Here is a 72,089-nt window from a genome sequence, read left to right as displayed (position 1 = left end):
TTGGACTCTACAAAGCAAAAAGAGATTCTGCCATAGACTGCCTTTGGACTGGAACTTCAAGTCTTCCCTGAATCTGTAGCCTGCTGGCCTACCCTGTCAAATTTTGGATTCTCCAAACCTCCACAGTTGCCTGAGTCAAATCCTTGAAATAAATCAGTATTGCTTTCTCTCTCTCCTATTGATTCCATTACCCTGGAGAATCCTGGCTGATTACCAGGGGATAGATTTTGGAGCCCTTGAAGTGAAGCAGAGCAGTTCAGCTTGGTGCCACAGATGAAAATAAGTCACTTTAGCAATAGGACAAGTGTAATTGTTTAGGAAAAATCACGTGGTAGTGCTAAGTAAGATGAACTAAAAGGAAAATATCTGGAAATAACATAGGAGCCTGGAAGGCTGGTGCACGTATTCATTTATTCACTCAGTCAATCAAGCTCTCAGTCCTGAACATACCGTAGGGCATACTTAATACACGTCAGGGGACAGATGGGAACAACAATCAGGCCCTTTGCCTTCGTGGGGCTCTCAGAATCGAGTGAGGGAGATGGATACTAAATGAACACACATTGATATTTAATTAAAAATGTGACAGACACTATTAAAATGAAGAGATTTGGTCATAAGAACAAGAATACATTGGTGCATTGGTGACATCATTCCTCAGAAGGAGAAGAAAGGGTGTATTTAGGAGAGACAGCAAAGGAATAATAACATGGTTTGGAGACAGGTTAGAAATAAAAATCAATGGATTGGAAGAATCAAAGATGACCGACCCCAAGGTATCCCGCCTTGGAGGAAAACTTTCTGTCAAATTCCCCACATTCTAAACTTGGGTGATTGTATTTTCTGGTGTTGTTTGTCATGTTCTTCTTGTCCCTGTATTTCCTATAATCTGTTAGTCTAATCTGGAGGCTTGATTGGATTCCAGTTCAATTCCAGGGTTAGAATATGTCAGAAATGGGGCTCTGTCCTTCCTATTGCTTCACCACTGGAGCAACTACTGTTGGATAGTCTTTCTTTTCTGTGATGTTAATATTGATCCATGGTTTAGGTATTAGGAACCTGACCCAGCCACTCTACAGTTCCTTATCAGTCTTTGGCGGAATGTTTGCATCAACCACTGCTGAACATTAAGGGCTACCAAATGGTGACTTTCTACTTCTGTGGTTCCGTCTGTGTTTATTGGCTAAAATTCCCTCATCAACCATATGACGAAAAAACTGTTGAATAAGACAGTTGGAAAAACAAAGGTAGAATGAATTTTGGGTCCTTTCTGTGTTGTTTTTTTTTTTTACCAGTTTTCAGAATGACTTGGTTCCCTAGTACCTTCCAGACGTAACCAATGAGTTTCACTTACTGTTTTTAGTCTGATGATGAATTTATGAGTTTTTAACATAATTGGTATGTTTCAATCCATTGCAACCATTATTCTTTCTGATGCTCAGATTATTTTATCCTTTGCCTGTGGGAGCCACTTCAAGTGAGTTCCTGTTTCCTTTGAAATCGCCCAGTAGTCTCTGTAGTTTCCTGGATCTCTGGGGGTGACAGAGGTCCTGGGCACCTCTTGTACATTTCTTGAGCCAGGCCTGGAATGAGCCATTTCTCTAAGAAGCACTGGTTCCTATTAGTGAGTAAGGATGTTTGGAAACCACAGTCTGGGAATAGGAAACATATTTAATAGAGTTTGATTCCGTCATACGGACTATTTGGTCAGATCAGGGCATACATGAAATTTTCAAAGAAATCCCGTGTGTATAATCTTATAAGCCAGTGATTTGGTATTAGGTATCATGGAATCATTTGAAATTTGGCGCTTCCTCTATACACTGTCTAATAAAGCTAAGATGGCTATAAAAGTTGATGCCTATTTTATAAGGCACACTTGAAAATATTTAATTAATTTATCACCACCCCATGTGTGCCGGGGTCCCTCTAGATATGTTGCAAGGCTTTTCTCGTTGACAGTAGTGATAAACAACTTTCTACAAGAAAGTATTTATTCAAACTTCTGAGCCCTAAGCTGCTTCATGTGCTATTGTAAATTATAAGGTAATATAGAAAACATTTGACATGTTGGAGAGGAGGAATTATGGGATAGGGATTTTTTTCCATTTTTCAAATATTTCTTAATATTGTTATAATTTTTTCCCAATTATGAAAATCACACAATTATGGAAACTTTAAATGAATAGAACCCCCCAAGTGCTAGAAGAATGAGGGCTATTGACCTTACTGGGGATGGCGTAACCTCGTGGAAAGAGAGGCAAATGCATCCTGTTACCTGCCATTCTCCCTCCAAGGGAGGACCATTGCTTTTCTGTGGCTCTGGGTCTGGCTTGCTGACTTCCCCTCCACTGACTTTAAGGAGAATGTTCTTTCTGAAGCTATTTGAGAATGTGGTGTGTTTTCCACTCCAGTATTCCCCCCTTATCCTCCAGGGATACGTTCCAAGACCCTCAGTGGATGCCTAAAACTGAAAAGTACCGAACCTGATTGTTACCCGACTATGGCTGTAACTTGTGCAGTTTGAGGTGAGACTGCAAAACTGGCACGAATTTCTTTTTCCTTCTGCACAATTTCACAGACAGAAGATTCGTTCTTACTCTAGGTCTTAGCAACCTAAGCGTTTAATTTTTTTTTCCTTATTAAGTAGAGAACTTTCACCTTTTCACTTGAAAGAAGCACTTTATGGCTTCTCTTTGGCACATCCAAATTGCCAGCATCACCACTCTTTCGCTTTGGGGCCATTATGAAGTGAAATAGGGGTGACTTGGACACAAGCACTGTGATACTGCAATAGTTGATTAGATAACTGTTAAATGACTTGTGTGTGTAGAACATACAGCATGAATATGCCGGACAAAGGGATGATTCCCGTCCCGGGCAGGATAGAGTGGGATGGCACAGCATTTCACCGCCCTACAAAGAATGGTGTGCAATTTAAATCTTATGAATTATGTATTTCTGGAATTTTCCATGTAATATTTTCAGACCACAATTGACTGTGGGTAACTGAAACCTTGGGAAGTGAAACCATGGATAAGGGAGGACTTCTGTACTTTAGGTACTATCTTGGTAAAGTGATGTACTGTCCTTATAGACCATAGCATCACTGCCCAGGGATCAGAGGGTGCCACTGGGAGTGATGGGCCCGCTGTAGAAACACGTTTGGATGCTAAGCTCAGGATCAGCATATTAGTCAGACTTGGATCCAAGAAGCAGACCCACTAGGGGTTTATGGGAGGGATTTGACCTTGTGCACTCGTGGGAGCTTGTGAGGTGGTCTTTGTGCCTGGGGTTGGGACAGCAGCAAGGGACAGAGGGTCAACATGGGGAGTGCAAGGACAAGTCAAAGCACACGGGCAGGAGCTGTACCCTTGGGGATGGGCTGGGACCCTTGTCAATCTCACACCACTTTCTGCCCCCGTAATGTGGGTGATCTTGAGCAAAGCACGTACCCGGCCCAGGGGTTGGAGAAGGTGGAGGAGAATCTGCATAGGTGGAGCAGCTGCAGGCCTGGCTGCGCCCCGTGTCAGTGGGAAGGTCGTGAGCGGGACATAGGCACAGACTGCAGTTGGGCCTGAGAGCCTACACCGCCCGTTCGAGTGTAATGATAACAGGGCTGCTGCCTCATGTCCACCTTCCAAATCTCTCACCAAATGGCTTTTCTGGCCTCCTTCCTGGATTCTGTTTACTCTTTATCTTAACCACATGGGTGGATGCCCCATTTCTCTCTTGCTGTTGTACCAGTTAGGCATTACAGCTGCAGCACTGTCTCCGGCAAGTATTAGCAGCACTGAATTAACAATGCTTAAGGATTACTCCTTTCTCCTCTCCTTGCAACAGCAAAGTTGCATAATGCGGTCTTTCCTGTAGAGTCACCGTTTTGTTATGAATGGAGGAGACTTGAAGTAGTAAATTATAGTTTTAGTGAAAATACATTTCTCCACCAGGGTGAGGATATGTGGTTACAACCCTCTCTTGAGTGAATAAAACCCCGAAAAACTAGAAAATGCCCGTGCCAGATTACCAGGGAATGGATCTCCCTGAGAGCTTACAGGGACGGTGGTGAAGCAGCAGGTACAGTTTCTTGCTGATGCCGAAGGACATGCAAGAAACACACCATCTCCCAACGACTATGCTGCATAGCAAACATTCTTTCAGGTTTTGCAGTTGAAGGCAGCAACAGCAATTAAGGTAATCTAATTAGGAGTTCAGAATACTCCTTAATTCGCATCTTGGTGGTGGCCTTCGCAGAAGAAATGTGACTGCTCTCAAAGGGGTTCCGAAGCCTTGGAAAGATGACCTCTATTCATCGGCTTGTTTCTAATTCTTAATCTCCTCTCTCAGAGTAATTTCCGCACTTGTGAAGGTTGACTTCTCTCCTGCTCTAACTAGCTCTGCCCTCACACTCACGGGCTCTGCAGCCCCACCTGCCACATCCTGAAAGGATAGGGTTGGACGTGGGTGATTCCTAATGCTTCTAATGGCCTTAACGATATGTGTGACTATGACAGATTCAATGACCACTTTCCCGTACCCTCAGGTTTCTCTCTCTGTGCTACCAAAAGACAAATTTATGGCCCCATGTGACCTATAATTAGCACTAAGCTTGTTGCTGGCTCCACTGAATGCATACTTTTGTTTTCTCTTTATTATTTCTCTTATCTTAGTTTCTGTTTCGTGCTCTTTCATTGTACTTTATGTTATCTCTGCAAACCATCTTAAGTAAACTTTGAAAGATGGCAGGGTGTACATGTGTACACATTTATTTCTATTTTATAAAACAGAATTAGCAATATAAGATTATAATTATGAAAATCACTTCCCAACCACTGAACATAGAGAGTAGATTTCCACAATTTGAGGATGTCGGTTAGCTGAGTTGTGTGCAGCATGGTGGAGGAGACAGTTGCATGTGTGTACAAGCACGGGCATGTGAGAGGGTTGGAGTGAGTTCTGTTTTATCTGCCCCTGCCTGTGTATAAGCCCTAATTCCAGCCTGATTAGCCGACTTTCTACAAACATGCTAAGCTCATTCTCAACTTCAGATCTTCACAACTTGGTCTTCTGTTTCCACCTACCAGACCCTTCCCCACTCCCTAAGTCACACAGCAAGACTATTTATCCCTTACACACCCATTTCTTATTTAGCTTTCAAGGGTTATTGCAGACCTCCCATCCCCACTCAGGGCATGCTTGGTGTGTCTGCATCACAGACTTGAGAACTCTAGTTTCTATCATCCTATACTTTTTTTTTAATAGTATTTAGTATCTTAAGTCTTGCAAAAGCTGAGTTTGATGTGGCTTTACTGCTGGATATGCTATACTTTCTATTACAAAGAGTTGGTGCTCGATAAATATCTCTTATTTGATCAATAGTCCTAATGAAAACAGTGTAAACAAAGGTGTGAACTCCAGGAGTTTAAAAAATATTTTGAAAAGTGAGGGGGAGTGGAGCAATAGAAGATTTTAGTGGTCACTGCAAACCCCAAGTGTTTTCACTGAAAATATGAACTCAGCCATTTAAAAGTGGCTACTAGGTTTGTTTTTGTTCTCACCTGGGTTTCTGTGACTGGCAGATATAGCATGAAATGTGAGTGCTCTGCAAACCACAGCTAATGCTGGAAATGCCTATTGTGGCTTGAGGTTGAGCATTCTATCTGAGCTCTTGCATATTTTATCACTTGCTTCCAGCCCAGGAAGGTGACACTTCACACCGCACGGTAATTACCTATTTACCTGCCATGGCCACCCTCTGGTTTGCTCAGTTCTTCAGGTAGAACCCGGGCCCATCACATTCAGCCTGCTTTCCTGGACAAGACCTCCGGTGCCAGACAGCGTGTTACCCTTGAAATGAAATTTGAATCGCGAATCAAACACTTCCAGAGAAAAAGAGTTTTTGTTTACCCATAAACTGTTCTGATGTTTTTGTTGCCAGGCAGATGGTTCTGAAAAGTAGTTTCTGAAACAGATGTTGGGATCTGGGAACTTTCATCAACACGGTCTGATGTCTGAGCCCGTGTTTAGTGTAAGGTGCTACCCCCCCAATAAAGTTAAGATTTTTAACACATTATTCTCTTTATTTGGCTTGTTAAGCCACAATTCTCTTTCGAGTCCCAAATTATTCAAACATAGTAAACTGCAAGAATTGGTAGTTGTCTGGTAAACGTGGATTTTGCAGCAGTTAAAATCACAGAATTTCGAATAGAGGAAACTCACACTTAGGATATTACTATAGTTTTACTTCCCAGGTAAATATAGAATGTGTGTTTTTTTTTTGTGTGTGTGTGTGTGTGCACATATGCCATGAGGTCTCAGATCAAATTTGCCCAAATTTATTGTGTTATCAAAAAGAAAAATTATAGAGTATACATTACTAGAGCCAATATGTTTTTATTAATATTATCACATATTTACAATTTATACTCAAACTACTTCCCCAAGATATTTGAAGCAACTTATATTAATAACCATATATAACAAATTCTGCTATAGCAATTACTTTGTACCAGGCACTCTTCTTTCTATTTTTATATATAGTTTGATTTATGTATTTATTTCCATATGTATGTCATATTCATGTGTATTAACTCATTTAACTGTCCCCATTTTACAGATGAGGAGACTGAGGCACAGAAAGGTTAATTAACTACTCCAAGGTTGTACAACCAATGAGGAGCAGAGCCAGGATCCAAACCTAGGTAGTTTGGCTTCAGAGCCCAGACCCATTCTCTCTACCCCTGTGCTGAGTATCAGAGTGAAACTGGGCAATTCAATATCATGTAAAAGAGAGGGAAGGAGGTGGACCTACGGCATTGGCTCACATAGTTATTGTGATTAGATATTCAGTGTGACAAAAAAGTATTTTCTCTCAGTTCTGGAGACTAGAAGTCCAAGCAAAAGGTGTCGACAGGGTGGTTTTTCCTGAGGCCTCTCTCCTTGGTTTGTAGATGGCTGTCTCCTCACTGTGTCTTCACATGGTCTTCCCTCCATACCTGTCTGTGCCCTAATCTCCTCTTCTTATGAAGACATCAGTCACATTGGATTAAGGTCTGCACTAATGACTTTATTTGAACTTAACTACTTCTGTCAAGACCCTATCTCCAAATACAGTCACAACTCAGCCTGTAACAAGAAGTGACATGTCCAAAGTCACAGACCTGGTAAGTGGTAGAGTGTGGAATTGGACCCAGCTGTTCTGACCTGGAGCCTGAGTTCCTAATCATAAGGTGTAAATCTTAAATTTGTGTTTCAGAAAGCACATTGAATCTGGAATAATGAACACACACTGGAGGGGCCAAAGTCGAAGTGACAAGGACCAGCAAGAGGACTTTTGCAACAGTCTAGGGGAGAGGTTATTGTACTGAACTCTGACAGTGGGCAGGGAAGTGCCCAGAAATGGATAACTTTTAGGAGAGATTAAGGAGGTATAAGAATGTGGTGATTGAGTGTGTGAGAAGAATGAAGGAATGGAAGAGTTCATTCATTCATCTCCCAGGTCTCTGGCTTGGACACTGGGTGGATAGAAGTGCTGTTTAGTAGAAAGGTAGAGAATGGCCACTCCTGCCAAAGGCTGCTCTCTGCATGGAAGTTCTCTGAAGACTCTCATGACAAACCCTGTCATATCTGTGGACTAAATGCTGTGCTCCACGGTAAGAGTCACGGTGGGCTGATTGATTTAAGACAAACTACAACTATTTGCTGCTACTCAACATTCTAAAATGCATCTGTGTCCTCTTTCCAGCAAGGCTTAAACCTTTCTGGAAATTTATGTTTTCTTCTGTTTTCATTTAAACATTACTTTCTGGATTCTCATGACTTAGATTTGTGGACTGATTTCTATGTGTGTCCCCTGCTCTGTTTGCCAGCTCAGTGAGGATTCCAGAACTCTCTAAGGCTGTGTGCGTGTGTGTGTGTGTGTGTGTGTGTGTGTGTACGTGTATGTGTGTAGTCACAGGCTCCATCAGCTCTGTGGTCACATGAAATTATAACTGCATCGAAGGTAGAAAGCTAAAGCACTTTGTTATGTATCAAGTTTAGTAATGGCAATGCCTCTTTTTGCTTTGAGCCTTTCTTCAAAGAACATTATAATAAGTGTGACGTGGGCATCTATTATAACAATACTGGCTCCTTGGGCCATTTGTTCCGATGGAAGAAGAGAATATTTTTGGGGAGCACCACAGCATATCTGGCCACTGCAAACTGCAGCTGGAGAAAGAAACAAGAACTTCACTCAGAGTCATGCTAACAGCAACAATGACCATGCCTGGAGTTAGTATGATATATTAGAGTTTATACAGTGCTTTCATGTACATTTTTTTATACTTTTTTTTTTTTTGAGACAGAGTCTCACTCTGTTGCCTGGCTAGGCTGTGGCATCAGCCTAGCTCACAGCAACCTCCAACTCCTGGGCTCAAGCAGTCCTCCTGCCTCAGCCTCCTGAGTAGCTGGGACTACAGGCATGCGCCACCATGCCCGGCTAATTTTTTCTATTTTTAGTAGAGATGGGGTCTCACTCTTGCTCAAGCTGGTCTCAAACTCCTGACCTCAAGTGATTCTCCCACCTTGGCCTTCCAGAGTGCTAGGATTAGAGATATAAACCACCATGCCTGGCCTCACATAAATTATTTTATTTAATCCACAGGACAACCCTTACTCTTCTGGATAGCTCCTTCTTATTTTTATATGTTTTGGTTTATTTCCAGTTTCTTGATTCTTTTTATGGCATTGAATAACAGCTTACACTTATTTTGTCTTTCTCTCCTACTAGAATGTGGGTTCCCTGAGGGGAGGGGTCATGTCTTATTCACCCCTATGTTCCCAGCAACTCTGCTGAGGATGTGTTGAGGACAGGTGGAGGCAGTGCAAACTAAATCTTCATTTGTTTTATCTTAGAGGGCAGAAAATAAGCTTGAATTTATTCATTATTCAAAGAGTATGAGCTACTTAATGCAACACACCGGGCTAGATACTTTGGAGATACTGAACACTGAATAAAGTTGTCATTGTCCTTAGACACATAAAATCCAGTGGGGGTCAAAATGGGGCTACAAGTGGGTAAAAATAAGGGTTTTCTCAGAACTGACCTGTTTTATGTTTATTATCCCTGATTAATTATTTTTCTTTTCGGATCTTTAGTATTTAATATTGGATAGTCAGTAGATCACATCTAGAGTTGATAAGTAAAAAACTAGAGATATAAATTCATATTCATAGCTATACAATATTAAAATCAGAAATTATTAAAAGAATAAATTATTAATAAGATGGGGCTTAGGGAAAGAGGGGACAAAAGAATAACTTTCAATATTTTTCTGAATATGTTTAAATTTTATGTTCTAAAAAGGTAAAGAAAAATTTGAAATAAATTAGATATGCTAGAACCACCAACTGACAAATACAACAATTTCTTCTGACAATCTGCTTGTTTCTGTTATCATCAAAAATGGCATATTTTAATAAAATGACTTAAGTTAACCATGTAGTGTCTAATCATGGCTAGATTTTGGTTCTTATAAGGATAGGATGGCACAATTATATAATTAATCATTGTTATGAAGCAAAAACAAGACATTATTTTCTCCACTTTACATGTGGAGAAACCAACACTAGGCAGGGTTGGGGTGGGAGGTTCAAGAATGGCTTCCTGGAGAAGAGAGGGCCTGGGATAGTTAGAACTGATAGTCTTAATGTCACCTAGAAATGCATGGTTAGAGCAGGCTATAAACTCCTTATCTGTAATTTAGACCAGGACTCAGCAAACCATGGCCCCTAGGCCAAATCTGACCTATCCTTGTTTTTGTAAATTAAAATTTTTTATTTTTATTAAGGTGGAATTTATATAACATAAAATTAATCATTTTAAAGTGAACACCTCAGTGGCATTTAGTACATTCACAATGTTGTGCAACTACCACCTCTGTTGAGTTCTAAAACATTTTCATCACCCCAAAAAGAAACCCCTTACCTATTAAGCAGGTACTCTCCATTCTCCTCTCATCCTCAGGCCCTGAAAACCACCAATCTGCTTTCTGTCTCTATGGATTTATCTATTCAGGATATTTCACACTAATAGAAATCAGTATGTGATCTTTTGTATACGGCTGTTTTCACTTGGCATACTGTTTTTGAGGTCATCCACGTTGCGGGTATGAATGAGTACTTCATTTCTTTTTATGACTGAATAGTATTTCATTGTATGTATATGCCACAATTTGTTTATCCATTCTTTGGTTGATGGACATTGGGGTTATTTCCACCTTATTATCTATTGTGAATAGTGCTGCTATGAACATGTATGTGAATGTATTTATTTGAGTCCCCAAAGTTTTCAATTCTTTGTGGTATAGTTCTAGTGACAAAATTGCTGGGTTGTATGTTTAACATTTTGAGGAACCACCAAACTGTTTTCCACAGCACCATTTTACATTCCTACCAGAAATATACATGGGTTACAATTTTTCTACATCTTTGCCAACAATGTTATTCTCCATCTTTTTTTATTATAACCACCCTTGTGGGTATGAAGTTGTGTCTCACTGTGGTTTTGATTTACATCTCCCTAATGACTAATGGTGTTGAACATCTTTTCATGTGCTTGTTGGTCATTTGAAAATTTTCTTTGGAGAGATATCTATTCAAGTCCTTTGCCCATTTATTATTTGGGTTGTCTTTTTGTCGTTGGATTTAAAGAGTTGTTTACATATTCTGAAAATACTAGCAAACCAAATCCAATGGCACATCAAAAAGATAATTCACCACAAGTAGGAGTGGATTTTGTCCCAGGGATGGAAGGCTGGTTCAACATATGCAAGTCAATAAATGTGATTCATCACATAAACAGAATTAAAAACAAAAACCATATATCATCTCAACAGATGCAGAAAAAGCATTTGATAAAATCCAGCATCGGTTCAAGATAAAAACCCTCAAAAAACTTGGCATAGAAGGAACATACTTCAAAATAATAAAAGCCATATATGACAAACCCACAGTTAACATCACACTGAATGGGGAAAAGTTTAAAGCATTCCTCCTAAGAACTGGAACAAGAAAAAGTTGCCTATTTTTGCCATTTCTACTCATCATAGTACTGGAAGTACTAGCCAGAGCAATCAGGCAAGAGAAGCAAATAAAGGGCATCCAAATTGGAAAAGGGGAAGTCAAATTATCTCTGTTGCTGATGATATGATCTTATACTTAGAAATCCCTAAGGACTTCTCTAAGAGACTCTGAGATTTGATAAATGAATTCGCAAAGTCTCAGGTTATAAAATCAATGCACAAAAAATCAATAGCATTTCTATACACCAACAATGACTAAGCTGAGAACCAAATCAAGAACTTTCTTCCATTTATAATAGCTGAAAAAAAAATAAGAAAACAAAGAGCAATAACAACGACAACCACTTAAGAATAAATTTAACCAAAGAGGTGGAAGATCTCTATAAGGAGAACTGCAAATAACTGATGAAAGAAATCATAGATGACACTAATATAAAAATATCCCATGCTCATGGATTGGAAGAATCAATATTGTTAAAATGACCATACTGTCCAAAGCAATCTACAGAGTTGATGCAGTTCCTATAAAAGTACCAATGTCATTCACAGAATTAGAAAAAACAATTCTAAAATTCATACGGAAACAAGAAAGAGCCTGAATAGCTAAAGCAATCCTAAACAAAAAGAACAAAACTGGAAGCATCATATCATCTGACTTCAAATTATACTACAAGGCTATAGTAACCAAAACAGCATGGTACTATAATAAAAGTAGACACATAGATCAATGGAACAGAACAGAGAACCCAGGAATAAAACCATATATATATACAACCAACTGATCTTCAACAAAGCAGACAAAAACATGCACTAAGGAAAAGACACACTATTCAATAAATGGTGCTAGGAAAATTGGATAGCCTTATGCAGAAGAATGAAACTGGATCCCTACCTCTCAACATATATGAAAATTAACTCAAGATAAATTAAAGACTTAAATGTAAGACCTGAAACAATAAAAATCTTAGAATAAAATCTAAAAAATCTCTTCTGGACATTGGCCTAGGGGTGGGGAACCTGTGGCCTTCTAGGTCCTTAAATGCAGCCTGTTAACTGAATCCAAATTTTACAGAACAAATCCTCTTATTAAAATGGGTGCAACAGAGAAAGATGAAGCTTTTCTTGCCTCTTTTGGTGCTTAAAAAATCAGAAGGCCACAGGTTCCCTACCCCTAGGGCACCCTAGACAAAGCATTTATGACTAAGACCCCAAAAGCAAATGCAATAAAAACAAAATAGACAAATGAACTTAATTAAACTAAAAAGCTTCTGTACAGCAAAAGAAATAATCAACAAAGTAAATAGACAACCTATAGAATGGGAGAAAATATTTACAAACTATGTGTCTGAAAATGAACTAATATCCAGAATCTATAAGGAACTCAAACAACTCAACAAGAAAAAAAAAACAATCCCATTAAAAAGTGGGCAAATGATATGAACAGGCATTTTTCAAAAGAAGATATACAAATGGTCAAAAAACATGAAAAAGTGCTCAACGTCACTAATCATCAGGGAAATGCAAATTAAAACCACAATGAGATACCATGTTACTCCAATTAGAATGGCCATTATTAAAAAGTAAAAAAATAATAGATGTTGGTGTGGATTTAGTGAAAAGGGAACACTTATATACTGTTGGTGGAAATATAAATTAGTATAACCTCTATGGAGGTCAATATGGAGATTTATCAAAGAACTAAAAGTAGATCCACCATTTGATCCTGCAATCCCACTACTGGGTATCTACCCAAAGGAAAAGTCATTTTACAAAATAGACACCTGTACCCAAAAGTTTATTGCAGCACAATTTGCAATTGCAAAGATAAGGAATCAATCTAAGTGCCCATCAACTGATGAATAGATAAAGAAAATATGGTATATATACCATAAAGCAGAGGTCCCCAACCTATAGTGAGTTGTATAATTATTTCATAATATATTACAATGTAATAATAATAGAAATGAAGTACACAATAAATGTAATGTGCTTGAATCGTCCTGAAACCATTCCCTCCTCTTTGGTCCATGGAAAAATTGTCTTCTATGAAAATGGTCCTTGGTGCCCAAAAGGTTGGGGACTGCTGCCATAGAGTACTACTCAGAGATAAGAAAGAATGAAATAATGTCTTTTGCAGCAACTTGGATGGAACTGGAGGCCATTATCCTAAGTGAAGAAAGTCAGGAAGAGAAAAATAAATGCCACATGTTCTCACTTATAAGTGGGAGCTAAACTATGGCTACACAAGGGCACACAGAGTGGTATGATGAACACTGGAGACTCACAAGTGGGGAGAAGAGAATGGGTTAGGGATGAAAAAGTACCTGTGGGGTACAATGTATACTACTTGGGTGATGGATACACTGAAAGCCCAGACTCCACCACAATGCAATACATTCATATAATGAAATTAAACTTGTACGCCCTAAATCTATTAAAATAAAAAAAGTTGTTTATGTATTCTAGATACTTATTGGCCTCATAGAATGAGTTAGGAAGTTTCCCCTCCTTTTCTATTTTTTGGATAAGTTGGAGAAGGATTGTTGTTAATTCCTCTTTAAGTGTCCACCCCTTATTTTTATGAATACATTTTTATTTGGACACAGCTTCATTCATTGATTTTCATATTGTTAATACCTATAGCTGCTTTTGTGCTACTGTCAATGGCAGAGGTGAATTATGGCAACAGAGACTGTATGGTCTGCAAAGCCGAGAATAATTACTATTTGTCTCTTCAGTACTCGTGGTCTAGACTCTAAATCTGATTTCCTGTTTGTAAGATTTCACTTCTATAGGGAACTGAGAAATCTATCTTTTTAGAGTAAAATATTCATAATAAGGAAAAAATTTCCTTAGGCCGTTTAGTCATGCAAGCGTTGTTTCATAGGTACATGTCTGTATTTTGGAGAATGAACTGAAAGAGGGGCCATAACTTGTCACCTTAAGAAATGACATCAGTTAGGATGGTGACAGTGGAGAGAGACTGGCACGAATTGGATACAGGATGGAGGAGTGAGGCAGGGAATGTCTGTGACCTGTGCAGTAGTGGGGTGAGGGGCGGGCTGCCTCCTCACCTCTTCAGGGAGGACATAGGAAATCCGGGTCTATAGGGGAAAGGGGCATCTTCCCCTTTTTATAGGCTGACTTTGGGGTAACTTTTAAATGTCTGAACAGAAATGGCATGATAAGGAGACAAATCACTCCTAAATAAAGTAGCCCTTCTGGTCTCTGAAAAATTACTATATCAAGGCAAGCTCTCAGATCCCTCTTAACTTCAGAGGCATTTGCTGCCTAATTGGGCACTTCTAAAAGGTTGGATGTAGGTGACATCTCCCCTCCCCCTGATTTGGAGCCTTAGCCCTGTCTTCGGAGGCCTCTCTGTCAGCCTCTGGAGTTTTCTGCATGGCTTCCCTTAGAGGGCACATCAAGTTCTCCCACAAATTGCATCTCTGGTTTTAACGTCTGAGGTGCCTAACCAGATTATGTTTTTCCTAACTCTCGCTAAAGGCACAATTATATTTACCTAACCGCCATTATTTATATTAAACTGCAAACTTTCTAATATATTTTACAAAAAAGTGTTTTCCTTCATCAAAAAGAAAAAAATGTGGGGTAAGGGGTGAATGGAGATAAAGAACTCAAGAATGGAGACAGAGTGGTAGAAAGACTAGCTGTGAATGTGGGACCCATTCAAATGTAGATCTAAGAAGAAAGTGATGGTGGAATTATGGTTTATGTAAATGTCTCGAATCCTGACAAAATAAAAATAATATAAAGCAGCAAAAATTAGGAGGAAGATTGGAGGTAGGAGGAAGTGAACGTGGGCTTCATCTTTCCTGCTGAGGAATCAATCCAAACTATTTAAAAATAAAATATGAATTTAAAACTGCAAGCAACCAATGATGACTCCAGGCTTCTAATGACTTAACAATTTCTTTCTTAACCTCAGATGGTGAAGAAACATCTATGTGAAATTCTGCAATTTGTTCAGTTTTGCTTCAGTTTCTTTTATTTTTGTAAATGTATATAAAATAAGATTAAATATTTTTAAGGTGTACATATTATATGATTTCACTGTAATGAAATCATTCTGTGTATCTATATCTACCTATCAAATATAATTTTTATTCATTCTTCTATCTGTATGTTGGTTCAGAGAGATTCTGTAAAAATAATATTTATAGACTCTTAACATTGCTTATTTTCGGGTTGTAAAATTTGGGGTGAGTTGTTTCTTTCTTGGAACTTTTCTATATTGCTGAGCTTTTTATGCTTTAGTACAAAGATAGGTATTACTTAAGAAGATGAAGTTAGTGATACTTTCCCATTAATTCAGTTTGTAAAGGTTAGCTATTTTTAAGATTGCATATAAAATTCCTGAATGCATTTGGAATTTTACTTACCATCATGTTATGAAGACCATTTTATTACTTCCCACTATTCATTTGAAAGGAAGATTTCTAAGGTTCTTATATTTTTATAAGCATTACTGAGCTCACAAAACATTTAATCTTGTAGGTTACACTTGCCTAATTAGAAGTGTGAGCCTTTCTCGTAAGTTTCATAGTCTCTCTTTAATAACTGTATTAGATTTATATTTCCAATACAGAATCCTACTCCAAAGGGAGGAACATCACACCACTGGTTTTATTGGTCTTGAGAACAGTAAGGCTATTGAAAATGCTCAGAGGAAAAGAAAAATCAGTGCATGTTATATGTGATACCTGGATCTGTTGTAAAAGAAGAAAAACAAATTGGAGATTAAATATAAACTGTGTTGAGATAATAAGAGCTCTGGTTGAATTTCTAATAACTAGGAAATTTGTTTCGGCCTGACAAGTGAGATTTAACATGTTCCTTTATGACTATGTTCACATTTGAATAGAAAGGAACCATTTTAAGAAGTTATTTTAATTAATGCATTTTCAAGCTTCCATGGCAGAAGTTTAATCTCTTTCTTTCTCTCATCCTTGTATATGTGTTTTCTTTCCTTCTCACTCTCTTCCTCCTTCTCTCCTTCCCACCCTTTCTCTGTCTTCCTCATCTTCCCACCCCACCCTTCCTCTCTCTTTCTTTCCTGCCATTCTCTTCCTAAATGTAGTTTACGGTGTTATTTGCTTAGGCCTCCCTTCCAGATCCTGACAGATGCGAGCTATGCCTTAACACCTTGTGCCCAAGTCAAGCCTCAATGTGCTCTAACCCCAGTGTTTATGCAGCCTATTAAAGGCATCACTTTTTGGAAATATATAGGGAGTTAAATGATCTCTGACAGCTGTGAACTGCAGAAAAAAAGGACTCTATTGTTCAAAGCACTGCCTTTAATATTGAGAAGCCCTTGCTAAACACTGGAGTCTGCAGTATGGCAAATGTTAATTGGCCGTAAACTTAACAAGAGCTAGTTTTCCTCCCTTCCTTCAACCTCCTCCAGTTCATTTTCCCCACTGCCTCTTCCAAGCTTCTAGTTTCTAGTACTTCCATTTGCCTTGTAAACTCACCTAGGATATTCTCTAAGACTTTTGGAAATGGTATTTTCTCGTAATACTTTTTTCTTGTTGAAAACAAACAGTGTACAACTCAGACTAATTAGACGCAAAAGCTCAGAGCCTTTGAATGCACAATTGGTGGAAGTTCTTGGTATTCCTGATGGGCTTTCTAGATAATTCTGCCTTTGTAAGCCATAAAATGCCCATTTCCTTCTAGAGCTTCTACACTGATTTGCAAAATCAATTTTATTTATTCCTGGGCATTTTATGGCTAGTTAGCAAGGGTAATAAGAACAGTGTAGGATCATTTAAGTCACTCAGAATAGAAGAGATGCTGTAACACTTCATAGCCTTCTTCCCATCTCTAAAGTTCTTTCTAATCTCTTCTATTATCCAAATCCTTCACGTCTATTAGGCCCAACTCAAGTCCTACTTTTGTTTAATGACCAACATTTGTAGTGCCTATAATAGTTAAATACTTACATATTTTGGTGGCTTATATGATAGATATTTGCCAGAATTTAGATTTCATATAACTTGACTATTTAAAAAAATAAGACTCACTAAAGCTGTTACTGAATATAGCTGAATATTTGTATTTTATGTGTAAGTTCGCCAATCTGAAGAGTGTTTCTTGATTTTTGGTTGCATTGTCTATGGCCATCATCTTTGGAGTCTACACCAAACAATTTAATGCCTAGTTATGTCATGTCAATGGATTAATATTTTGAATGGTCTACTGGGCTGAGCACTGCTATGTTCACGTTTTACGTGCATAGAGTGCTGCTGAGGGAAGACTTAGTAGGGCATATTACAAAGCCCTCACTGGGGGTGGGTGGGGGTGTAGTTAATTGGAAGAATTCCCAAATGAGCTACATTCTAAAGCTGGGTCCAGAAAGATAAACAGGAGCTGGAGGGAAAGATGCTGATGGTCTATCAGAATGTCTCTAGCAGTGGGTCTCCTCTGTCATCTCAATCTATCACACCGGGAGGTAGAGAGGCAATTCCAAGCCCTGGAATCCAGTCCTGTGACACAGGGAACTCCAGGTTAAGCCACACCAAGATCTGCATGTGACTCAGAGCCCAGCCACTTAGGGAGAGACTTGCTTGTGGTTGAACCTCTTCAGTCCCAGTTTCCAAATCTGTAAAACTGGATTAGACCCTAATAGTTGCCTCATGATGGGGAAGATTCGACTCCTGGGATATTAGAGTTACGTGCTCGAAAAAACCTTGTTTCTTCATCTCCCCTTGAACTTTGCCTAGAGTATAGCAAATTTTATTCTGATGATTTAAAGAATTCCTTGAAATATAAAAAGATAAGGTAGTGAATTTGTTTAACGCATTGACTACCACACTAGAAAAAAAATTTTTTTCCTTGGGGCTACAGTGTTTTATTATGAAAATAGAATAAAAACTTGGAAAACAAAATGATCTTTTCTATAATAATTTAATGAAAAATTTGTTATTTTTATTGTTTTCTGTGCACGAGTTATATGAAACTTGAAAAGTAGTTCACGCGGCTCTCAAGGTGAAGAGATTCGAGTTACATAGGCTTTACAAAGCCCTGGGCTCAAAACTAGTGTGAGTTAAATACAACTCACAAGGCAGTTAATGTGTTAAAGATGATCTCTAAGTTATCACTGATGGGTTATATTGAAAGTACTTTTGGTTTAAAAACTTAGAGTTTTATTTCCTACAAATATGAAATATAGCATTAAGTACCCATGAAAAGACCAAAAAAAAAAAAAGTGTAGTGGGGAGAGGGTGATAAAGCGGGGATGGTTAATCGGTACAAAAATATAGTTAGATAGATAGAATGAACAATATTTGATAGCACCATACAGTGACTATAATAAACAATAAGATAGGGTGTACCTTAAATTAATTAAAAGAGTGGAATTGGAATGTTCCTAACACAAATGTTAAATGCCTGAGCTGATGGATACCCCATTACCCTGATTTGATTAATTCACATTGCAAGTCCATATCAAAAAGTTATACAAAGATATATAACTATTATGTACTCATAATAATTAAAAAGAAAAAAAAAGTTAAATCTTTCTTCTCCATATGAAACCAGCTTCTCCTCTTCTCATTTATTACATTCCAGTTCTAAGCAAGCCTCTGTTATTTGAAAAACGCATGCAAGTTACCGTAGAGCCTTTTATAGCTGTCTCTCTCTCACCCAGGTGCATGCACTCTCAGGTGCACACGTCCATTTGTAATTGAGGCGGGATGAGTTATTGGGAAATGGATGTGTGTTTTGTCTGTCTTTTGCCTTCCCCAATTTACAGCAAATGGTGGGCTCTCGCTCTCTCTCTCTTTCTTTCTCTCAATCTCTATCTCTTTCCCCAGCTCTAGAGATTTTACAGAACCCTAAATCAATGCTGCTTCCTGAGAGCAACTTCGTTTTGTGTTTTATGAAAAGTAAAGCCTATTGAAGACATTTCCTGAGGTGTCCCTGGGGGAGACAGGGGAGAAGGCGGATCAGTTTCTGCATCCAGAGAATGCAGAGGCCGGCAGGTTTCTCAGGTGGTGGGACCTGCACCAGCAAGACCTCAGAGCAAAAGGCGTTATGGTGCTGTTAGGGAAGGCGGGACCCTAGGTCAGAATTTATCTTTGTAAATGATCTCTGTTACCCCTTGGGAAAGAAAAACCTGCTCACCTATACTAGGAAGGTCTTAGGGGCTGGGGCAGTGAGAAGAATAGGGCCCTGCAGTAGATTCTGTTTCCCAGGGTGGACTCCACGCTATCTCCCATCCCACCTGCTCTTCTCCACTTGGCCCTGCCACACCCCATCAAGGGGTGGGGTCTAGTTCTCTCCCCTTGCATCTGGGCTGGCCCAGAGATTGGCTTGTAACCTCAAGTCCTGCAGCTTCTGCTTTGCTCGTCAGTCAGCTAGTTCTCCGGACGCTCTTTCCAGGGATGCTTCGCCCCAGAACCCGGCTACACTGCTGTGAGAAACCCAAGCTGCACCGACAGGCCACGTGCAGGTAGCCCCATCAACAGCGCGGGGCTCAGCTCTGCAGCCGTCCCAGCCTCCCCCTGGAGGCATAGTGAACAGTCCCCAGATGATGCCAGCCTGTTTGTCTTCCCATCTGAGTCCCCAAACGTTGTGGAGCAGAGACAGCCACGCCCACGGCGCCCTGCTTGAATTCCTAACCACAGGATTCATGAGTGTACTGAAATGGTTGCTGTTTTAGGCCACTAACTTTTTTAAAAATTAGTTTTATTTTGATACTTTAATACTGCAGTCCCCAATCCTCCGGCCACGGACTGATACCAGTCTGAGGCCTGTTAGGAACCTGGCCACACAGCAGGAGGTGAGCTACAGGCAAGTGAGCAAAGCTTCATCTGTATTTGCAGCTGCTCCCTATCGCTCACATCACCGCCTGAGCCCCGCCTCCTGTCAGATCAGCAGCGCATTAGATTCTCATAGAGCACGAAGCCTACTGTAAACTGCACATGGGAGGGATCTAGGCTGCACACTCCTTGTGAGAATCTAATGCCTGATGATCTGAGGTAGATCTGAGGCAGTGATGCTAGTACTGGGGAGTGGCTGCAAATACAGATTGTCATTGGCAGATAGGTTTGACTACACAGAGACCATAATAAATCAATTGCTGCAAGTGACAATGTAAATAATAGAAATAAAGTACACGATAAATGTGCTTTTAGGATTCACTATTGTTTGACTACGTTCTATTCTATATCTCTAATCTGGGCAGAGCAGCATCTACTCATATCTCCCTCTTTGGAAAAGCCAACCTGAAAGGAGGTCTTTGGAGGACCTTTGACGGTGCCCTGTTCCTTAACCCTGTCTTTATTCACGTTTGCGAAGGACTCGGATGAAGCTGCTTGCCCCCTTTATGTGCCACTGGGTGCAGCGCTCCCACTCAGTGTGGCTCTCATCAGAGATGACCAGGAAACTCCCCAACGACCCACTGAAGCGAACTGAAGCTCACACCTAGAGAGGAACTGCTCATCACGTGTGTGTGTGTGTGTGTGTGTGTGTGTGTGTGTGTGTGTGTGTGTGAGACTCCCAGGCGGTGCTCTCTCAGGGACAGGATCACGTCCTCCAGGAAGGGCCAGAGTCCTGTCTGACTGGGGTCTGGGCACAACGCTGCCCCTGTGTGCCGGCTCTGTATTCTGCTGCCTGCGTGTCCGTGCCCCTCACCATTTGGTTCTCATCTGACCGGCACCAGGGCTCTTAATACTGTCTGAGCTGTCGGTCTCTGCCTCAAATTGCAAAAGTTCAGTTTTTTTAAAGCAGAGATTTTCCACTTTTAGGATTCAGTATTGTTTTAGTATCTTCCGTTCTATATCTCTTTCCATTTGTTATTGCATGGATTTATGCAGTTCCAAGCAGTTTTCTGAGCCACTCCCCCTAATGAGAATGCTTTCTGCTTCTGCACCACCTCAAGAAATAAAAGCCCTTTAATATTGATCTGGGAGAGGTTTAAACTCAACGACCTAGCTTCAGGCGGAAACAGGAGTAACTTGTAGACCAACTGCCACTTAGAAGCTTTCTCGTTATTCAAAAGCTCTTTTTTTCCTCTGGTCATTTCCAGTCTCTTATTATTCAAGGAATTGATGGTTGAAAAAGTGGGTGTTAAAAAGGTGTGACTCAGCATCATCACTTTGTGGTGTCACTTGGCTTTTTTCTGCTACATATGGGACGCACTTAGGCTGCTGATGTTAATGATTAGTAAACAAGAAAAGACAAGACAAGAGCAAAGCAGTAGTGACTCTGACAGTTGAGGGTACTTTGCATTTATGTGCTGGTGCCATTGCCTGGAGGGGAGGGGGACACGTGCGGGGATACTGGGCACCTGGAGTGTTATTAGTTAACATTCACTTAAGTGGTCTTAGGTGGCTCTGCTTTTTATCCTTTGGAATAATTTGTGTTGTTTGCCGTTGGTTGAAATAGTGTTTTGTATCTTAGCCAAATCCTATCAAGGCATCTTTAAAAATAATAAGTGGCAGTCATTTTCTTAAAAAAGGACAAAAAAATGCTAACCAGTAAACGTGAGGTGGAGGGGAAGATTGGCATGCACATGTCAGGGGATTCAAGCCCCTTAGCAAGTGAGCGCTGTCTCCATCAAGCACAGGGCCTGCCTGATACACTGAATTGGGAGTTGGGTGGGAGTTCGGCGGCAATCCAAGCCAGAGCGACCCCCTGGGGGAGAGCCGTGTGTGTGTGTGTGTGTGTGTGTGTGTGTGTGTGTGTGTGTGTGTGTGTGTGTGTGAGAGAGAGAGAGAGAGAGAGAGAGAGACAGAGACAGAGACAGAGACAGAGAGAGAGACAGAGAGAGAGAAGGGGGTGTGGGTGGGACGAAAAATACCTGAGCATTCAGAATCACAAAGGTTTCCAGGCAAAAAGCATCCCTGCCCTCCACAAGAACCAATTAGAGAGGGAGACAAAACCCACATCACTTCTTCCAAACTCGTTAATTCCTGTCATTGGAGCACGCAGATTATTTCTCCCCATAACTCAAGTCCCAGGCAGCAACATGCTTGTAGCTGCTGCATGAGCCTTGAGGCTGTGGCAGCCCACGCCGTGGAGGGCTGGCCCATGTCTGTTTTGTAATGAAAACGTAGTAGAGCCCTGTAGAATGCTAGAAGGACTCTCCCAATGACAAAGTGATGCCTGGAAACCCTAACTTTTCTGGCAATGTAACTTAGTGGCAAAGGCTAACTTGAACCCCAAACCTTCTCATTCCAAGTCATATATTTCCCTTGTCCTGCTGTGAGGCTTAACGGGGTGTGTATTAGTCTGCTAGGACTGCCATAACAACGTACCATGGGCTGGGTGGCTTGTACAACAGAAATTCATTTCTCACCGTCCTGGAGGCTGGAAGTCCAGGATCAAGGTGTGGACAGGTTTGGTTTCTCCTGAGATCTCTTTCCTGGGCTTACAGATGGCCACCTTCTCACTGTGTCCTCACATGTCCTTGCCTCTGTGCTCCAGCACCTCTGGTGTTTCTTTTGTGTGTCCAAATTTCCTTTTCTTATAAAGACACCAGTCATATTGGATTAGGGCTCATCCCAACAACCTCATTTCAACTTGATCACATCTGTAAGGCCCCATCTCCAAATGCAGTCACATTATGGTACTGGGATCAGGACTTCAACATATGAATTTTGGGGAGACACAATTCAGCCCATAACATGGTGTGATGGGGCCATTCAGAGCCTGGGAGGGAGATCACAGCCTGTCCTTCTGTGGCTTACACGTGGTCACTGACTTGATGCACAAACCATATTCTGTGTTTCCAGCCCCGTTTCCCAGGACCCGGGCATTAGAAAGCAGCCAAATTGCACAAGGGGATGATGCTGCCTCTCAGTGCTGGCTACTGCACTTAAGAAATACCCGGAGGGGACCTAGTGTGGGAATCTGCAAGACCTAGTGGGCTTTAAACTTCTCCAGGATATTCCAAAGGGAAATCCTAATTTCCATTCCCAATTTCCCTGTGTTTTCTGCATAGTCTTTTCTTTCCCTCAAGAAATACACATTATATGAAGTTGCTTTGATCACACACTTGGAACAAGAGTCACATACCATTTTTAAAAATCGTTTTCTTTTCTTGACATCATGATAATTTCTGTTAAGGACTGAATATCTGTGTCCCTTCCCCAAATTCATATGCTGAAGCCTTAACCCTCAATGTGATGGTATTTGGAGGTGGATCCTTTGGGAGGTGATTAGGGTTAGATGAGGTCATGATGGTGGGGACCTCATGATGGGATTAGTGGCTTTAGCAGAAGAGGGAGAGAAAGAGATTTCTCTTTTTCTTGCAGGTGCACAGAAGAAAGGCCATATGAGGGCACAGTGAGAAGACGACCATGTGCAAACCAGAAAGAGAGCCCTCAACTGACACCAGCTCTGCTGGCATCTTCATCTTGGAATTCCAGCTTCTAGAGCTGTGAGAAAATTAATTTCTGTTGTTTAAGACACCCAGCCAGTGGTATTTTGTTTTGACAGCCCAAGCAGACTAATACGATTTCTTAAGAAAAGTGTAATGCTTCTACAAGAAAGATGGAAGCAGCAGTGATTTTACAGGAAATAAGTCTTGGGGGTACCAGATGCCTCTTATGTTACAGACACCTCCAGATTTCTGTAAAGAACAGTGATCTTTTTCACTTCGCAAGGCTTAGCAGTGCAGGTTTCTACCAGGATATACTGACTCACTTGGCACTGATAACACAGAGGTGTGGGGATCAGGTTGCTTTGGCATAAACTGATGCAAGAATCAGTCCCCAGGCACCTGCTGTGGCCCGGGCAGAGATGTCCTCATATTGCATGGCCTTGTGTTCATAAACATGCTCCTCAGCTGCCCCCTGGGACAGTCCTCCCGCCAAATGTGCAGAAGGAAAGGAGTGAGGGTCTGGCTGTATAAATGGATTCAGAGTAAAATGCTATATCCTGTGAAGCTATTCATATATTCTGGAAGCCAAAAATGTTTTGTCTGATCAAGTAAAGCATTGCCTCAGTTCTCTTACAGTTTGCACAAAATGCCTATGTGTTTGTGTATATGTGTTTGATTTGGATTTAGAGATAAAATCTTAGCTCCCTGACTTCACAGTTGTGGGTGGTTAGATCCGATGGCAGGAAGGGACGTCATGCGTAGATGGAGAACGACAGGAAGGAAACTTGATTGAGAGCATCTGTGCTGGTTCTGCCTCCTGCAGCTTCTAACCTGCCGACTGACTCCTGCACTTGGCTGCGGGGAAGGTCGCAGCTCAGCCTCCTCTGTGTTCTGGTTTCTTTCTTCCTAGTCTTGGAAAGAAAGCAATGACTGGGAGGAGACAGGAGTAACTCACTGGATGTGTGGATGTGGTTGTAAGTATGGATATATAATGTACAAAAGGCACGCAGGTGGCAGCTAGGAGGCTGTCACTCTCCTCTCTTTGGTTACCAGAGGCAGCAGGGGAGGGAGCCGATTCTGTCTGGGTCCTGCTCTGAGGCTCACTGGCTTGCTATGACCTATTCACCTTACTGACTTTAGTCTCATTGGCAAAATGGGAGCATTTTCTGCCATGTTTACCTCAGGGTTGTCATGAGGATTAAATGAGAATATATTTGTTATCTGGGAACAGATTTGCAATATGTTTATATGTACATATCACATATATGTGATATGTGTGTACATATCACATATATGTAGTATGTAAGCATACATCTACATATGTGTATGCATATAAATATTTTATATATATATGAATTATTTTTACCTTCTAGTTGCCATTGTATGTGAAACATGGCAATAATGGAGGACTAAGATGGGGAGACAAATTTGATTTTATGACTAAAATTCCAAAAGGATCCTACGTGGGGGAAGGAAGAGTTTGCAGTAGATGTGCAACTTCATTTATGGTGAGAGGGCTTATAGTTTTAAGTACGTGTGGCCTATGGATTGTCTCTAGTTTGTTTCCCAAAACTACATGCCATGACATATAGCTTTTTAAAGATGAAGTGTTTCCCTGATGAAAAAAATATTAACGGTTAGAAATATCAAAAGAAGCACAAAAGCGTGTGTCTCCAACGTGTCTGTAAGACTGCTCGGAAAAAAATAGCAGTTAGCATTCCAGCACTTTCCAAAGAAGTATTCATTATTTTCCTAAATTAAATTTATTCCTCCTTCTTCCTCCCCACCATTTTTTCCAAGTTGGGATTTAGGTTTTACCGGCTGGGTTGTGCAGTCTGTGCTTGCCTGCACGTGCCTGGGTAAAACGTGATCGGGGACCACAAGGTGGCGCTCGTGCCCACAGGGGTGGGGTGGGCTCTGGCTCACCTTAAGATGGCCCCACCCAGCCTGGGCTGTGCTTCAGGATCCACCCAGAAGGGGCAAGGAGGGCACAGCTGTTTGTGAACGGGGACAGCACCTGTGGCGAGGTTACTGGAAGACAGGCCAGAGCTCTGGAGACTCTCTCTGGGTCAGTCTGGGAACCTGACACAGAGCTCATGCTGAACGTCCTGTGGGGGAAGGACGCTGGGGAGTCCAACCTGGAGACGGCCATCCATGCTTGAGTGTTGTCCCAGAAAAGAAAAAAAATGCTCACAGGAGTTTCGGGAAGCTCTACTCTGCCTTTTTTATTTGTTTGTTTGTTTTTTTCAATGGGATCTACTTCAGTGGGCATTTCTTTTCTTTTCCCCAGTTGAAACATGACTTAATATTACATTTTATTTAATTATTTCTCTCCATGCAAAAAGAAATAAATAAAAGATACAATGTAGCATATTGAGACACCAAAAGAGAATAAGTTAAATAAACAGAAAGAGAACTCGTGGTGAATGGAAAGTAAAGGGAAGATCAAATTAAAACAATGTGCAGAACTACAAAGCTTGTATATTTGGCTTGGAGTTGTGTTTGGTTCTTAGGGAAGCAGGAGCTTGTCACCTTCAGCTTCCTGCTGTGTTGTCATTGTGCAGGGCCCAGAGGTGTCCAGAGAGCTGCTTGGCCCATGTAGGCTGTCTGGTCCTTTCTCTAGGCCCTCTCTCCCTTCCCTGACAGCTGGTCCGCAGATACAGACATTACAGCAGAGGACTCTAAGACCCTAGGAAATGGCAGAGTCACAAAAAGAAAGTTCCTGGGTCCCTGAATGACTGTGTGGAAGAGAGCTTCCCAGTGACCAGAGAAACTTTTTTTCAGCTGTTGAAACTGTATGTGAATAATCTTCTGTTGTGTTTGAAATGGTTTGTTGAAACAGTTAGCCTGTCTGATTAATGTGCTTTCTATTGTACTCTGAACATCCTTGAGAACTACCAAAAGCTTGAGCAACGATCAGCATCGTGTTGTCTGTAGCCTTCATCCTGTTGGATTTGTGGTTTTGGATCTGCCCTGTGTGTCCCAGCTGGTGCCGTGGGCCTCCTCAGCACCGCTGTAGATTTCTAGTTCTATCATTGAAGACATCTCTGCCTATTGCCATCTTTCTACTGCTGCGTATTTTCTGCCCCTCTAGAAGTGGAGGATGACGTTTCCTCAGTTGATCAGAGCTTTTGCTCCAGCACTAGATATGCAGATTGCCAAGGCCTTGCAACTCTTTGCAGACAGCTTTTCCCTCCCAGCTCATTGCCTAGGATATTGTTTCCCAAGTTGTTCTGTGCAATACTAGTTTAGCACATGATGTCAATAAATATGTGGGAACAAAAAAGGAGTCTGTGGTCAAATGATTGAGGAAAGAATTGGATTAGACGAAGTTAAAGTTTTCTTGGCAGGCATGATGGCACATACCTGTAGTACCAGCTACTCGAGAGGCTTTCCTGCTACAGTGGCAGAGGTGAGTAGCTGTGACAGAGACCATGTGGCCCAAAAAGTAGAAAATGGGCACTATCTGGCCCCGTAGAGAAAAAGTTTGCTATGTGTCTCCAAAAGGAGGAATATGTATGGGTTCACACTTAGAGGTTTACATTTATTTGGACACAAATCTCTTGGACAACCTATTAACCTCTTGAGAGTTTCAAGTATTCATGGAACATGTCATCCAAGAGTCCGAAGGCCTTTGTATATCCTTCACATTACCATATGTTCGTATTAACCCTTCATCTCTCCTCCATTGCCTAGCTCAGACGCATTTCTAGTTGTCCGTGAACCAGCGAGTTCTCTGCCATTTCTTTTCCAGCTCTGCAGTCCCAGGAGCTAGGGTTTGCTCTGTTGCTTCTCTTAATCCGGTTGTTCTGAATGACTGCGGGATTGAAATTCTTTCTCTCACTTCTCTACCAGAGCCCCAGACGGCAAGGTGCTGCACTCTCCCAGAGTTCTGCAGGTGGGCACATTTGCCCATACCGTGTCTTGGCTGAGGGCGAGGGATCCGACAGAGGGTGCACAGGCTGCTAGCCACCCTGGGAGCCCGCCTGCTCCGGTCTTGGCACACAGGCCAAGTATAGTAACAGGAGAGGCCAGCCTCCCCGCCTCTGGGAAGGCTCGTTCCTACCCCCAGGCAACTTTAGGTGTGCAAATAGCTCAGGGAAGGATCATTTTAAATGCCTTTAAAGCCTGATTTGTAAATAATCTAAGACCAAAGACAGAGCAAGTTAAATATTTATTTGAAGATTATGTCTCTAAGGAGGGATTGTTGAAAATTAGTGAGTGCTTTCCCATCTTTGCTTTCCCCTCCCATGCTGGAGGGCATATTATTTTTACGGCTGTGTTTGACAGCCAGAACAAGCCTCTGTAGATTTAGTGGTTGTTTGTAGTGGCATTTATGTGTTTGAATGAGCTGGGCAAACAAGAGGGAGGGAGGGGCGGGAGGTTAATTAACTCTGAGAATCTCTTTGCTCACACTTCCATACTTGGGAAATGCTGGTTAAAAAAACCATTTACAGGTTTTTAAAAAAGAACAGCCACACAAAAATCCTTCCCTTCACATGGGGGATTTGGAAAGCACAGTAAATCAGCACTCCTGCCATGGTAGATCCCGGACCTTCAGAGTGAAAGGCTTGTTTCTGAGTGGAAAGTATGTGTGGCCACAGGTTTCCGAATGAGAACCCAGCAGCCCGGCCAGTTCCTGGGTCAATGTCACTCACTCATTCACCAGGTAGTTCCTCATCATCTGATAGTTCCAGGGCCTGGGAATATTCATATACATATACAGGCCAGCCTGCTCTCTGAAGTGTGCACAGAAAGAGATTTGAACAGTTGCTGTTCTTTTCTCTTTTAATGAATTTCACTATAGATCTATAGTGAAAATCAAGCTTGAGGAAAAATACAGCCAAAACTCTTGGTCATTTAACACATAGGTTTTGCCCACCTCCGGCACTTTCCTCTCCTGGGAAATTTTATCAGAAGATAAATGGGGCCTGGAGTGTGGATTCTCATCCCATTTCTCCCAGAGACTATCTGTGAATTGTTGGAAGAACCCCTCACTTCTCTGGGCCCCATCTTTGAAATGAAGAAATTGGATTAAATCAGTGTTCCCTTAACTTGCAGGTTCTTAAGAATCACCTAGAAGGTACAATTCCGTAGATCTGGGGTAAGGCCTGAGAATCTCTGATTCTAATAAAGGCCCCAGGTGATGCTCATGAAAACATTTGGGAAACACAGGGTTAGATGATCTTTGTGGTCCTCTCTGGGTATGACACTTTAGTATTGCTTTTCCCAGGAGTTCCCCAACCCTCTTCCATGGCTGTCTCTGAAAAAGTTCTAATAAGAGCCCTGGTGATCACTAGACTTTTCAAACAACAACAAAAAAGAAAAGTGTAAGAGAGAGAGGTCATACACAAACATTTCATAGCCACTGACGCACTGCAGCTCCCTAATGCTCTCCTTGAATGGAGTAGCAGTGACACAAAAGGGGCAGGTTTCCTTGGTGACAAACAGTACAGTGGCAAAACTAAGACAAGGCCACTCTACTGTGCCATGGCCCGAGGATGGTGCAGAGCATGTGCAGGGGCAGGTGGGCATGGGGTCAGATGCCATCTGCCCAGCTGTGCCATCTAGGATGCTTCTGGGCACCAGTTTTAGGAGACACGCAGCAGAAGGGCAAGCCTGCAGGCACCTCTTCTCTTCAGGTTCAGAACTTATAGGCACCTGCTCTCTAACCCTTCCTGGACTCTCATACTCGGCCCTGGGATGATACTGCCAGTTTCTCCTGGATCCCCCTGTAGCATTCACTCTCCTTCCGTCTATTCTCATAGGCACTATTACGCCTATCCTTTCCTCCCACTGTAAGAAACTTTTCTTGCTTAGCAGCCCACTCCTTGTGCATGGAAGGGAAATGAGAGGCACCCTCTTTGTTGTACACAAGGCTTTCTGCAATGCCTTCTCCTCTTGTTCTGTGTGCCCGGCTCCCCACTAGCTACTGTTAGATGGCTCAAGTTTTGGGGCTCTGGGGGTACCTCCTTCACTCCTTGTCCCTTTAGCCTTAGGGGAGGTATCAGCTTTCTGCTCTTCTAATTTTTGGGTTGCCTCACCATCTCTTGTTTGGTGTCTCAGCTCTTCCATCATCTCTGTGTTAATTCTTTACATTAAATTCCCTTTGTGTAAGAGACATGGATGCATTTCTGTTTTCCTGACTAGACCCCACGTGCTCCAGCTCTCAAGGAAGGACCCCAGGCTAAATTGCTATTTTAAGTGATATATACAATGTTAGCATCTGGCATGTGACTGGCAGAAATGCCAGATTCACAGTCATGCTCATACAAAAATCTCACACTTAGGATGTCCCCAATTGAATACACTGACCTTTCCAATTCCCTTCTTCTCTCGGTGTTTGCAGTAGAACAGTTCTGGCCCATTGCAATTGTCAGTGTTCAGATTCCTGATGTTCTCTCCAACTCTTCCCTCTACCTCAGTCTTCACGTTCAACACAATGCCAGTCCTCTTGATGGCGATTCCCTGATGTGTCCATATCCACACCCTCATATGCATCCCCACAACCCTGCTTTAGGCTGTTATCCACCTTTCTGCTGCAAGGCCTCTGCTGGTCTCTGGCTTTTGGTGTTTTCCTGCCTCTGATCTGCATGTGTGCTCCTGGAATAGTATTAGCCAAACACAACTCTATTCTATCCACTGCTGACAAAACAAAAGTCCGACTCCTCATGGCAAATGAGCTCTTCCATGATCTAACTCATCTATGCAGCCTCACTCCTGGCGGGCGGCACCACTTACCATTTCTCAGGCATACCTTGCATTTCTTGCATTCACGCTGTTCCCTTCTCTCAGAATGCCCTTTCTTCTTATTTCTACCTAGCTTCAAGCCTTGGTTTAATGCCAGCTCCAACCTAAAGCCTCTCCTAATCCTCCTATCTGGAACTAATCTCTCCTTCCTCAACGCGCTCCTGTGTTTCTTTGTTCAACTCCTTTGCCTCTTACTACATTTTGCCTTGTAGGGTCACTATGTTGCTTAAGTCACCCCCAAATAGAAAGCCCTTTGGATGTGGTGCTTATTCATATGTACAGCTCCTATCGAATAGTGATACTCAGTGGAGATTTGGTGGCAGCCATGTTACTGTCACTCAGTTAATGCATATCACATTTTTTTTTTTTTTTTGAGACAGAGTCTCGCTTTGTTGCCGGGGCTAGAGTGAGTGCCGTGGCATCCGCCTAGCTCACAGCAACCTCAAACTCCTGGGCTTAAGCGATCCTACTGCCTCAGCCTCTTGGGTAGCTGGGAGTACAGGCATGTGCCACCATGCCTGGCTAATTTTTTCTATATATATTTTAGTTGGCCAGATAATTTATTTCTATTTTTAGTAGAGACGGAATCTCGCTGTTGCTCAGGCTGGTCTCGAACTCCTGAGCTCAAACGATCCTCCTGTCTCAGCCTCCCAGAGTGCTAGGATTACAGGCGTGAGCCACCGCGCCCAGCCTAATGCATATAACATTTGTGAATTACAGCAATCTATCATGTATAGCTCTATATATTAATATTTAAATCTATATATTATTTTGTAAATTACATTGCTGTTCTTTTGGGAAATAGTGCTTGCTTCCCTTTTTAACCCAGTCTCCTAAACATAATCAATAGGTATTAATAATTTATTGGATGAAATTTCCCATACTGATTGAGTGTCTGTCACATGTACATGTTAGGTGATTTGCATACATTACTTTATTTAATTCTCTTGAGGAGGGATTCTCTTTATTTTATAGATTAAAAAAACAACTAAGGCTCATAAAGATTAAGGAATTTTGCCAGTGTCATACAGCTGGTAAGTAGCCAGGCCGGGATCTGAATCCAGGTCTACATGACTTAAAACCTTATGTCATAAAGGGACATGTTCTTTACCTTCATCTTGGGAAAGAATGATTTATCTCATGAGAAAAGACATCGTTTCCAGATAAAAACTTCCACCTCTTGTTTCCTATTAGCCTTGGAACTTACTGTCTGGCCTTTGATGTCTCTGGGCACTAGTGAGGTAGCCCACCTGGATTACTTTCTCCTCCGGCTTCCTCCATAGTAACCTGGATGCCTCTTCCTGAAGTCCTGCACCCCAGGCTTCCGGTCTATCAGCACTCCCTAACCAGATCCCTATAATTAACCCCACCCTCACCCCCAAGTATCCTAATTCTCAATAGCCCAACAATTGGAAAATACTTTGTCCTTACCAGAGACCCAGAGGATGCCCACCTCGGCCTGCGGGAGATGGGTCTCGCCATCACTGTCACAGACTCGAGACGAGCAGCAGAATTCCTGGCCTGGCCTCCGTGGAGGGTCTGAGCAGGCCGGAGCTGCTAGCAATTCTTTCCTGGGTCTCTCTTGCCTGCCAAGTTGGTTGACCTCTGGGGCATGGTGAAAGGTGGAGCTTTCTGGTTAGCTATTTTTCAGGGCTTTTGGATTCTCTTGCTTTCTCTCCCCTTTAGTTTTTCTTTTCAGAGCGACTCTTAGCTTCTTCATTCATTGCAATAGCCAATGCACTGAGGCATGGGGCCAGCGGCACTGCACTCATTAACATGGATGCTGGGAGTGCGCACAGCGCATTAATACAGTAACAGCCGTGAGGCCGCTCTCTCTTTTTTTTATTCCTTTTTAGATAACCCGCACTGTCTTTTTTCTGTCTCAAGTTTCTGTTGCCTTATTTTTCTCCACTCCTAGTTTCTGTCTTTCCTTTTGCTTTTTCTTTACTCGTCACCCCTTCTCCCTCTTTCATCTCTCTTTAAAGGCACAAACGACACAGCTTCTCAGTGTATGCCTGTCAGACTTGTTGGCCCTCAGGCTGAACAATTTCTCTGAGTTCTCAGGAACCCCCCCACAGCTGGCTGGCTCGGAGGCATAGCACGGGGAGAGGTGAGGAAGCCTTCCAGGTACAGACCAGGTTGGACTGGATCTGGGAGTCTAATTACCACCAGAAAATTAAAGAAAGGTAATAATTGCTCTTAAGCACTTAACAAAAGCAAATCTCATCTCGAAGGTTTGTAAATTTGTAGTGAGAACTGATTATAAGGGAGCTTGCACTGCCTTCTTTGTGTTTGATTTGCAAACCAGAATGCACACGCCCCCATATGCATAATTGGATCCTCACGGTCCCTGCTTCAATGTGGCCGTGCAGGAGAAGTTTATTTATCCAGTGCTCATTCAAAGAAAAGCTGAATGGAACAAGAAAACTCCCACTTTGCGATAGGATTAGATACCATGGAGTATTTCTCCCCCGTACTCTTTCAAAGATTTTTTTTTTTAAGTTTCTAAATCTGCTTGGGAAGAAAAAGTAAATTGCCAGAAGTGAGATTAGTGGGGAATATTGTTCTTAGGACAATAGTGTCTTTATGGCTTGACTGGTATGAGCTCCCCGCTTCAAAAAAATACAAGGGCTGGAGGTGTGGGGGTTCTTAATTGCCTACATCTGATCAACTGGCAGCAAAAAAAGAAGAAGAAAGAAAGAACTCTCATTCAGCTTTGATTTGGCCTGGATCAAGTCCACTTGCTAATCAGAGTTTAATGAGGATGCCACTGGCCCTGTTGTATTTGCCGATGCTCCCACTAAGGTCCCTGGCCTCCTGTTGGTGCAGGGAGCCCTTGCGTCCCGCCGCCCCACGAAGCAGGATGCGGGCTGAGATGGAAAAGTCCCAGCCCGGAGAAGTTAATTAAGTTTAGGCCTTTGGCGTTCCAAGTCACCGGAACCGATGGTGGGAAGCCTCACCCACCTGCACAAAAGAGACCCACATGGAGCCCTGAATGACTGTCCCTGGCGGTGGTAGCTGGGCTTCTGCGTGCCCCACTGCCAGCTCTTAACCCCGGGAACTGTGTCCCCTCCCCTCCATTGCACAAACTAAATAGGCCTGCAGCGCCGTGGGCCAGCTCGGCTTGGGGTGGGAGGTTTCGGGAAGCACAAAGTCCGGCGTGGGACGTAACAGGAGCGCAGACGCCAGGCCCTGGCAGGGAATCGGCAGACCTGTGAAGGCTCAGATGAAGGCCTACTTTGTTTTTCAAGTTGTGTTCTCTTTGGTTTTTAACAAAAATTATCATAAGCCAAAAGTTGGCCTTCCGGTGAGCAAGCTACTCTTTCCCTTTTTAAATTGTGCATCTGGTAATCTCCGAGGAGAGGGGACTGAAGCGCCCGCGGTCTCCGTGGCGATGCCAGAGCGCGCTGACGTGCTTTGCGTTGAGGAGCCCCAGGGAGAACGGAGCACCCGCTTTGGCGCGCGTTTGCGTTCGCGGCAAGTGGAGGCGGGAGGGCAGCGGAAAGAGCACGAGGTTTGCAGGCTGACCCGCGTGGGTTTGAGTTCCAGGGCCGCCTGGATTCTCTGGGGCTCAGTGGCCCCTCCGACAAACAGAATAATATTACAATCATGTGCCCCCTAACGATGTGTCAGTCCAAGACAGCCCGTGTGTGACAGTCCCATGGATTATAATGGAGCTGAAACTTTCCTATCAGCGAGGGCTGTAGCTGTGGTCACGTGGCAGCACAAGGCCTCACTCAGGTGTTGGTGGTGATGCCAGGTACACAAACCCACGGCACTGCCAGTCCTGTGGAAGTGGACACATCCAGTTGTGGACGGCACATAGTATCGATAATGATAATTAACAGCTATGTTGCTGGCTTCCGTATTTACCACACTACACTACTTTTTATGGTTATTTTAGAGTGTGCTCCTTCTACTTACATAAAGTCAGTGGTAAAACAGCCTCAGGCAGGTCCTTCAAGAGGTGTCCAGAGGAAGGCCTCCTTACCGTAGGAGATGACAGCTCCAAGTGTCGCTGCCCCTGAAGACCTTCCATGGGACAAGAGGTGGAGGCGGAAGACGGTGGTATTAATGATCCTGACCCTGCGTAGGCCTAGGCTAATGTGTGTGTTTGTGTCCTAGTTTTTAATAAAAACGTTTAAAAAGTAAAAATAAAACATGACAAAATTCTAAAAATAGAAAAAGCTTATAGAATAAGGATATAAAGAAAGAAATATTTTTATATGGCTGTACAATGTGTTTGGGTTTTAAGCTAAGTGTTATTAAAACAGTCAAAAAGTTAAAAAAAATTAAGTTTTTAAAGCAAAAAAATTATATAGTAAGCTAAGGTTAATTTATTATTTAAAAAAGAAAAATTTCAAAAATAAAGTGAGTGTAGCCTAAGTGCACAGTGATGTCCTAGGCCTTCACGTTCACTCACCACTCACTCACCGACTCACCCAGAGTAACTTCTAGTCCTGCCATCTTCACCCATCGTAAGTGTCCTATATAAGTGTACCAGTCAAAGAAACCATCTTGTATATCGTATTTTTACTGCACCGTGTCTATGTTTAGATGCATTTAGATTCACAAATACTTACCGTTGTGTTACAGTTGCCTGCAGTACTCAGCGCAGTAACGTGCTGGGCAGCTCTGTAGCCTAGGAGCCACAGGCTGAGCCACCAGGTTTGTGTGAGTGCCCTCTGTGATGTCTACACGACAAAATCGCCTTCGACACATTTCTCAGAACACGTCCCTGTCATTCAGCGACACGTGACTGTCCTTAACTTGGTGTGAGGATCGAGGTAATATGTATGTGCACTGTCCTGAGCCTCACTGCGCAGGTCATGCGGTAAGTGCGCCTGTGCTCCGCGCTGCGGCCGGTTCTGGGAAGCCCTGAAGAGCCGTGGGCGTGCGGGCTCCCGGCTCCACCTGCAGGGACTGGCGCAGCAGGTCTGAGGAGCTGCATTCCTGACAAGCCCCCGTGGACTGGGGACCAGGCTTCTCCACACAGGCTTAGATGACAGGGCAGTCAGGCAGCATTCTGTAAATACTACGGATTTTTATTACATCCGAAAGTCATCTATATTTATAGTATCAAAGGTGGAATTTATTCAGCTAGGCCTACGATTTCTTTTTCTTTCAGTCTCTCATTAACATTTATTGAACAGAGTCCCAAGTAATATACTATTAATAAACCCATTACTGTGATCATCTCATTTAATGCTCTCTCTTTCTCATAGAAACTTCCAACCAGCCCCATGGCCTTTTCCCTCAGTTCATAACGCCTGAGCTCAAAACGTCACCCTTTCAAAGAGGACTTACCACACATTTTAAAATTAACCTCCCTCCTTTGATTTCTCAGCACATCTTAGCCTCTTTTCATGCTTTTTTCCTTCAAAAAGTGTTTATCATTATTGAATATACCGTATATTTCATTTGTCATCTGAATATCCTCAATACTATGTAAGTTTGAAAAAGACAGGGATTCCTTCCTTTCCTCGCTTCCCCTCCCTCCCTCCCTCTGTTCCTTCCATCCTTCCTTTCTTCCTTCTCTCCTTCCCTCCTTCTTTCTTGTGCTGTTTACTGTGGTTTCCCTAGTCTCTATGACAGTGCCTGACCCATTCTAGGTGCTCAATTAAAACATATTAAACACATGAAGGAACCAGCTCAGGAAATAGATACTTCCCTTTGCAGATGGGAGGCTAAGGCTCAGGAAGGACAGGTTACCTGGCCAAGATTACACAACCAATAGGTGGATAAGAAAGAAGAGCCCAGGTGTGTGTGGCTCCAGAGCCTGTACTCTCAACCAGGGTAAACAACTGATACTCCACAGTGTATCGTGTTGCCAGATGATTTTGCCCAACTGCAGGCTGACCTATGTGTTCTGATCACATTAGGGTTGGGTGGGTTAAGCTATGATATTTGGCAGGTTAGGTATCAAATGCATTTTGACTTACGGTGTTCTCAATTTACAGTGGGTTTATCAGGATTTAACCTCGTGGGACATTGAGGGGCATCTGCATTCCCTTATTACCTTTTTGACATCTGCAAGATCTGTAGTGACATCTCCTGTTTCATTCCAGATGTTGGCAATCTCTGTCAGTCTTTCTAGTGCTTTACCAATTTGGTTGATTTTTCTTTTTTGGAGAACCAACTTTTGTTTCACTGACATTCTCTATGTCCTCTGTATTATTTTATTTCCTTTGAGACTGCCTCTTTGGCTCATGGGTTAATGTGCCTTGTGTAGTTTCCAGGTGTTTAGAGATTAAAAGAGTTTGTACTGGTTTCTAATATTTTTCCATTAAAAAGGGTCTACTCTTACCTAACATTTCTAACATAATGTGGCCACCATTGGCCAGCAGCGACAGATTGCTTGGGTGTGGGTGACTGATCTGTGGGCTTAGGCTAAAGCTGCATCTGATGGGGGGAAATTGGGCCCTGGATTTCCTTTCTGCTCAGGGGGGCACCTTTGATCCTTGACCCCTAGAGTCTGGCCCGGGCTCCTAGCAAAGGCTGAAGGCCAGGGACAGTCATGTGTCTGTGGAGGCAGGGAAGTTTCCTTCTTTTAGTATGTCTTCACTGGAGGTCATAGAGAGGGAAAGCTCTCTGGAGCAGAAGAAAGCTAATTGATTGGCTTTGAAAGTCTGGAAGGCTCCATGTAATTTAATCTGACTTCTATCTGAATATAGTCCTCAGTATTTTAACTTCTAGTTGTTCCATGAAAGTTTTGGATGGTGGGCACCCTAGTTCTTTTTCTCTCTCTCTTTCCCTAAGAGTGCCTTGTACTGTCATCAGATTGGTCTGGTTAACTTTGCCAGTAACGTAACAGTATCCTCACATCACTGAGGGTGCACCGAGAAGACAGGCAAAGGCATGTCTTGGCCCTCAGGGGATCATAAACTAACCCAGACAGATGCTTGCTTGCAATGTGATTCTGTTCTGATAAAATGAGATGCAATTTGAAATCTAGCCCCCAATTGAAGCTAAAAAGCAACTGTCATGGTTCTATTTATAGCTTATTTCTTGATTTCAGCAACTTTCCTATCCAAGTTAGAACCAGTCCTCCCTCACATCCAATGTGTGTGGGAATAGCAAATGAGTCTGACTTACTGCCTAGTTGCATATGAGGTAAACACAATAAAAGCATGTTAAACTAACTTCTATTCAATAATATAAGCAAATGTCCAGTTTAATTTTCTTTTATTGTGCTAAAATATACATAACATAAAATTTACTATTTTAAACATTTTTAAATGTACAGCATAGTGACATTAAGTATACTGTTATTATTGTGCAACTGTCACCACTATCCATCTCTAGAACTTTTTTATTATCCCAACTGAAACTTGGTACCCATTAAACATTAACTTCCCATTTCTCTCATCCCCCAGGCCCTGGCTCAGTTTAAACTTTATTTTTATCGTAAGGGTTAAATGAACATGTGGGCCTTGGAAGGCTTATAAATCACGTGCTCCAAGTCTTTCTCTCTCTTCCCTTTTTCTCAATAATCTTTCATAACAGACCTAACACTGTGCATATTACACAGATTTCTCTTCCTATATTATAGATCAGGAAATCAGGAAAGGCCCAGTAAGCTAATGTCTACCTTTGCCCATACAATTTTTGCTTAGCTTTTCCTTCTTGTCTAGGCAAATTATCTGCCCACCAAGATTCAGGCAACATTTCATGGCCTCTTGCTGGCTCTTGCCCTCCCCTAGAATTTCTAAGATTCCAGCCCCTTGCAGGTGACTTGTAGATGATTATACCTACGGTTCTGCCGCGGTCAATTTGTGCTCCAGTTGCATCAACAAGGAACCTGAGTCTCCTCCTGAGGGGGTTTGACGATGAGGAAGTGAGACCTCTGGCTCTGAAGGGTTCTTAGCCCAAGTTCCAGGCTTGAGGCTACCTCTCAGCAGCTGTTTGACTTTGAGCAGATTGCTCAGTCCCTTGAAAGCTCAGCTTCCTCACCGTAAAAGAGCTTCTATTTCCTCGTGGTACAGTGGGGGTAATAGCAGACGTGGCATTTCCACTGAGATGTCTGATAGGCACCTCAAACTCAACAGAATGAAATGGAACTCTTGATTTTTTTGCCTCCTGAACTGGTTTCTTCTGCCATCCTCTTTGGACTCACTAATGTGTCATCATGTGACAGATGACATAACAGAAACCTGAAGGAGTCCTTCATTCCTTCTGTCCCTGTTCATTAGGAAGTCGTATTGACTGTAGTTCGGAGTCACACTTTGTTATGTACATCTCACTTCTCTCCAATTTTACAGCCACCATCCTGGCTCAGGCCCCAGCTGGTCTACCTGCTTTCACTCTTGGTCCTTCTCCAATGCATCCTTAATAATACAAACAAAGATAAGAATGAGAATACTTTCATAGTGCTTTTTCTGCCAGCCACTGGTCTAAGTACGTTTTATATATATATATTAATTTATTTAATCCATGTACCAGTCAAAGGCAAATCCTCCACTTAGAACTAATCCATGGCTTCTCATTGTTTTAAGAATAAAATTTGAGCTCACTGTCTTCCTAGGCAAAATTCTGAATTATCCAGCTTCTCCCTGTAGTCTCCCAGCCCCGTCTGTCCCCTTGCTCTCTAGAGGCTGACAACACTGCCTTCCTTTTTATTCCTCAAGCATGGTCTCAAGTCTTTGCCATTTTTGTTCTTCTATTTGCATGGGGGCTACATAGTTAAAACAAATGATCTCCTGGAGAAGGAGGAGAATGATGGTTTATCAGAGGCTGGGTTGTGTAGCGGGGAAAGGGGGGATGAGTAAAGTGGGGATGATTAGTGGCTGCAAAAATGTAGTTAGATAGTTAGATAGAAAGAACAATATTTGATAGCACAACAAAGTGGCTATAATCAATGATAAGTTAGGACATACTTCAAAAATAACTAAAAGAGTAGAACCGGAAAGTTCCTAACACAAAGAAATTATAAATATCTGAGGAGATGGATACCCTAATTTCCCTGATTTTATTAATTCACGTGTTTAACTGTAAATCATTCTTGCTCATGGATAGATTAGAAAGGGCTTTTACTATTTCTCCTCTTTTCAAACAGACTTTGGGTGTGAGAAAAACTTTCTGTGTCCTAACAACCCCAACCTTGTTGGGGATGGATGTCAAAATCTGCTCTGACACATTACAAAAGGACTCTTATGAGCAGAGGGCTAAAACCAATCTTGTAATATATTAATTATGCCCAGTGTTGTTTTAAACAGATATTTTTAAAATTAAATAATGTATAAGAACATTTTTGCTGATCTCTGATTCTTGATTCTGAAACTTCTGCCTGCCATATGTCTGAAACACATCATCAACCCCATGAATAAGAAATAAGCCAAAGAAACAAGGTTAAAACTAGATAAAGCCACGTGTAGGATTTTCTAAATCATTCTTGTCATCCTGAAGCTTCTGGATCCTAGGACAATAATAGATGTTTCCTTTATCCTGACACCCAAAAGTACGTCCTCTCTTGGGCATGAGAATATCTAGAGTTCCATGGAGGTGACCATACTGTGCAGTGTAGAGTGGGCCCTGCTGTCATGCTCACAGTGACCAAATTGTGTTGATCCTGTTTTAATCCAACACACTGCTCCAATATTAACTTGTAAATGAAAATATTTGCTTTCTAGACACATTCCAGGAAGGCCAGAGAAACTGGCTTCTTATCCATATGGAATAATGAGGGGTGAATTTCTTTTAGGATAGATCAAAATTGATCTAGAATATAATCTTTGTATACATGGATCCTTCAAACCAGACCAAAAAGGAATCTGGGCTGCAAGGCTCCATGATGAGAAATGTGGGCTAATGCAACATTGATGGTTGGTGGTTGGTGGACCTGCTCTACGTTTTCTGAGACTGGACCCCAGAATCAGCCGTGGTTAACTTAAGTGGGGAAGAAGCAAAGACCTCCTCCAGGGGTGCATGTACTTAGTATAGACATGCGTGGTTCTAAGTGTTAAGGTGGGAACTCGTAGTGTGGGATGGGGAAGAATTCTCAACACAAAGATTAGGACAGGTTTTAAGCAAAAAGTTCATTTTACTTTTCAAGGGAGGAAACGGCATGGCTTGAAAGAGGGAAGAAGTGCTGGCCCTGAAGGTAAGGGGTTTGGGGTTTTTATTGGGATAAAGGGAAAAGAAAAAAAATATTGTGAGCTGATAAAAGGGGGCAGCTGTGAAATGGCTGTGTTTTCTTTTCTTTTTTTTCTTTCTGGCTTTATCAGGGTTCTTGGAATGTGGTATGGTGGGAACTGGGTGAGGGTCATGCTGCTTCTATCTGCTCAGTTCTTTTCAAGTGCTCTAAAACAAATTCTTTTATTATTATTATTTTTTTGAGACAGAGTCTTGCTTTGTTGCCCAGGCTAGAGTGAGTGCTGTGGCATCAGCCTAGCTCACAGCAACCTCAGACTCCTCGGCTTAAGTGATCCTACTGCCTCAGCCTCCCGAGTAGCTGGGACTATAGGCATGTGCCACTATGCCCGGCTAATTTTTTCTATATAGATTTTTAGTTGGCCATATAATTTCTTTCTATTTTTAGTAGAGACGGGGTCTCGCTCTTGCTCAGGCTGGTCTTGAACTCCTGATCTCGAGCGATCCATCCGCCTCGGCCTGCCAGAGTGCTGGGATTACAGGCGTGAGCCACCATGCCCGGCCAACAAATTCTTAAAGACAGTGAGTTAAGCCACAAGTGGTTAATCAAACAAAGGGACACTTGTGTGCTGTGACCTTTCTTTTTTCTGTTAATTTATTTTTCTCTGTTAGAAGAATTTATTTTTATCTGTTAGATAGTTTATTAGCAATGCTGCCCTTTCATTCCCTCCTTTCTTTTGTTAAAATTGATATTCTTATCAATGGAGGAGGAGGAGGAGGAGGACTTCCTGGAGACTCAAGGGCAGGACCATAGGAAAAGGGGCCTTGTTAGCCACAGGGAAGCACCATCGCCGTCAAGGTCCCTGGAGACCCAGGGAGACCTCACTTTCTGGGAGTGACGTCCTGGGCCTTCCCTGGAGGGACTTGTCCACTCTCACCACTCCAAGAACACCTGGAGTGAGGAGGCCCAGGTGTTTCTAATGACCTCCTGCTCCATGCAGTCACCAGCTCACACAGCCCTGTTGGAGGTGTCCTGCCTCCTGGGCTGCCTGACCCAGGTGCAGCAGTGCTCTCTCACCCAGGCTGCCCCCGGCTGCTAGACAAATGGGCTGTGGGACTGCTGCAGGGAGGCCATCGGCCCAGTTCTCCAGGCCTGCTCCAGGCACCGATGTCGGGGAAGGAGATGTGGGGCAAAGAGCCTGCACATATGACACTCAGGAGCTCTTCTCCACCCAGAGCTGCCAGGAATAGGCCCTGCAAAAGGAGAATGTCCCTGCCACTGCTGTTGCCGCTGTTGTGGGACAGAGGTGAGCTGCCCCTGCCGCTGAAGCTCCCCTGTATAGCTGCTGAGGAAGATCGAGGCACCTTGGAGGAGTGCATTGCATGTCAAAGAAAGATCAAGATCTTTCAGGAGAAAACAGAGGCTCTGGGGGAGAAGACAGAGGCCCTGGGAAGCTGCAGTGCCACCCAGCCTGCCCCCTTTCCCCACCTGCTGCTGGGACGGCAGACTCCCAGCCCCTGGCCACGTCCTACACTTTCCAGGGCCCAGTTCCTCTTTCCACCCCTGACTTGGCTGCTGGACCTCTGATCCTGCCTGTCCCTCCACCTTCCTCCACAACATTCACAGTTGCTAGCTCTCCTCTCTTCTTCCTCCCTTTAGGGCCAGGTCCACTGTGGGGCTTCCACCTAAGGAGATGGGGACCCAGCTCACCCAGTCCCAGTTACAGTGCCTCCCATTTCTGACCTGCCCCAAACTCCTAGCCCCCTACGGCTCTCAGTGATGCCACCTTTGTGCAGAACTGAGTCCCCCACACCCATGTGTGTGGATTCCCCTCCTCCTCCTTTCTTCCTCATCCCTCCTCCCCTTCCTTCCCTATCCCTCCTCCTCCTTCCCTCCTCATCCCTCCTCCCTCTTTCATCCCCAGCCATTCTCCTCCTTCTCTATTCATCCCTCCTGATTCCTTCCCCATCCCTCCTCCTTCTTCATTCCCCATTGCTTCTCTTTCTCCCTTCCCTAATCATCCTTCTCCTCCTCCTTCAACCATCCTCCTCTCCCATTGCTATCCCTCCTCCCTCCTTCCCCATCCCCCTCTTACTTCCATCCCCTCCCCTCCTCCTCTTCCCCTCCCCATCCCTCCTCCTTCATTCCCTACCCCTCCTACTCTTTCCTTCCCCCATTGTCCTCCAGTCCCTTCTACCAGGAACCCTGCTTGTATCACGGACACCTTTACCCCTTCGGCAGCAGCCATGTCTAACACCAGAGCCAACACATCTGCCCACTTGACCTGGCAGCCTACTTTAGACCTTGAGGATTGAAACTGACACCACTCCCCCATCTATGGCTGTTATTTTCAGCTTTCCCCCAAGTTCTAGCATGAGCTCTTCTCCATGTTCCCAAATCCCTGCACTGTAGAACAGAGGTGCCCTGCAGAGACCAGACTCCCCATCAGCCCATTTGCACTTATAGTCTGCTGCCCCACCTCAAATTTTAACCATAATCATCTTGTTGGCCTAGAAACCACCCATCAGCCCACATTTGGGAGCCCTGATGAGCAGCAGCAGGGAGCCTCTTTTTGCAGGGTATCCTGGTGGCGTTTATGAGCCTTCCCATCATGGCTCCTCCAATCTCCTCCCCTCTGGTGGGCAGAGTCTCTGTGATAGCATCACCTGCACCTGCCTTTGACACCAATGCTGTGGATACCACCCCTCCTTCCAAGGCTGTCATCTTTTGGTGCCTTGTCTCCAGGAAGAATGATGTCCCTTTTAACATGGGGCTTCCTGGAAACACACTGCCCAGTGGCAGCATGGCCTCAGCACAAGTCTCCAGTGGCATGGGCATGCCTGGACAGTCGGTCTGGGGACCAACCGCAACCTCCAAGCATTGTCTTAATCTGGGAGCCGCCCCTCAGCCCCCTGATGGACAGCAACAGTCTCACCAATCTCTCATGTGGGGAAGGAAGCAATGCAAGAACAAGCTATAGGCCTGGCCTCTCCTGCAGCCCAGCCACCCAGTGCCAACCTAAGGCCATCGGTTTTGCTGATTGGCCTGTCAACACCCAGCCAACAACCCAGGTGTTTTCCCCTGTCACACAGCCAAGACATCTGGCTTGGAGTTGCCACCAGCATGCCCAGCACTGGGGACAGTACTTCACTGTTGGCCAGCACCAGTCCAGGCCAACTGGTATTGATGAGACCTGCAGCCCCTGTGAGTAGTGGGAGCTTTGGGGTCCATGTGTCTTCCCCAGGACCCTGCTATGTGCAGGTTCTCCCTTCCCCTAACCCACCTTCCTCAGTAGGCCCTTTTCTTTCCCACACAATGTAGATAAAATCTTTCTTCTGTTAATCTTCTCTGCTCCCATGTCTTTGCCCTTTGAGTCAACTGTAGAGGAAGAATTGGCCTGTGTGAGGGGTGAGGTGTTGAGCCAGACTTCACTCAAAATTTCCTGATTCCCAGGGAATAGCATGTGGAAGTAGCTACCCTGCACCACCCTCGCCCCTTCCCTCTGTTCTTCTTTCCAACCACCCTGACCTCACTGGAGGCTGGATCCTCCCTGATGTCTGTTAGGAAACACACTTTCTGATTTTAGTTTTTAAAAATGCATAAATGCCTTTCTGTTGTGTGTCTGTGTCTTTAGGTGAGACTTAGGCCAGTCATGCTCACACATTCCCACTTCACCCAAAGAGTCGGGCTAGGCATCCAGCTTCTTGCTTCTGGAGGAACAAAGCAAGAAAGAGCTCGTGTCTGTTCTATAATTATTGAAAATTTAACCTTACTTAGAATTTCTCATGCTGCTTAAAAATATCAGAAAAGATTCTCTTTGATACCTGGCCTGGCTCTGGGGTAAACACTGGGACATCGAATCACAGCAGTTATAATCACACCCAGCTCTGGCTGATCCTTGAGTCCTACTGTGTCTCCACTAGACTTCATTGCTGAAAATTCCATCTTTCCTAAGGCATTTCACAACCCAAGGAAAGCATGTGAAGATGGAGACAAGAGGAAAGTATAGCATTTCCCTCAGCTTCTAATTCATTTCATTAAACATTTATTCAGTGATGACTCTGCACTAGACTCTGTGTTAGCCCCTAGAGATACAGAATTGAGAGACATCTCTTGCCCCACAAAAATTTACAATGCAGCAGGAAAGACAGATGATTGGACCAAAAGTTCAACTGAATGGGTAAGCACTGAGATATAGGCAGTGGGTGCGAAGAACGTAAACTATTTCCAGGGGATATGAAACATGAACTGCACCTTCAGGGGGAGAAGGCAATAGTCAAGTGCAGAAGGACTGTTTCCAGGTCAAAGCAATAGCAATTCTAACACTGAGGGGAGGGAGACGACCAGACAGTGGGACAGCAGACAGGTGTCCTCATGTGGCTGCAGAGTGGAACCAAAGCTGGGAGATGCACCTGTAGGGTTCAACAAGGGAGGGCAGAATATGGACAAACTTAAATAATACAATGAGGTTGTCCATTTTCCTGAAAGTGTGGGAAATCATGAAAGTGTTGTAAGCAGAAAGATGACAGGATTTTATGTAGATTTTAGAAACGTCCTTGTGACTGTGTGAGAAGGAAGAATTAAGTGGTGCAGGAGCAGAGTCAAGCACGTTTAGTGACACTGCAGTGACCCAAGCAAAGGTGCAACAATGAGCCCCTGGTCTAAAGGAGCAGACAGTGAGGATGTTGAAGAGGTAGGAGGGAAGCGAAATGGGTGACCCCAAAGAAGGAACCCAGGTCTATTCTAGCCATCTGGCTCGGATAGATGAACATGAGTGATTTTGGCAAAAATACAAGTTCTACTTTTAATGGCCTGAGATGCACGTGGAAGATGCAAGTGCTACTTTGAAGGCAGTTCATTCACTCATTCATCAATTTAACACATCTCTTGAGCATCTGGGATGTGCTGTGCACTATTGTAGGTAGTGGCATCAATTAGAAGAAAGGCAAAATTCCTGACTTTGTGGACCCTACATTCTAGCTGAATAGGAGAAAAGAAACAAATGTGATTGGGCAATTAGAGCTGCAAACCCATCTCCAATATCACACATCTATGGAAACGTCCAGTCAGGCTTAAGGCCCAGTTACAGTACATATTTCTGAGGATCAGTAGTCCTCTCCGTGTGCCCCCTGACAATGGCATGATCTCTGTACTTATTAGACTCCATTGTCAGCTCGTTTATTGCACAGTTGTCCATGGGATTTATTAGGTATTTAATATATTTGCAGTATTTAAGCACAATTTCAGGAGCTGCTCCTGTCTGGATTCTCTTATTTTGGAGTCAACATTTCCGAGTTGAGACTAAAAATAACTCAGCTGAGGCTAGGGATCAGGCACCTGCTTTCCCCCTCTGCTTTGTTCAAATCTCCATGCCCCTTGGGGCTCACATCTGCGGCATCAGATGTTTTCCATCTTCACTATGCACAGGAACCAGGGCTGCAAATGTAACCAGCAGGTCCATCAGTGTTTTCTCTTCTTTCCCACCTGATTTCTTAAGAGGGACTTGGTAGAGACTGTTTCGATGTTTTGCAAAGCTCAGTGGTGCTCAGACAACATTGGAATTCTACCCTGGAGAAATGGATGTGCTATTAATTGATTCCTTTTCTTGTAGGACTGACAAGAGGTTCATCTATCACACAGTTACTCGAGGTTTCTCTGAGTGCACTGCCAAGAATCTGTGTTAGACTGACAATTTCCCACCTTTCCTGTTGGAGGGTAGTTCGCATTCCACAAAATGAAGTCCACACTATATGAGAAATTTGGTCTAATCTCTCATCTATTGATGAAGTCATAAAGTTTGATTCTCTGATACTGTTGTGGAAGACGGGAATTGGTGCCCGAACGCTGGGTCATATGTTTACACATTTCCTAGTTCCTCCTTTGTCCTTTACCTCTGTTTAGATTGTCTTTGGCCATATAGAATTTTTTAATTCATGTCACATCAAATCCACTATCTTTTCCTTTATGCTATTTCAGTTTCATGGTCTGCTTAGAGAAAGACTTCCTCATACCAAGAATATGATTCCTTATGCTAGTCTACATTATTCTGAGTATTTTATCTTACATTGGAATATTACCAATATATGCCATATAGGCAGCCCTTGCTATGTAAAGTTCACATGTGCATGAATTTTAGTTACCATTAGTTAAATAATCCAGTACTTCAAGAACATAATTCAAATTTTATTTACCACCATATATTAACTGTGAGAAATTGCACACAGTGGAAATTTCACAAATTGCCATACAGTCCACAAATCACTTTGTAAATAGCAGATGTGTAAGATGTGTGTCACAACCAGTGACCAATCAAGTCACTTCTTTCACAGTCAGTTGGTGATTGGTCACACAATTCACACACACACACACACACACACACACACACACACAGCACAAGGTGTCATTGTGTTGCCTCCCTGTGCCCCAGTGATAAGCCTACATGACATGTCACAAAGCTGGGTAATTGACAGAGAGAAGGGCAACAAAGCAAAAGTGCAGCAAAGAAACACATAGTGACTACACCGGAAATGAAATTCCAATAGAATGTAGGAGAGTCATAGAAGAAAGAGCTGAGGTGGGAACGCTGACTCTGTAGACATTATAGAGATTAAATATGCAACCTAAGGACCCCAGTAAAGGTAGAATCAACATAAATGAGGTTGTGACAAAAGGATGAAGATGTCTCACAGTAAGTGACAACACAAAATGTCACATGACTCTCATATATATTTCATGGCAATGAAAGCACAAAAGAAAAGATAAAGTGTTGGAAGTTGAAGGATAAAATATTAGAATGGACTAAGACAATTTGCCAAGGTGGAGAAAAGATTCTTGCTTCTTGTAAGGTATATCTTAACAGTAGGGCAAACCCTATGGAAACTACTCTCAATGAGTTGTTCTATTTCCCCGCCTTTAAAATAGACTCCAGTTTTTTTTAGAGCAGTTATAGGTTTACAGCAAAATTGAGTGGAAGATACAAAGATTTCTCATATGCCCCTGCCCACACAAATGCACAGTCGCCCCCATTATTGACATCTCCCACCAGAGTGGTACATCTTTCACAATTGATGAACCTATACTGAATCATCACTGTCACTGAAAGCCCATAGTTGACGTTAGGATTCACTCTTGGTGTACAGTCTATGGGTTTTGACAAATGTACAATGACATGAATCCACCATTACAACATCATACAGAATAGTTTCACTGCCTTAAAAATCCTCTGTGATTTGCCAATTCATCCCTCTCTTTCCCCTAACTTCTGGCACTGATCTTTTTTACTATCTCCATAGTTTTGCTTTTTCCAGAATGTCATATGGTTGGAATCATATAGTATGTAGCCTTTTCAGACTGGCCTCTTTCACTTAGTCATATGCATAAGACTCCTCTATGTCTTCTCATGGCTTGATAGCTCATTTCTTCTTAGTGCTGAATAATATTCCGTTGTCGGATGTACCACAGTTTATTTATCCATTCACCTACTGAAGGACATCTTGGTTGCCTCCAATTTTTCCAATTGTGAATAAAAATGCTATAAACATCTTTGAGCAGGTTTGTATGGACATAAGTTTTCAACTCTTTTGGGTAAATACCAAGGAGCACGACTCCTGGATTATACGGTAAGACTTGCTCTATTTAAATTTTTTTTTCAATTTTGAACATATGCAAAAGTAATCAGAATAATCAATTTTTTACCTGGGGAATCCATCAGCCAGAGCCAACAATCATAAATCCATGGCCAATCCTATCCCATCCACACATCAATTCATCCCCCCTGCTTGAATTATTTTGGGGCAAATCCCAGACATTATATCATTTCTTCCATTAATATTCCAGTATGCATTCCTAAAAGATAGGGAATTTTCACTTGGCCATAACCACAAAACCATTAACAAACCTGAAGTGAATTCAGAAAATATCAATCCTTGATATCACCCATAAGGCAGTGTTAAAATTCCAATTATCTCATACTTATTATACATACTTTTATAGTTTTATATTTGAGTCAAATCCAATAAGGTGCATACTTTGTCATTGTTTGACATATCTTACAAATATTTATAGCTTTCCCCTTTTATCTTTTTTTTTCTTTGAAGTTTTCTTTTTGAGAAACTGGATGGTTTGTTTCATTGAGTTTCCTGTTGTCTACACGTTGCTGTTTGTTTCTCCATTGTGCAGTTGTACATGTTCTCCCAGCCTTTGCACTTCCCATGAGTCATAGAGTCTTGATCAGATTCAAGTTCTATTCTTTTGACAAGAGAGTGTCATCGGTGTTGTCCTCTTCTCAAATTCGGGTCTTCTAGAATAGCTTTGTCCAATAGAATTTCATGTGAGGGTGGAAATAGTCTATACTTGTTTTGTAGAATAATGGCAGCAACTAGCTCCATGTGGCCATTAAGCACTTGAACTGTGGGCAGTGCAACCAAGGAATTAATTTTTAAATGGTTTGTGATTTTAGTGAAATATAATTTAAAATTTAAAGAGCTACATGTGGCTAGTGGCTACCACATTAAACACCACAGCTCTAGTCTCTGAAGCCATCATCGGTGAGTAAAGTTGGCCCGTGGGGCTGCAGTTAGGGCTGCATTGGACCATTATTAAAAAACAGCCAGGCCAGCAACTGCCTGCTGTGCATCATGCAGTCAGCATGGTTGCCTCCTTTAGTGCCTGGAAGGGCCAGAGCCGGGCTCCAGCTCCCACCCCTTCCCTTGGAACTGATGAGAACTCAGCCCTGTGTGAGTCTCTTACAGGCTGGGACCTGGGCAATGGCTTCCTCTTCCTCTTCATCTATGGAAGTTCCCAACAGCCCTAGCCCTCAGGGAAATGGACACTGATCATACATAATGCTATGACTGTCTTTTGAAGAACCTTTTGACTATATTTGGTTTTCGTTTTTCAAATGAATATTGACTGCCTTGAAAAGGATCTTTACTCTGGGTAATACAAAGAAAGGCAGGATCTAAGTGGAGACGTCATCCAAGGAAAACCAGTGGTTCCAACAGGATGTGGCCACTTCTGGCCGACACGAGCCTTTCTTTCAGGTGACTGTGATTCTGTGAAACACACTCACACCCGATTCTTCTTTCCTTCAAGGTACACAGAAGGCTGAGATTCCTGTCCCTCCCTGAGGCAGGGTGGAGCCGTCTGCCCAGTTCTGGCCCATCCCCTGTGAGTGGGGGTGACAAATGTTCCAAGCTCCCTTTTTTTTCTGTCAGATAAGAAGCCTCCCTTGGGTTGGGTTCTTGATGGAAGATGCTAAAGTAGAGGTCATGTTCCAGACGAAGGACATGTCACATGAGGGAGAGATAAACCTTTGTTTTTTTTCCAGCTGCTGACATGTTAGGAGTAGTTGTTACCACAGCATAATGCAACCTGTTCTAATTAATGTACCTCCTTTAAACCTAGCAAGGGGACAGCTCAATGTAGTGTGAAGAGATGGCATACACAGCTTACAGTCCATTTAGGACAAAAAAGAGAAGGAACTTATTGAAGCTGGCAACGGGGTTTCCTGAGGATTGAGCCTCCACAGTCGGATCTGCTCCTCTCTCCACAGGACTCCACTGTACCTCCAGAATCTTTGTCATGAGTGTTCATTGCACAAAATAAGGATACTTAAAAGTCTGATGTTGTGATTGGTTTGTAGCATGAGCTGTCTTTGGGTCATGAGTAGGCTCACCCTTTAACATCATCTGGGGCTTTTTGAAGCCATATTGTATACATTATTGACATGTAAGTAATAGATAAATATTGATGATACTGTAAATAATTTTAATTTCAGAATATTTCTCAAATGGTGGAATTTAGGTAAGTGTATAATCTTACTATATCTTTAGACATAGAAAAGATATATAGCAATTAAAAAAAGATATATAGGAATTGGTCTCTACTTGCATGGGAATACAATTAAGGAGACAAGACTAACAGAGATAGGATGATTTTCTATCATTTCATATGATTCAATATTATACACCACACTATATGATAAAGAAATACAAATGCTGCAGAAAAATATAAAGGGGAGCTATGAGTAAGCTGAGTTAATCAGAGAAGGGTTCATGTGGGCCTTACAGCTTGAGTTGAATATAGCACCCAGAGGATAGGGAAGGGAAATTAGACAGGAGATTGGGCATAGAAATGTGGGAAAAAGCACACATAGTGTGCGTCCCATTAAGACTAGAGGCTATGAGTCCTGCGAAATATGGTAAGGGGGGTAGGATGAGACAAGATTATAGAGAACCTAGACAATTACTGTTACGGAACTTTGAAATGAGTCCAAACACTTACATAGTTTGCATGTGAGTGGCATATGTTTTGCTGTGATGAGAACTTGGAGTCCCCCCTCCCCTTGCGAATGTGACATGATACCTTATCAGATCTCATATGTGAGTTATTGACCTTTAACTACTGGACTCCAAAATACACATAAACCTAAGAGTTTGACAGACACTTGGAGAGCTTAGGCTGTGGCAGGGCTGCACCCTGTCAGCTGCTTCTCCAAACAGCAAGAGCTCAGGCTGGGCAGGGCCACACCCTGTTGGCCTTGGTGCTGATCTCTGGAGCCTCGCCAGCCAACACCAGCGCCATCCTTCAGCGCCAAGGGGCCTTGTGTGTGGTCACGGATCTTCGTGGTGTTGATCAAGCCTGCTCTTCCAAGAACCTCTTACATAAAGCAAAACCTCAAACTTTAATTAGACTTGATATTCCATGGAGGCCTGCTTCCATCCTAATTGAGCAACTAGACCTTAATAATTGGACTCTAATGAAATTGGAACTCACTATGTGGTTAATGTAACACATTAATAGCACACAATAATGCCATACACTGAATATTTCTACACTATATATTTATATGCCATATACTATATATTTATACAGTACAGAATATTATGTACACTGTGCACAAAGTAATGATATGCAATAATGTCTATCTAGTGCATTCATTCCCTCCCCTTCTTTAAGCATTATAAACAAAAGAAAAAAGTTCTCCGCCGGGCGCGGTGGCTCACACCTATAATCCTAGCACTCTGGGAGGCCAGGCGGGTGGATTATTTGAGCTCAGGAGTTCGAGACCAGCCTGAGCAAGAGCAAGACCCTGTCTCTACTAAAAGTAGAAAGAAATTATCTGGCCAACTAAAAATATATATATAGAAAAAATTAGCCAGGCATGGTGGCGCATGCCTGTAGTCCCAGCTACTCGGGAGGCTGAGGCAGTAGGATCGCTTGAGCCCAGGAGTTTGAGGTTGCTGTGAGCTAGGCTGACGCCACGGCACTCACTCTAGCCCAGGCAACAAGGCGAGACTCTGTCTCAAAAAAAAAAAAAAAAAAAAAAAGGAAAAACGTTCTCTTTGTGTGGCAAACAACCCATGTGATTTGTGAAATCGGTCTGTGATCATCTCTTTTTGAACTGTACAGAACAATCACCCATGAGAGACTTGTTGGAGGCAGTGGAAAGCTGTGAGAGTCAGGGTATCAGCTGAGAAGATTTGAGCTCCAAGTACTGGAAAATTTGACTCAACTGGCTTTAATAAAGAGAAAACACACATCATGTCTTCACACAGAAGTCTGAATGTAGGGCCTCGATGGGCTCTTTCTCTGCTGGTTGGCTTGTTCTGAGGCTGGCTCTCCTTATTGTCACAGGATGGCTGCTACAGTGCCAGAAATCACATCCAAATACAACAATGTTCAGATGACAAAGATTGGGCATCCAACCCTTGGTAGCTTTTAAAAACTGAATTCCGCAGTTGACTTTTTTTCCTATCCATTGCCAGAATTGCATCACATGTGTGCACCTAAAGCAATTGCTAGCAAGAGGAATGGAACGCTGTAAGACTGGAGCTGGAACCACTTCCCTTGAAACCCAGGGTTAGATGGAAGAAAATGGGTCCATGAGTAAGTTTGTATTCTCTTAGGAGAGAGGAAGGGGCATTGGCTGTTGGGAAGGCAGACCAGGTTTTATGCGGCTCGATGCTTATCCATTTTGAGCTCCCCCTTTAAGACAAGGCATATCAAGTAATAAATACAAAATTGGAAATAAAAAATATTTTCATTGAATGAGAAAGGAAACTAGAACACATCATAAAATGTAAAAAGCTGTCAAATACCATAAACAAAGCAAATCTAAAAAAAAATAAGGTTTTAAGTAATTGCCTGGTGTTATCTGTAAGAAAATTTTCCTACATTTTTTTTGGGAGGGAGCTATATACTCTTTGAAAGTCTCTTCAAATGAGAATGATTTTGTGTATCATTTTATGTAATGATGATAGAAAGATAATTCAGTTTTTCTTCGATATGGCGGGTCAAAAATTTTTTTTTAATTGATAGTTTTAAAAAGTTTCTTTCAGCCTGATGACTTGCCGTTGGTAATGTCATGTAAAGATTTAGGTTGTTGCTGAAGTTGAACAGACCCCCATCCGGCTTCTTTCCTATCTGAGTTGTAAGATTTCAGAGGATTTTGAGCTGTCTTGTGTGTTGACTAATCTCAAATGCTCTTCATTTGCGACACTCATAAAACAGTTTATTGTCAAAGAGCTCATTACAATGTGCATTATGAGTTTCGTGCTAAATTTGTTGATGTCAGTGTTTTGTGTTATATCAGCAAGAAATTAAAATTGTTTCCAATTATCCATATGATACAAATTACTAATCAAATTATAAAATGATCCAAGAGCCTATTCATTACCTTTATTCAACATTTATCTTTTCTTCTTAAATACTTTTTTCTTCTAAACTGTTTTTTTTTGTTTTATTTATTATTATGTAGACTTGATTTGAATGGGAATACATTTGAGGTTTTAGTTTGGTTTTATTTTTAGGAGATCTAGCTTAATTTTATTTATGTTTAATTGACACATAATAATTGTACCTATTTATGGGATACATAGTGGTGTTTTGATACATACAATGCATAGTGATCAGGTCAGGCTAATTAGTACACCTGTCATCTCAAACATTCATCATTTCTTTGTGTTATGCTTTTTTTTCTTTCCCCCCAAAATGTTTTGGTATAATCCAAACAATTTCTAAACCTCACTATTTGCTTTCAACCAATGTGGGCACCTTTAGGTGAACCACATACACATGTTCCACTAAACCCAAACTAAAAGTATCCCAAATTCAACTTCCCGTTATCAGTAGATCATAAAACACCCACAGACACCCCACCACCATTCGATACGAGGGAAACGGGTGAAAAATGACAGGGGTCACAACCATGGTGGTTAAAATATCGTACAAAAATATGTAATCTTGTAAGGGTGCGTCTCCCTTGGCCTTGGAAAGGAGCCCAGGCAAGTGAGTGGCCTTGGAGTCCAATGAGGGGAGCCTGGTCAGCATCTCCCTCGGCTCCTGGGTGGACAACCACCAGGGGCCGCCATCAGATGTCAGGGAAGTTGGGAGTCCTCAGGAGCAGTGGTGTGAGGACAGTCTGGAACGAGGGATGGCAGGAACAAGCTGTACCTGTGTTCCAGGAGAGGCAGTTGGCGGAATAGGGGCGGGAGGCAGGATGCCTGGCAGCAAACACTGCAGTGCTGGAAGTGAGTGTGGCAGATGAGAGGTGGGGCGATCTGGATCTGCAGGAAGATGGGGCATTACTGACAGGGACAAAGGGCTTGGAAGGGTGGGATTGTCATATGCCTTAACAAGGCAGAGCCTGGCTTAATCGAGTCAAGAATGGTTGAGACCTGAAGCTAGCTCAGCCCTCCACAAATGTTGGGGTGTGGCTTGGTGCAAAGAGAAGTGCCTTATTTAGGGTTATTCCTTAGAGGATGGCAAAACTGGAAGGAAATCCAGTTTTTCTGACTTCCTGTTCTTTTCTTTACCCCAGGCTGCCTCCAAAATCCAACCTTTACCTCCCGTTAAGCACTCCAAGCTGGAAGAAGGTATTAATTCTTGCCTAAGGAGAGCCTTCCTGGGAGGTTGCCCCACCAAGTCTCGGTGGGTGGCTTCTCTTATTGATGATCTTATCAGTCGCAGGGAATCTGTGCTGGGTGCTAGGAACATCCATAAAACAGAGGAGGTGGGGGACCTATTGTATCAACTCTTTCTTTCTCATTTCAGTTCTCCTCCACCCCAGTGCCTCCCACAGACACCTGGTCTCTGCTGCCAAAATATGCACTCCTGTGCCTTCAAGCAAAACTAGTTCTTCTGCCAGTGAGAACTCTGACTCTAAACTGTCTGTTACTTCTCTTTAAAAACCCTTTCTCAGATTTTCACTGCACAAAACTTGGAGCATTTCAGTCACTGAAGCATTTCAGTGAGATTGTGAATGCTGCTTCTTGAAGGAGATATGCATTCATTCAACAAATGCGTATCAAATGCTGCAACAGGACAGGCACTACACAGGCACTGTGTCACACAGCAGTGAGCAAATGTGGTCTCTGTCCCTGCCGTCTGGGACAACCATACCAAATAAATCACAAACGAACGTACAATTGCAACAGTGACCTAAAGGAACAGATATTCAGCCAATACGCACTCATTCTGCTGTAGCAGGTGTTAAATATTTAAATGTGTCCACACTGGTTGTGGCAGGTCATTCCCTCAGGTGGCGCCATCCTTCCCTCCCCTGTGTACACACAAATGCAGTTCCGCCCCTCCAGGGGTGAGGTCTTTCCCCTCCCTTGAATCAGGGCTGGCCTTGGGACTTGCTTTGACCAAGAGAATGTACTGAAGGGACTCTGAGACTTCTGAGCCAAGGTCTTCAGAAGACTGGTGGCTTCTGCTTCTATCCTTTGAAAGCCAGTTGCCACACAAAAAGCCCAAATATCCAGAGACCACCACCCTGCGAGGAAGCCGACCTGGCCTCGGGAAGGGGCCACACGGAGAGAGCTGTGTTCGGCCAGGTCTCAGCTCTTCAGTGTCCCAGCCAAGACGCCAGGCTTGTGATGGAAGGAGCCATCCTGGCCGTTCCTACCCCTGTAGGCACCACAGGGAGCAGAAAAAACACCCAGCTGCAACCAGGCCAGATTGCAAAATTGTGAGGAAGAATACGTTGTTGATTTAAGCTATGAAGTTTTGGGGAGGGGTGTTACACGACAGTAGACCTGCTGCCATGGACCCCCTGAGGGCTCCCTTGCTTGTGTCCTGGACCCCTCAAGCCCTGTCTCCAGGACCCGTAGTACTGTGTCCCCACACCTGTGTGTTGATGCTAAACGGTCCAGCAGGAAGGCCCCAGGACCTTGTCCCGGCGTCCATTCTGACAGCGCCTGTGTGCGGATTGGTCTGCGCCCGCACCGCTCCAGTAAAGGTTCTGCGTAGCAACCCTGGGGACAGGTGCTGTGAGATCTTGCACTGGGGGTGTCTGACCTCTTCCGAGAGGCCAGGAAAGGAGTCCCTGAGGAAGTGGCACTGGAGCTGAGATCTGAAGTATGTGAGGGTGTTGATTTGGTGATGAGCAGGGTGAGGAAAGCATGACCCCGGAGAGCCCCGTGGTAGGACGGAAGACGAGGGAAAGCAGGCCAGGGTGGCTGGAGTTCACGAAGCGGGAGAGATGCGAGGGGTCTGGACCTCAGAATGCCCCTGACAGGGCACAGTGGATGGGTGCAGAGAGCACCGTTTCCTGGGCTGGCCCGTGACCTAGGGGAGCCTGACCCAAAAGACTGCTGTCTGCTGGGAGGTGGCTGGCCCACCCAGTCAGACCGGCTCTTTCAGAGAGTTCAAATCAAGATGCACCGAGAGAGTCTGTCAGTCAAGAGCAGAACTGCGGCTGAGCCACTGTCGTGGCAGGTTGGGGCTGGGCAGGGGACGCCTTTCCCCGGTGGAGGACCTACCTCCAGTGCCACTGGAGGTAGGTTTTATCCATCCACACACGGTTGCCAAAACAATGTTTTATTATTAAATTAGTTGCCCACATTTTGATAGCAAAAGTTTTCAAATACAAATGTCCCCAACATTTGGGAAGTTTTTGAATATTTCTGCCACATCTCTGATGGCAGCACTGGGTGATGGTGAGCAGCAGCTACTTGCTGTAGATGGCGTGTGCGTGGTGCACAGCAGTTTATAACAGTCTCCACTGCTCCCTGGGGTGTCCCCCAACACTGGAGAACAGTGTCGGTTGTCACATATCTTCCTCGCCAGGCCCTGCTGCGCACCTGCACACTGCCTACCCGGCCCCTGGACGCGCTGGACAGTGTGACCTCTTGTTGGGACACTGAAGCTGTCATTGTAAACTAGAGACCCTCCACGTCCTCCTGGTGGTCTCTGCAGTGGGCTCACCAGATTTCGCAAACACAAAGAAACAAGATAAAACCACCATCACCAAAGAACAAACTGAAACAGGACACCCAGTTAAATTTGTATTTCAGACAAAGAACAAATGATTTTTCAGTGTAAGGGTCCCCAGTACTGTAATCTTTTTCTGGCGAGCCTCGCTGCAAGGCACAGAGTGTTGCCGCTGAGATTCACATTCCCCTCCCCGCGCACAGAACCAGGGACGCTGCCCACACGGAGCTGCCCCTTCTGCGCCTCCATGGACCCGGGTTGCCTTCGCTGAGGCTCTGCGTCTTGCAGCTGAAGCTCCAGGACCCCAGGGGTCCAGGAGAAGCCCATCCGAGTGGACTGGCTCAGAGGAGTGGTGAGAGTTACCGTGGCAAGGTAGTTTGGGGGCAGATTGTGGGGGGGCCTGATGCCAGGCTCAAGATGGAAGGTGACCCCATGGTGCAGTGTTTAAAAAGATGCAGCTGACATTGTTTTGAGAAACCAGAAGACATTCTTGGGGGTGGGGCACCCCCCAGAAGGCTGTGGTGAGGCTGAGGTTAGAAGTAACAAGGGTCTCCATTGGCAGGTGGCCCTGGGACGGAGAGGAAGTGATAAAGGTGACCCGTTTTGCAGGAAGAATCAAGAGGCTTTGGTGACAGCTTGGATGGGGTGTGGGTGGGGAGTGGGAGGAATCGAATGTGCTGGCAGCACTGCTGTGGGTATGGAATAGCAGCAGCACTGCCCTGGGTCATATTTCCGAGGAACTGGGGAGAGGGAGCTGCCCTGAAGGGAACACGAACAATGCTGCTTCCCTTGCGTTGACTTTGAGGAGCAGCCAAACAGAAAAGTCCAGTAAGTGGTTGAAAATTTTGTTAAATCACAAAAGTAACTAGTATTTACTCTGTGTTTACTATGTGCTTCCTGTTCTAAGAACTGTACATATATTAACTTGTTAAATCCTTACAAAAATCTTCTTAGACAGATGCTATTATTATTTCCACTTTATAGATTAGGAAACTGAGTAACAGAGAAGTTTGGTAACTGGTGTAAAGTCACACAGCTAGTAATGTTCCCCGACACCACCGTCCCCTTGACTTTCTGCATTTCCTCACAATTTAAACCCAGGATTTGCCCCTCAGCTCTCTTTTAGTTGATCAAATCAATCTAGAGCTGAGAAGAAAAAGTTTTATCAGTATCGTATTAAGTAAAATTTTGTAACAGGAAGTGTACTATTAAAACCCAACATCCAAAATTAAATTAGATTTATATATACAAAGAATCAATGTGGCCACATGGGACATTTATTTTGTGGGTTCTAATTAGGGTGCTTTAATTTTATATCTCCGTCTTAGTATTTGGTGTTTAGTAAGGCCATAGATGGAAATCAGGGGTGAGACAAATCAATCATAATATTAGGCCTTTGAAGAACATTTTTAACACAATTAAAATTATTAGAAATAATATATTAATTAACTTATTACTATAGCCTTAATTTAATGTATTATATATTTAATGTAATATGTTTAATTATAATTAAATTCTATTTTAATGTATCATATTTAAATATAAAATGTGAATCCATGGCAATTTTCCTATACAGGTGGCTGAAAGTAAGCTGCTTGCAAGTAACTCAGTTTACTTCATCTTTGAGAAATATTTATTTTTTTCTGTGTATAATACGATGAATTTTCATAAATCAGTTTAACTTGTATGCATTATTGCAGGGCTGAAAATTGTTATTTTGTCTTCTTGGAGGGAATTGTTGGATTTGTGTTCTTAGATTAATAGCTGTCATTGCTCCCTTGTTTTGGAAACATTTCGAAAGAGGACGTTGCATTCCTACAGTCAGAGTGTGGTTCTTTGTTTCGGCTTTCATACACACAAATTTTACTGGAGGAGGGAAATTTGAGGAATGGAAAATTGCGTCCATGCAGATACTGTAAAGGGGTCATCACCAGGGTAGGAGATTTAGGTCACAGGTGCATGGGACAACTGCTGCCTCTTCCCAGTGAACCAGCAGCTGCGCTTCCAACTTCACAAACAGGAGGGGGAATCCAAAGAAGAAAAACATCTTTACTCTGGTGCCTGTTTTGGACTATTGCTGACTCTGCCACAGGTCATTTAGGGTGTGAGAGTGGCTTAAGTATGTGTGCATCCTGGCTCTTTTTAGCACTGTGTTCTTCTCCCAGTAATGGAGCCATAAAAAAACTTGGAAAAAGTGAGAGCCTGTGGAGCTAAATTCAGGAGTATAGAGGTGTGGGGTGTCCCTAGCTCTCCCCAGTAATTCACTGCTAACACTCCTGGCCTGGCACTCCTGGCAGGGCTGCGGTACTCTGGGGTGGATTGAAGACAAAGGCTCTCAGTGCCCTCCAAGGTACCAGTGGGCTTAGAGCGCTGGGCAGTGGAACCATTATAGGGTAACTGACTGATATATTTCATGGAAAATTGGCAAAATCTTTGAGAACTTGTGCAAATCAGATAAATAGGCTTAAAGTAGATGAAATAAGGTCAGTTCATACAACTTGGCCCAGCCTGAGAGCTGTGAGGATAGGGATGTCATGGAGAAATCCCGTGACAGGTTTGCTCAACAGAGTTTTGTGTGTGTGTGTGTGTGTGTGTGTGTGTGTGAGAGAGAGAGAGAGAGAGAGAGAGAGAGAGAGAGAGAGAGAGAGAGAAAGAGCCCTCATCCCAGATGACTTTGTGACTTTCAGTATTTTTATCAGAATCCCTTTCTATTTCCATTCTAGCGGCATTCAGTCTCAGCCCCTGAGCACATCACTCCTTTCCTCTTATTTCTGAAAGCCAATAGTGAATTCAAATTAATTCTTATACTTTTATTTTATTTTATTTTATTTTTGAAACAGAGTCTCGTTCTGTTGCCTGGGCTAGAGTGAGTGCTGTGGCGTCAGCCTAGCTCACAGCAACCTCAAATTCCTGGGCTTAAGCGATCCTACTGCCTCAGCCTCCCGAGCTCAGACTACAGGCATGCGCCACCATGCCCGGCTAATTTTTTCTATATATATTTTTAGTTGGCCAGATAATTTCTTTCTATTTTTAGTAGAGACGGGGTCTCACTCTTGGTCAGGTGGGTCTCGAACTCCTGACCTCGAGCGATCTGCCCGCCTCGGCCTCCCAGAGTGCTAGGATTACAGGCGTGAGCCACCATGCCCGGCCAATTCTTATACTTTTCTTAGACACATATTTTTTTTTAAGCCAGGGGAAAAAAAGAGAAACCCTTTGGAGATTTATTTGAACACTTGACCAAAACAAATCTTGTAATTGAAAATATTAATAGTTCACATGTTTTAAAAAATAAAAGATTGGCTTATTTCACACAAGTTCTGTTGGCCCTTTGGAATAAAGTTAAAACACCTTCTGAATAGGTCATCTAAATGTATTTTTTCTGTAAGTAGGTTTAAGCAAAAGCAGATTGCTGTTTCCCTGCTTCCTTGACATCACTATGTGATGTTGCTTGTCTGAAGGCCAGACACAAAATGAGGTGTGTGTGTATGAACATATGGAACCGGTTTTCCTCTCAATGACAAACTCATGAGTGGATCCCATGCTTCCTCCCTGGTTATGCAGCTCTAAGCACACAGACAATGAGGCAAGTCTAAAGCTGTGCTGCTTGGCTTAGAGTGGAAATTCTCCCACAGACTCTTCCAAGTTCTTTTCTGGTGATAGCTTAAGAATTAAGATGAAAACAGGAAGCAGGGATCTTCAGAAATAAAAGTTCTAAGTTAGCTTCCAATTTGAGAAAACTTCTGCAAACTTCATTACTTGACTTAAATTCAATGGTTCACACCCAGGGGCTTCTGCTGACTGTGTTGTACTTTTTCACCAGCCATAAATGCACCAAAGATCAGGATTTATTTCAAACAAAAATTATTTGCTTTTATTTTTCCTATCTGGGGTAAGGGGAGGATGAGAGGTAGAATAAAGCTATTTGTAAGTTCTTTAAATGAAAGCCATTAAGCGATGGGTGATTTATTTTATATTCAGATTCTAAATTATTTTTTAAAAATTTAGGCCATTTATGTTTATTATGTTTAGGGATAGTGTAGGAAAGTAGTGTGAGTAGAATATTTCACTCTTCCTTATCTAATAGTTTTAGATGCAAATTTGGTTAAATGACAAAGGATACACATAAGGGAGAAAAACTTAAAAGTGATAGTGAAAAGAAGAAAGAGTTATACATGTTCTTAGTATTAATAAAAGCTTTGTAACTAGCTTTATAAATATCAGTTGTGATCACTTTTGCCCATGTAGAACCAGAATAATTACAGCCCAACTATACTAGGATATGTCTGTTATATTACATTCCTTAATGGGGGTGTGCTAGGGGTTTTTTGCAGCCCTTCTCAGTAAACGCATTGTGATTGGATAAGAGATCATTTCAAGTTTTAAGTGATAGGTGCCTCAACAACCTCTTGGTGTTTGGTTGTTTGGGGGGCAATGGATATTTTCACTTTTGTACTTTTTACACAGGGCAAGAGGGAAGAGCTGCTGGGGAGGCTGGATGGGCACATCCTGATCACCTGGGGGACTTTTGACGATTGCATTCTTTTCCTGACAGATTATGATAGTGCAGAGCCTGTTACCTCCTTTATGGGACACCCACTTTCTCCTTTGTCTCCAAACCACGTCTTGAGTCAGCTCTTACGACTGAACAGCATCTGCTTTATCAAGTGTTGTGTGGACAGAAAAAAGTTTGTGAAAAAATTAGTATTTCTGAGTGGATTTGTAATTCCCAAAATAGGGGTGTATTGTATCATCAGATATCATTGTGCCAGACAAGCCAGATAATGTTATGCAGCTATAATCAGGTATTATTTCCAAATAATTTACACTTTAGTACTTAACATGTTATGCAGGGTCTTTGCAGAATTTGTTTTGAGCTGGATGACTTTGCTTCAAGATTCACCAGGAGAACTGTTAATACTTCAGGGAAGGAACCTGCAAAGTCCTACTCCTGAACCATGGTGGGAAGAAGAGATGTAAACACAGTTTTTTTTCTTTTGTTTAAATCTACTGAAAGATTCTATTTCAGTTTATTTTCATCTAAAAGTCTCATCTAAAAGGTTGTTTGCAATGGCAGCAAACCCCAGCGATCACGAGAGAGCTTACTACTTCTGCCAGCGGAAAGATCTGCAATGTTATCAGCAGGGATGCCCTGGATGCACCAACTGGATGATGATCTGTTGGCTTTGGGGATGTGGATCGCTAAGATTAGAGACAGCTGTGGGCAGAAGGAAACATCCACCCGCCCCCTTCTTTGTTCTAACGTTCCCACAGAAATGAATATGCTTTTAGCTGAGCCGACTCAGACACAGAGGAGTCAAGGCTGGAGGATTTATTTGAAAAGGAAACCCAAGAAAAATCCTGACACATCTTGAAAAAGCCTCTAAAAATCTAAACAGGACTGCAGTCCAAAGGCCTGCCCATGAAACGCGGCCAAGGGGAGAAGGTCCAGACCTGAAGAGCCTAAATCCCTGTGTGGTTTTTGCTAAACTTTGTTCTGGCTCCCTGACGTGCAGCATTTGGGATCCCATGAAGGAGACACAGTACATCTGTGGGACGCGGGCAGGCAGTGGGACCCCACTCGGAGGTGGCAGTTCTCGGACAAAGTACAGTGTTTTTAGAATGTGCTACACAATCAGGTGTGGGAAGGCACTTTTAAACACTTCCTTTTTGGGATTTTTACTCCCTGATTCTGCCCTATTTATAAAGCTTATAAAGACGGGTGACTTTAGATTCTGCACAGAGTTTTTCCCCTCCTTCATTTTTCTCCTTCAAACTGGAGATAAAGTAGTTTGGGGGTGGCCTGTTGAAGAAGGTTATCAAGACCTGTCGCCCTACCCCCCACCTCCTGTGACCTCTGAACCACAGGAGCGCTGCGCGGGAGAAGTCTTCCATTTTCTATGTAACGGGAGCAAAAGGGAAGGGAAGGAAGACAACCCAACTGCCAACGCCATCGCAGTCCTGGAACTTGAGGAGTCACTGTTGTGATGCTGAGGAAATCATCGCGCCCCGCACCACGCTCCAAGGTGTGGGGATGTAAAGGCGAGGCAAGAATCCCAAAACCTAGTAGGGCACTCTTGCCTGGCTTCTGCCCCTTAGTCACAGACAGGCTCTCCTTTGGGGTTTTGGCTCTGAAGTTGCAATCCTGAGGCCAACTTCGGGCCCTGCCATTAACCAGCAGGGTGGTGGGTTACTCAGTGAGGCGCCCTGTCTTCATCTGTGAAGATACTAGCTCACCGTGTGCTCATTTCCGAGTAGGTGGATCTGAGCACAGGGACAGTCACCAAGGAAGGGCTTGGCAAAATGTCGTGGCTACATCCTGAGGAATATTCACTGGTGAAGGGGGATGCAAACCTGGGACAGCAGAAAGCATTATAATAGAAATCATAATTGCTCCATAAAAGTTTAAATATCCAGATGGGGATATTCCGTTGTGATAAGGAGATAGGCTGCTGGAAGATTAGAAATGGTGAACATATTTATTTTCAAAATCGTTTAGAAAGTAGACCCTGCAGAAGTACCTCCTGGCTGAGAATGCAATACATCAGTGAAGGGGGGGTCTGTAGATATCTAGAAGAGGAAGCAGTGTTACTAGAATCAGCAAGTTCTTGTTAAAGTAATCTGTACCCGGTATGCAGTCTCACATAGTTATTTAAGCCTGAATGTGCAGAAATGGAAAAACAATTATTTTAAATGTTAGAAATGTTCTATTTTGCCAGAGAGAGACTTGAATTCAAGCCTTTGAGACAGGCTTGCTTTTTCTTTAAATGTGTGTGTGTATGTATTTAATTTTGGGAAAGGATCACAATGGGCTATTCGTTTTAAACTTCGTGAACACAGGCAGTGAGTGCTCCTAGCTCCTAGAACAGCGCGGGTCACAAGTGATTGCTTGTTGAGTGAGGGAATGTATAAGCAATGCCTGTGAAGCAAGCACCCATGCAACCGCTGCTGGGGAAAACTGGGGAGTAGCCAGAAGGAGGTTTTGTATTTGTTTGTTTTGCTTTAGGCAACATATATGGTATGTTTTAGTTGGGTTTCTTCGGGAGGATTTGTGTGTGTGTGCGGGTGAGGCGAACCGTTGTCTGTTCTCATGAAATCGTGCGGGGTCCTTTCAGAGTGGTTGTGTTTGGGAGCCCGGGCCTGAGAGGGAGAAGACCTCAGGGAGCTGAGGGAGTGTGCCCTTCGCTCTGTGCAGAAGAATCTATCAAAACACACTGGCCCACATGTGGGTGTGTGGGGACCTGACTGTCCCTGGACATCTCGAAGTGGATTTGTGTAATTAGTGATCACCAGGTGTCCTGGGCTGAGCCGGAGCAGCAGGGGAATGGAGCCCTCACTCCAGTGCTCCCGGGGGGGAAAGTGCTTTGGCATGGGCTGGGGTCGGGGCCTCTCCTCTCTCTTTCAGGGGCCTCGGGCAGAAGTCCACACTCCAGAAAGAAGGTAGGAGAGCTGGACTTTGTGGACACAGTGACGAGTTAGGAGACAGTCGGGGGACTCCTGGGAGCCGTACAGGATGAGCCTGTGGGCTCGACTGTTAAGCAGTTTACCTGCTAAGCAAGGTCATCCCTAAGGAACCTCCCATAAGATACCTCCCTGACTGGTCAGGCTTTTTGGAAAAGAAACCCAACAGGCTGTGATCATCTTAGTTGCTCAGCTGGGAGATCAGGTTGTGAAAAGGGACTTAATGATTTCTGAAGTAAATGGGCCAGTGCCACATGAGTTTACTTTGTCACCCTAAGTCTGTGTTCTTGCTGCTAGTGGTTCTCAGGCTAAAGAGCCTTGATTTCATCATTCTCCCCCACCCCCCATTGCTCTATCGCCTCCCATTGCTAAGAGAACAGAATTCTATTCCCAGGTGTTCCCTTTACTTGCCCCATAGTCCACACTTCTGTAGGAGATATTATAATGTTATATTAATAACATGAAGGAGGAAAGCAGAAGGATCTGACATATATTAACAAGGGATCGAGTGTGTGAGGCACTTTGTGTATGTTATTGTATTCATTCCTCATGGCAAATGTGACACATGAATATTATTATTCCATTTTCTAGATGAGAAAACCAAGGTTCAGAAAGGCTAAATCACTTGCCTAAGCTCAATTAGCACATAAGGGGCAGACCGAGGCATTGAGCCTAGAATTACCTTGCTCCAGAATCCCTGCTATTGTTTTCATGGCATTCCCCTGTCCTTCACTTCTAGGCACTTTTTCAAATTCTCTCTGGGTGCAGACATGCAGATGTGCAGACGCGCAGGTAGCATGGAGTGGCTGGATAGGTGTACAGACCTGCAGGTAGCATGCAGCGGCTGGATAGGTGTGCAGAGCTGCAGGTAGCATGCAGCGGCTGGATAGGTGTACAGACCTGCAGGTAGCATGCAGCGGCTGGATAGGTGTGCAGAGCTGCAGGTAGCATGCAGCGGCTGGATAGGTGTGCAGAGCTGCAGGTAGCATGGAGTGGCTGGATAGGTGTGCAGAGCTGCAGGTAGCATGGAGTGGCTGGATAGGTGTACAGACCTGCAGGTAGCATGGAGTGGCTGGATAGGTGTACAGACCTGCAGGTAGCATGCAGCGGCTGGATAGGTGTGCAGACCTGCGGGTAGCATGCAGGAGTGGGAGGCAAGGCTGGAAGCATCTTGGTGAATACTCATTGCCTGCCCTTTCCTGACTCTGCCGCATCCTCCCCCCCAGCACCCCCCCCCCAATCTCCTGCCCCTGAAAGAAGTCACAACAAGGGATTTGCCTCTGTAGATCAAACCAGTGACCCACCAAGTTCTGTTTCCTGCCTCTGCAGTTTGGCTGAGTCAGGATCACTTGAGCAGTAGGCAGGAGGCTTGACAGGCCCTAAGGTGAGCAAACAATATTGCATATTGTAAATGGGATGAAAACATCCCAGCTGACCCCAGACCCATGTGTGCCCCAAAGCAGCAGATTTAATGAAGTGAATGGCCAGGTGAGGTCACAGATCAAATTCCAGGCATGTTTTGCCCACACCGGCTTCAAGGGTCTCCTTGCATCTCACTGTCAGATTTATAGACACATCTGAATCTCATTTTTAAAATTCCAGCCTCTGAACTTTGATATATTTCTTTCTAATACTTTTCTGCTGTGGCCTGAGGAGCAAGAGGGACATTTGCATCTGTCTTGCAATTAAGGTGAACAGATGAGGAAAAATTCAAACAATCTTTAAAATTAACTTAATATAATAACATTTATAACATTGGCATCTTAGGGTAGAGGGAGAGAAATGATGATTTGTTTTAAAATATTTTATTTCTGATAGAGTTGGTTTAAATCCACTACCCTGTCTTTCATGCTATCTGTAAATTATTTCTTCACCACTTAAGCATGCTGGCTGCTGCTAAAAGCAGGTGAGATCTTGTGCCCTGCCAGGCCTAATGGTTCACCAACAGGGCAGGTCACAAAAGCCATGTCAGTGGCTGGGCTGGCAGATTCTTGGTCAGACAGGGAAAAGCAGCAGGAACTCAAAGGACCTGGTGTCACATGAGGCACTCAGCTCTGGCTCTGAGAGTGAAAATCTGGGAACATAACCGTGGATTAAAGATCCACGCTGCGGGTGCCTATGGTGACCAGGCCAGTGGGTGCCCTTTGCCTCTGCAGTGAGTCCTCTGTGATGTCCACTCAGCCAGCTGGGCACAGGCCAGAGTCTCCTGCAGGGTGAGCGTCTCGGGCGGGTCCAGGGAACTCGACATTGCCAGTGCAATTGCAGGATTGAGTCTTAAAAAACACCCCCCCCCCCGCAAAAAGGAAAAAACAACTGTTCCCTACCCTTTTTTGCCTAATGTGTGAATTTTGGTTTATTCCTTTCACATCTCTTTTGTACTTATTTTTTCCTTTTCTTTTTCGGAGAGGCTAAATTAAGTCTGGCCCACAAGAGCTATGCAGAGTTGGTTGAAAGAGGAGCAACACTCCTTTTCTCCTCTTGTCTTTTTTTTGGCACTTGAACACAAAAAAATAGATCTCAGGATCTTGACTGGAACTTTTCTCAGATTACCAGGGTTGCAATACAATGGCTGAACTTCAGAGGAATCCTCTGAGTGAGTCAATTTTCAAGCCCTTCCCTGACAGCAGATACCTGGCATGCAGATTCTACCCCCCCCCAACCCTCCCCAGAATCTGGAATGTGAACTGAGTCCAGAGTTAGCCCCTCGGGGTTGAGAAGAAGGGCGGATTCGCCTTAGGAGTGGGGCTCAAGAGTTCAAGTTGATTACATTGGCATTTTTCTTTGGAAAGTTGCAAAGCATTGACATTAAAATATCCTCCCTGTTAATTAAGAGTTTTCATATAACAGGGGCAAAGAACTTTAATGAGCATCATGGCACCCTGGTTGCTGAATTAATGACTTAGCGAAGGGGTCTCAGGCTCTGGGCTTATCTGCCATTAGGCATCTCTGAGCTGGCAGGAGGAGCAAACTGACAAGAATCACCGTGGAAATGATTGAGTTTCTCAAGCAGCCTGTGTTATTTTAATTAGACTGGGATATTGAGAACATGGTGCATTGATAAACCGGAGAAATAATGAAGGTTGTTTCTTCTCCCCTCATCTCTTTCCACCCCCTTCAAATGAAGCAATTATTTCCCTGACCTCAAGAACTGCATTTCAAAGAGGTTTGAAGACAGGCTTAGGCCTGCTGCTCTGGTGCATTCTGTGGTGACCAATTACTGACCTCAGGAGTCAGCATTCTGCAGATTAGAGTCACGGGGAGTTTGCCTCACAGACTCACTTCTAATAATATACCTTCCATGCAGACCCGTGAACCTGCCTTTTCCAGTTAGCCAATAAGGTACGCTGAGGGCAAAATTGTTATCAGCTCTCCGGGGGTCAGGCCCCTGGCTCTAATTAGAAACAGGGGCATCTGCAAGGGAAAGTAATAAAAGCACCTAGTGAGTAAAAGCTGACAGTGTAAGAAGGCAAGGTGAGAAGTCACTCAGTCTTGGAATCTAAGAGAACAATACGTCTTTGGTGCTGAAAGAATCACAGCTCATGTAGGCTATCCGGCATCTTAAAACTTGGCTCTTATTTTCCTGGCATGTTTTATTCCTATAAGCTGGTGATGTTATTCATGCTGATCTTATTTACATGCTACCAAGGACTCCTTTCCCTCCCCTCCAAACCGGGAGACCTTAATTATTTAGTTGAATTAAGCAAACATTTACTGAGAGCTAGTGTGTGCCACACACCGCTTGGGTGGATAGCTGGCTCCTCCCCACGGGATTCCCTAAGAGAATTGAACGCTAAAGCCCAAGGCATCCATAGTATTACTATGTCTCGACGTCTTTCCTGCATGTCTAGAATGATACTAGCTACCTGCCACCCATGCGAGGATTGAGAAATAGCCACCCGTTTTCTGTAGGGCACAATTCCCTCAGTTCACACCCACTGACAAAGGCTGGATCATAGACACAGTTTCGCTTCTCCCACTGGTCCTATTCTAGCCATGATGACAGGTAATGAGTCCCGCGATAGTGTGAAGTGTGATAAAGGCTGGAGGAGGGAGGTATGCTCGTCGGAGCACGTGGAGGAAGCAGCTGACTTGGTCAGGGAGGGTAGGGCCGTCAAGGAAAGTCTTCTTAAGGGAGCAGAATTTGGGCCCCTGTCTAGAGGAAGAGCTGGAGCTGGTCAGAAATGTCCGCACAGGGGGAAGAGCATGACAGCATGAGCGAAGGCCTTCAGGGGGTCAGAGGGAGTCGGTTATTCCTGGGTGGGCATTTTGGTGACCAGTGACTCCTTGGTACTGGGCACATAGGCTTTTTAGCATGACATATAGCAGATGCTCAATGAATACTTGCTGAATGCCGGGGGAGAATGGTGATGGTGGGATAGGGGTTAGGGAAGGGATGAGCCTGGAGCGGTTAATAGGAGCTTCCACATACACCTTCAATAATTTGGGCTTTATCCTAAAGGTTTTAGGAGCTGCTAAAGGGTAGTGAAGCTGATTATTCAGCTTCTTAGCCATGTGCCAGAAGGATGGGAGGGTATATAAGTGCAATTCTTCACTGGAGAGCAAGTCTTGCAATTAGCTGATGACATCTGGCACCTAGTCCAGAGTCTGGGAACCCAGGCAGAGTCTACCCCTAATGGGCACCCTGAAGTTCTCTTCTCTCTCTGGGCTCTCTGTCTTCCTCCCTCTTCTCCTTCTCCCCATCTCTTTTCTTACCCCTCTGCCCTTCCCTCAGAATCCTGGCCACACCTGGAGGGGTAGCCTCAGACCTTGAGGTCCTATGGTTTGGGGGAAAGCCCCGGGTCCTGCACGTTCTACAGGTGAGCATCTCTAAGACAGCCCTTTTGTCCTGTGGTGTAACTCTCATAGGTTATTAGGCTTGGGACTTCTATTCAAATTCATATGATTCTATATCTGTTTTCTTGCCATTTGTCCCCTTTCCAAATGTCCCGAGTAACTAACCGCAGTTGTATTAGGGCAATGGGATTAGAGGGGACTTTTCTTAAAGTTGTCACTAACATGGGTAGGTTAGTTATATTTTAAATATATACATTTTATAATGAAAGCAATGCAGTTCCAAGTTATTTTTTCTTCATTGTGGGCCTTTGCTCTCTCTCCAGTGATCAGGAATCTGGGCTTGTATAACATTCACACCACATTTCTTCCATCTCTTAGATTCCAACACCCTCTAAGACTTAGAGGATGGATTCCAAACCGGGCCCCCTAGGAGGCGGATGCATCCGGGAGAGTGTGGAGGAGGTGAGGAAGGCAGGCTCCAGGCCCTAACATCCCAATTCCAAGCTCGATGGGGTTGTGTTGACTTCAGGGTCAGAGTGTACTGGAATCAAGGAGTACACAGGTGGCCCAATGCTGAAAACTGCTTAAGAGAGTAGCTCAAGATTGACAGCCTAGAAGGGGGCCAGGTGCCACCAACTATCAGTACCACTAAGAGTGCACTGTCTTCAGCCATTGACTAGTGAGTGGAAAAGTCCCCACCAGGCTGGGAGCATTGGGTCACTGCTGCTGCACTTTAGGGACATAAATAATTCCTCACCTTTCCTTTGCAAATCCTCAAGACAAACCACCCAAGAGATTTAAGAGATGAATCACAGGGATGGAACTAACCAGGATTTATTGGTATCTCCCAAGTATCAGGCCCTGTGCTTTATGTGTGTTTTTCCACTTACTTCTCTCAGAAACTGTTGGAGTCGGGCTTGGGAAGGAAGGGAAACATTATTGATTGTAAGTCCGAGCAGTTCCCAATGGAGCACAGATGAGCCAGAAGGAATGTGACCTTAAATTCCTTAATTTGACATGACTATTGATTGGAAGGGTCAAGTTAGAAGCAATGTCTCCAAAAGCCCCAACTTGCCATTGGTAGGATCATTTAATAGTAGACGTTATAAAACTAGGCTGTAGACATTCTAGAATTGAGGTTCTCAAACTTTAGTCCATAAATATCACCTGGAAACTTAATAAAAATACAGACTTTTGGTCTCCACATGCAGAGATACTGATTCAATGGGTATGGAGAGGGGTCTAAGAAGCAGTATTTTATTATATGGGTGAGAAGCACTGGTAGACTATGTCGGCAGGAGGGCAAAATGACCATCTGTTAAACCTGGAAGCTGGATTTACTCAATTTCATTTGTATCAGAAAAATACATGGCTGATGATTAATTTGGAAATTGAAGTTGCTGGACTGATCTACTCTTGGCCGTGGCTGGAATTCTTCAAGATGGTACAGTATCTTCAGCATTTATATTAGCATTGGTAGAACTGTTCTTCCCTTTCTTCTGTTGTTAGTTCTCTTACGAGCTACTACAGTGTCTGTTGGTAAATAGGTAAACATCCCTTTACAGCTGATGCTTTGTGAAGTGTGTCTGTGTCCATACAACTCATTCAGCCATGCAAACACATTTCCAAAATCAAAAAGCCTGAAGACCAGCTGGGCAGATCTTTTCCTCACCATGGTAGGAGCCATCACACCCTGTGGCTGTGTTCATTTCTTTGGCATAGGATGGATGCCCTCTTCACCTCGTCAGATCTTATTGATCCTCAAAGGCTTATTGCAGATGTCCTGTCCTTCTAAAGCATTTCCTGCTTTGCCTACCCACTTCTCTTTTCCTGCATAGTCAAATGGGATTTTCATCATCTTTCAGTATACAAAACTTGTGTTCGTAATTCTTTAATGGTGCATATTTTTTCTTTCTTTTTAATCTTCCATTTTTATTGCTTTATTAAATGACTTGTTACAGTACAGTCATGCGTTGCTTAACAGTGGGGATACATTCTGAGAAATGTGTTGTTAGGTGACTTTGTCATTGTGTGAACATCATAGAGCATACTTCCACAAACCTGGCTGGTATGGCCTACTGCACACCTAGGCTACAAACCTGTGCAGCATGTCACTGTACTGAACACCGTAGGCAATGGGAACACAAGGGTAAGTACTGGTGTATCTACACATATCTGAATGTAGCAAAGGTAACGTGTTGTGCTACAACATTATGATGGTTACATTCCTAGGTGACAGGAATTTTTCAGTTCCATTATAATCTTATGGGACCACCACCGTATATACAGTTCATCACTGACCGAAACATTGTTCTGCGGTGTGACTGTATTTAAATACTATGGAAGTATATAAAATAAACAGCTAAGCCTCTGTCTTCTACATCAGTCCACTCCCCACTGTAGAACCTTTTAAAAATGTTTTTGCAATCTGCATCTGTCTACATACCCACTCCTTCCTCCTAAACGCACACACAGATTTACTGTACTTTGCAGGGGCGGTTTAAGCTATAACAATGTAGGCTTCCGGTCAGCTGCCCCAGCACAGGCGTAGAATTCCAAAGAATGTTCAGTCTGTCCTTTGATTTGGTTTTAAACAATATAAGGCACTCCATAGAGAAATTCATCAGTGGATTTCCTGGTCCACTCGTCCAGTCCTGATCTGTTTGAGGACATGGACATTAATTCTAGGCTCTTCAGGTGCCCTTATGTGTATTCCCACAATAAGAAACAAAAGTGCCACCTGGACTGACCTCTCATCCTCATGCCCCCTCTTTCCTCTTCTCCTGAGTCCTTTACCTTTTTTTTTTTTTTTTTTTTGAGACAGGGTCTTGCTCTACCTTCCAGGCTAGAGTGCACTGGTGCCATCACAGCTCACTGCAACTGTGAACTCCTGGGCTCAAGGAGTCCTCCTGCCTCAGACTCCCGAGGAACTGGGACTACAGGTGCATGGCACCACACCTGACTAATTTTTCTATTTTTAGTAGAGACGAGGTCTCACTCTTGCTCAGGCTGGTCTCTAACTCCTGAGCTCAAGAGATCCTCTTGCCTCAGCCTCCCAGAGTGCTAGGATTACAGGCGTGAGCCACTGAGCCCAGCCTCCTTTGCCTTTTTATCTTGTTTACTTTTCTTACCCGGGGATCAGCAAAGTTTTTCTGTAAAGTGCCAGAGAATAAATATGTTAGTCTTTGGGCCACATTGACTCTGTGGAACTACTCGACTCTGCCATTGTAGAGCCAAAGCATAACATAAACGAATGGGAGTGTCTGTGCTCCACTGCAACTTTACATGTGGACACTGATACATGAATTTTATCTAATTATTATACGTCACAAAATATTGTTGTTCTTTCCATATTTTTTCTAAC

This window comes from Lemur catta, chromosome 10 (assembly GCF_020740605.2).
Source record: "Lemur catta isolate mLemCat1 chromosome 10, mLemCat1.pri, whole genome shotgun sequence".
Taxonomy (NCBI): Eukaryota; Metazoa; Chordata; class Mammalia; order Primates; family Lemuridae; genus Lemur; species Lemur catta.
The sequence above is the reverse complement of the archived record's forward strand: the minus strand, read 5'-3'. Positions refer to the sequence as shown.